Source organism: Cryptomeria japonica, chromosome 11 (genome assembly GCF_030272615.1).
Source record: "Cryptomeria japonica chromosome 11, Sugi_1.0, whole genome shotgun sequence".
Classification (NCBI taxonomy): Eukaryota; Viridiplantae; Streptophyta; class Pinopsida; order Cupressales; family Cupressaceae; genus Cryptomeria; species Cryptomeria japonica.
Window position 1 is genome coordinate 520,811,161 of NC_081415.1, and position 72,089 is coordinate 520,883,249.

General features: G+C 36.8%; 1 protein-coding gene across 2 annotated transcripts; it reads right to left on the reverse strand.

Moving 5' to 3' along the window:
* Positions 1-8,994: 8,994 nt before the first annotated feature.
* On the reverse strand, positions 8,995-39,906 carry LOC131070502 (uncharacterized). Of its 2 annotated transcripts, none has more exons than XM_058006069.2 (8): positions 39,547-39,906; positions 37,466-37,568; positions 37,195-37,274; positions 36,724-37,026; positions 36,435-36,511; positions 10,128-10,170; positions 9,677-9,745; positions 8,995-9,422 (listed from the first exon to the last, which is right to left on the reverse strand). In XM_058006069.2, exons 1-8 carry the CDS (start codon positions 39,595-39,597, stop codon positions 9,396-9,398), a joined length of 753 nt encoding a protein of 250 aa, XP_057862052.1. In that variant the 5' UTR covers positions 39,598-39,906; the 3' UTR covers positions 8,995-9,395. The 2 variants fall into 2 exon arrangements, with proteins under 2 accessions (XP_057862052.1, XP_057862051.1); XM_058006068.1 differs by lacking the exon at positions 39,547-39,906 and adding an exon at positions 39,425-39,540.
* Positions 39,907-72,089: the final 32,183 nt, after the last annotated feature.

Genomic DNA, 72,089 nt, shown 5'->3' on the forward strand with positions numbered 1-72,089 from the left:
GAAATGAATTTCCTAAGTAAACTTAAGTAAGGTGTAATAATATCCAAGATGAATAATTATTTACACCAACACCCCCCCCTTAAGTGCAACTTAGGGGAATGCACTTAAGTCTATAATGCAACTAAGCAATGCAAGATGGGTCCCGGCTACGAGGCCATGTTAGGTACCCATGTACAAATGCAAATGCATGCAAACCAATGCAATGAAATCTCCCACAAAGCGGGGAAAGAGAGAAAAAACCAATGGGAAAAAAACCCTCCCCCAAAAGAGAGATGAAAACTAGATACAAAGAAGTCTCATAGAAGTATGTGAAAGACAAAACCCCATGTGAGGAAAAAGTCCCCCCCATATGAGAGAAGAAGAAGAAGAGAGACTAGGAAGTCCCCCCTCAATGTGGAATCTACACCAATGATAGAAGCTCGGAGATGAATGAAGAAACTGCTCCACAAACATCGAACCACGTTCCTCCCCTTAGGAAGAAACAAAACCAAATGTGTATCCATGAAGTCTCCCCAAGCATGAAAGGAAGATGGAAAAAAAATACTCATGATGAAAGGAATCTCTGAAAGTTGCTCAAGTGCCCCCATGTCGATGCTGAAAGGTACCCCCTCCAAAGGTGGTAAACTGTGCCACACTGCTGAAAAGGGCACTCCAAGATCTAGTGGAGATGAATGTAAAAAATTATCAAAAGACTCATATGTCTCCTCAAAAGATAAGGAGACCTCCTCCAAGTGTTGTACAAAAGTATCCACAATCATGTCAACCTCTAAAGATTGATCATGTAGAGAATGCACAAGAGGATCAGAGTGATCCCTCGCAACAATCAAAGAAAGATCATCTTCATCAAAGAGAAGATGAATGTCATCAATGATGTCCCCCAAATCTGCAATGTATCATTGAAGGAGTTATCCCCAATGGCAATAGATCATTTTCCAATCACATCCATGTATGTATGATTGCCCATCAAAATCTGCGGCATGTGGCAAGGCTCAAATGTAGAAAACATAGACTGCGAAGATGCTATATGATGAGAAGCCCCTGAATCTAGAAGCCATCTCCCTGAATCATGACTTGTAGTAGCACAAAGAGCTTGTCCCTTTCCTTTATTTGTCCCAAAAGAGTGATCCTTTCCTTTATCCTTGGAAGAAGAAGCCAATGTAGACATTCTAGAAGGTAGGTTGATTCTATTCTTCTCAAGAAGATCCTTCAACTCATCAATATCCTTCTTATAACAATGATGTTCATCATGTCCCGACTTCTTGCAATATCCACAAAAAAGTTTGTCCTTATATGATTTCCTCTTAGATGAGAATAGTGAATCACCTTGTTGTGGAGAGGAAGATTGTTCTCCATCTTGTTGTGGTTTTGACTTAGGTTGCTTTTGATTCTTGCCTTTTCCTTGATTACATTGATTCCCTTTGTTAGCCACCAAAGCTTGTGACTTTGAAGATTTGAGAATCCCCATTGTGGTCAACTTAGATTGCTCAAGTATCAACATCTCCGTGAATGAATCAAGTGAGGGAGAAGTGTATGAGGAACCTTGAGCTAACCTATAGGTGTGAAAGCTAGATACAAAGGTTGCATACTCTGAAAGAAGCTTGTCCAACAAGTTATAAACCAATTGAGCATCTTTTTTGTCAATTCCACAATCCTTTAGCTTTGCTCTTAGCTCAGTTGCTTTTGTGACATAAACTTAGATTGTATCAAAATCCTTGGGATCCAAAGTTGTGAGTTCACTTTCAAGCTTGTAGCCCTTAATCTCATCAACTTGACCATACAATTTCTGAAAAATATTCCAAGCCTCTTTAATTGTTGTACACTTATCAATGTGAAAAATGAAACCATCTAATACATACTTTCTAAGAGTTTCAAGTGCCATAGAATTCTTAGTAAGCCATTCAATTTGAGCATTAGGATCAACCTTAGGATCAGGTGGTGTTGTTATAGTTTCATTTACATAAGGAATGAGTCCTTTTTCCATTAGTTTACTCCATGCCTTAATCTTCCATGATGCATAATTATGAGGAGTTAAAAGTGGAAATTTAGGAGAACCCATAGCACCAAAATGAAAAAACACAAGATAGAGAGAGGCACAATCACACAAGACACCCTCCCAAAATACTCAATCAAGAAACCCCCCCAAAAAAGGTGATTTGGCACTTTATACTTAGTGTGTATACAATGAGCCACTTGCAAAACAAGACAAAGTGGACTTCTTATTTCAATTTACAACTTCTCAAAATGAGATCTAAAAGACTTCAACAAATACTGATAGTGATCTAAACTGAGATCCAAGCAAAATGCAAGTACCAAATATGCCAAGAATGGACAAATACTGAAAGTACAATTTCTACTCAAAATCATTGCAAACAAATGGCAAATAATGAAAGTAGACAAAAAAAAAATGCACTTTCAAAAAAAACGGCACCTAAAGAGGAGTCCATATGAGCCCAAATGAAGCCTCCAAAGTTGTAAAAATCAGGATTTCATTATTTATGAAAAACCTGTATCCGAAAATCTAAAAAATCCTGCACCATTGTACATATCATGATATTCTACCCCAAAACAAAAAAAATTGCTCAAAAAAAGGAGTCTAGATGAGTGAGATATCGCTATTTGAAAATTGCTCCTCTAGATTTGGCCTCCGAAGTCCGATTTGGATGAAACAAAAGGCAAAAATAACTTTCTTGAACGTCCTCAATCCAATGGTAACCTCATATTTGACCCATCAAGCTTCAATAATAACCTACAATAGAAAGCTCCAAAATGCAAACCTCAAATAGCATCAAATTTCTCTCAATTAGCAAACCAATGACACTCTAATAGCTCTGATACAATGTGAGATTTTGCCAAGATAAAGAGGCAATGGAAAGCACAAATAAGAGAGAACAACATATATGATAGAATTAAATTGTATTCCATCAAGATGAAAATACTGATCAACTGGATCATCAAGCATTACATACAATGAATATGAATCTGCTTATATAGGCAAGGCTATATGGATATGTGAGCACACAAACATGACATGTGGCTCAATAAGAAACAAGGGTTGGTAGGAAATAGGTGTGGGTAGGTAGGAGAAACAATAAAATATTCCACATGAGGTGGATCACCTACTAAATGTGGAATGTAACTAAAAGATAAGTCCACAAAAGGTGGAAATTCTCCTACACACATTATCCCAATGTGGCACAAACACCCAAGTGTCTCATACCCAAACTACAATGAAATGAATTTCCTAAGTAAACTTAAGTAAGGTGTAATAATATCCAAGATGAATAATTATTTACACCAACGGTTGGTTTATTTGGTTGAGGAGCATTAGGAGGCAATGAAAAGGGCTTAATTTTCTCCTTATTTTTCCTTTCAACTATCTCTTGATTCTTTCATTATAGAAGCATAAGTTTTAATGAATGAATTTTATATTTACACTCTTATGGAGCAACTATTTGGCATTCTTTAACATTGTGGTCACATGACAAATGTCCTTAAGAATTTCAACATAATTATCAAGTGAGAAATGACTTGACTTGAAAATAGTTACATCTACAACTCTCTTCACTTTCAAAATTCTATATCTATGAACATGTTTTGAACATCGATGTATCATAGAGGGAATCACTTTTAGTTTGCTTTAACCAAGGTCGCTCATGGGACAAAGATAATCAACTAAACAAGGGAATGATATGAAATAATGTCTACCTATCTATATCCAACTTGGAAAGGCAAGATGATACTTCCCAACTTGTTCACATGGAATCTAGTGCTAAACATATATGGTCTTGTGTTTTGGAGAGTGGAAATAAACCAACAAACATATGATGGATCCCCTCATCACATAATGAAATATAATGACAAAATCCTTAATTGACTTGTGTTTTATTTGCTTTCATAACACAATTTGTATAATATATGGTCTATGCTCAACATTATAACAAAATTAAGCCCTCTTCGGTACATATGGAGGAATGAAATTATCTTGCTCTTGCTTAAATTTGGGGGTCAAGAATTATAAGTTGGTTTATTTGGTTGAGGAGCATTAGAAGGTAATGAAGAGGGCTTAATTTTCTCCTTATTTTTCCTTTCAACTATCTCTTGATTCTTTCATTATAGAAGCATATGTTTTAATGAATGAATGTTATATTTACACTCCTGTGGAGCAACTATTTGGCATTCTTTAACATTGTGGTCACATGACAAGTGTCCTTAAGAATTTCAACATAATTATCAAGTGAGAAATGACTTGACTTGAAAACAGTTACATCTACAACTCTCTTCACTTTCAAAGTTCTATATCTATGAACATGTTTTGAACTTCGATGTATCATAGAGGGTATCACTTTTAGTTGCTTTAACCAAGGTCGCTCATGGGACAAAGATAATCAACTAAACAAGGGAATGATATGAAATAATGTCTATCTATCTATATCCAACTTGGAAAGGCAAGATATAGATAGAAATGAATTTCCTAAGTAAACTTCCCAACTTGTTCACATGGAATCTAGTGGTCATTTCAATGTAAACCTATATGTGCATGACTAACTTGTGGTTATACTACAATCATATAAAAATTATTTTGTGCATATATCATACTAATTGTTTGGATCAATGAGGGTGCCTTGATAATGCCAACCCTGTAGTAACCATCAAGCATGAAATGGCCATAATAGTTACTGTTGAATCTTTTCACAAAATGAAGTAATTGGACATACACAAAGATAGTAAATATTACGAGTCATGTCCACAAATGACTACGTACAAGTGTGGGAAGAGGAACTCGCATGTTCTATATCCATAGGACCTCTAGTAATATGTGTCATACAATTAGGCAATTGATAGTCAATATTGTTAGAATAGGTATGTGACAAACAAGAATTGCATAGCTAAGCTTGATGTATCTATCTATATAATGTCAATGCATAGGATAATAAGCACAAGAATTTAATCCATATGTAATATAAGCTTATACATATTTTTTGGTTTAATTGGATATTATAGAAATAAGATTATGTTCTAATATAACATGTGGAAACTCCTCTAACATAATGAACTCTAAATAATTATCTACATCTAGTACAACCTCATTTACACCATTATCCAAAGGTGACAATGAACATAAGTGGGGGTGTTAGAAATACAATTTTATAAAGAGAATCTTGTAATAAAACACTCACACATTTACATACACTTATTACATTGGTCTAAAAATGAATGATAAGGATTATAAACCACTTGTGTTTTGGAGAGTGGAAATTAACCAACAAACATATGATGGATCCCCTCATCACATAATGAAATATAATGACAAAATCCTTAATTGACTTGTGTTTTATTTGCTTCCATAACACAATTTGTATAATATATCGTGTATGCTCAACATTATAACAAAATTATTTCATGAAAGCATTAACCAAATGTTTAAGTGATGGAAGCATTTAATAAAACCATGTAAATACATGACCACTAAAGCATTTTGGAAACAATTTAGCATGCAACTTATCATCATCAAAATAAGTGAAGCATGTATTTTGAAAAATATTCAAATAAAGCAACAAATTGCTTGTGCCATCATACTTCATAAAACAAGGTGCCAAAAATCAATTTAGTTAAGGATGAGTGAAAATGTCATATGTCAATAGATTGTGCCATATCTCAACTATATTATCTTGTTGCTTAAATACCTAGTTAGAAACATCAATATACCTTTCTACATAGCCAATCCTACTACTAAGGGAGCTCAAATAAGCATTCTCAACTTGAATTGTGCTAATATTTGTCAATATCATATGTAATTAGACAAGTTGAAAAATACATATCTAATTTCATGTTCTTTATAATCTTGGATGTGGAAGTAGTGTTTGTTCAATATACTACACAATCAATCAAGGATACATCATAAGAAATATAAACAAATCCAAAGGAGGTTCTCCCTTAAAAAGTGTATTTAACATGACTATAGACAAATCTATGGGGTCCACTAGTAAGGGTCAATAGATGGGGAAGCATGAGAATTACCAGTAGACAAATCCTTGGGGTCCACTAGTAAGGGCCAATAGTAGAGGAAGCAGGAGAATCGCAAGTAAAACGTGGGCTAGATTGAATAGTTATGTAATCAATAAAATCACATATATCACACAAGGATGAATAGTGAGTATTATATGAATTAAACCATTGTTTATCTCTATCAACCAAAGTTTAACAATATGATATTCATCAATGTAGCATCACCACATGTAAGCATAATTGATTCTACTAAATGACTTGATAATGTGTATTAAAAAGAAAGTGCATCATAAACCAAATCAATAGTAAAACAAAAAATTCTCATCCACATCATGAGAAGATAAGGAACTATCATTAGGCTCATCACTAAATATATCATTAATTAACCAATAGTGGTGAGAAAGGGAATAAGGACAAACAACCCTATGGAGTTGAAACATGTATATCCACATCACTAGGATCCTCGAATGAAGATGAAGTAAGATACAAGTACAAAAGCCCACATGTGAACAAGGAAAGCTAGCATGAGTTGTATAACAAAGATTCCCACAAAATATATCATCACAAAGCATATTGGTATCATAAAAAACTAAGGTGTGGCACCATTACATAACCATCATGCCCATCTATGTGTTGCTATAATGAGGTTGCCTCATCATTATTAATCACAAAATAATCATCATGAACCAAAATATTTTAATGATCACACATATAACATCATTGTGCCCTTAGGTAGCAATACCACAATCCATAAAAATGCAAATTAATATGAAGCTCGTAGACAACTAAAGTGAGTATCCAAAATAGAAGAATAAGTAATAACAAACTCCATGAAGGAGGCAAGACCACAAACATAATGAAACAACATTTTTATAGACAACACATCCCAATCCACTAGATAAAATGGTCAAGAATGTGGTAAGGGTGACAAGTCAAATGAAACTAAATGTAGCAACACATCAAAATTGATAAGACATGCATAAATAAAACTATAGGCAAAAGCCTATTGGATTTTGTTATGAAGGATATACCAAGGGCATGCAATCCCAAGGGTACATGTGTACAAAAACAAATAGATAACAAATAATGAAGTCCAAACCCTAACCCAAATAGAACAAGATGGGAAAATGGAAGATGATTACAAACCCTAATCAAATTTAAAAGTACGTTGTAGCAATCAAAAATGTCATATGTAAAACCTTGATATAGAGGGATAAACTATGGGCACAAAAACCTTAGTCGTGTAAGAAAGTCAAATTTATCAAAAATTAACAAAAAAATGCAGTATTAATATAATATCCAAGTAAATTAAATAATACATCAATCACACAATTAATCAAAATAAATTGGTACTATATAAATACTTAAATTATACAATCAATTACTCATTTAACCAATATATGAGTTGGGGCTAAAAACAATAAATACTTGAATTAAAAGCAAAAATTAAATGAATTGAAAAATGATAGTTCATTTTTGGAAGAAGGAAAACAATGTTGATGAAAAAAACAATTCCCTAGGCACTAGAATTTTAAGGCCTAATCTAACAAATGTCTTAAAGATTTAAAACTTTTAATAATACAACCTATCACACACAATCAAGATATGAGTTGGAACTAAAAGCTATAATACTTGAATTAAAAAGTAAAAAATTAAATTAATTTAAATATAATTTAAATATAACACAGAGCTATGCCACTTGTAGACTTTGTAGACTTAATCATTTCATTAAAGACACTTTAATCAAAGTAGACCCAAAACATAAGTGAAAAGAGCACGGGTTTGAAATTTTCACCATTCCAGAAACCATCAGTGATATCATTAATATAGATTCCAAATCTTGCAATTTTTTTAAGAAATTATATGACGACAAATGCCTTGATTTTCTACTACTTCATAAAAAATTTTCAGTTTATCTTCTATTCATATTTTTTTAACATACATTAATAACGTACTGAACAGAAATATAAATGACTTTAATATATGTTGAAGGGCCATGATTGTCTACGTAGAAATTAACAAGATTCCATTCAAGACCCTAAAATTTTACAGCCTCACAAAAGCATATGTAGGATCCTCTTTTATGAGATGGCATGGCTGCTTTTTTGTATAAAGATATTGATTTTGTACAACCCTAAGTTCAAACCGTGGCCATTTACTCGTGGTTTTAACAAATTCCAAGTTCATAGCAGCAAGGGTTTATACTCAGCTCACGCTTTTGGCTTTAAGGCAAGGATTTGACACTCATGGCTACATTTAAGGGTTTCACGCATATGGCATCAAGTGGAGTTTTTACAAAAGCAATCTCACAACTCTATTGTGGCATTAGCAGGTGAACGTGTCATTTTCATGTAAGCAGGCCCACATTTGCGCGGCACTAAAAACTGCATAGCAATTTGTGTAAGCAAAGTTTGCTTTTGAGCAATCCATAAAATTGCATGTGCTGTCTTGCCTCTCACTGGCCCAATAAATGGCTGTACTCAGACCTTCCTTAAAGCAGCCTAGAAAACTTCTGAACCATGTTTACTTGCATTTGAAGCTATGTACAGCGGCACCCACCAACATAGAAAAAAAAGGGTATTTTTCTGATTTTACTTCCGTTAACATTTCTAAAACCCAAACAAAATACCAAGAAATAGATCATCCTGAAGAAGGTAATCTTCAAGAATCAAGACAATGTAAGCACTCATTCCCTTGGTACATGCAGAAATGTCAGCTTTTGTTCAAGCCCGGATTAAGCATAACTGGGAATTTGTACAGTATACCTGCTTCAGCAAAGATGATTTGACTCTCTTAGCGAGCAAAAGCAAGTATGACTAAGGCAATAAAAACACAGCAATGGCTGAAACAAAGCCTCTTCAGGAGATTACCAATGCTGGTATTCACAGAATCAGAATAAAAATGCCCTAGTGATGTTATTTCAAATGCTTGGGGTTTCAGTCTGCTCCTTTTTATAGAAGATTTCAGTCAACAGAACCTTTCAGTATATTTCTTCTAATAAGTCAATCACAATTTATTTTGCTTTAACAGAGCATTTTTTAAAACAATAATACATATAAAAATTACACCAGGAAAGCTTTCAATTTGGTAAGCTACCCTATTCTTAGTGGAAGAACTAGTCAATGCAAAATACTAGCATTATGTATTTCAGCTACCAAACATGCACTCGATGGATTAAAGATAGAACTGCTGTGCCAACCATGCCCATATACAGATTTACATTCAAAAATGAATAAAGAATAACGAATGAATAAAAATGTCCAAAAAAATCAACCACTCTAGGGCTTGAACGGCTCTTCCCATTATAAAATTTGCATTCTTCTGTAGCTTTAACTCCAGCAATGGCAAAAAGAACTTGACATCTCCCAATCTGGAGGACCATGGCATAATTAATATGTGCCTAACAAAACGGATTCCTGCAAGCAAACAGAAAAGAATATCTGAATAATAGAATTGTGTGAACCACAGGCATTTTGGTTTCAAATATTTGTGCCAGATGTTCAACACGACAAACTTCTTAGATTGCGATTCTATTGGAAATCATTCACATCAAGCTCTGGCTTGGTTGACAATAGAAAACAAACAGAGTAAAGTTCATTGTTGAGAACAAAGCATAAAAAACACAGATTACTCATCTATATTTATAGAATACATTTCAAATAAACAATACCTCCAATTTAACTTTGGCTTCAGAATCAAAAGTTTTGCACAGGATCTCATAGCTCTTCTCAGCACCAATCTGTAGGAGAGGGAAATATTTTTTACTATGGAAAATAGATTAAGTATGACCTGTTCCTGAATTAACAAACTCCTCTATTTGCACATCATTCTCTCAAGATGTTACAAACTTCGGTTTTATGAAAAAAATTAGACCATACTATTTGAATACTTCATAACCTCTGACAAACAAGCAACAGTGGACAAGAAACCAAGAAGCAACACTCCCAGGTAATCATGCCTCTAATGCATACAAGGGCATGGTAAATGAACAGAACTCAATTGTGCACACCGACATTTCTATTCACAGATTCGATATAGGTATCAAATTACTTCACTGGCATATACAACAAAGAATGGACAATATGTAATTCAAGTAATATATCTACTCCAAAAATCCATACCAGCGGATCCACTCGAGATGGAGAAATACTTGAGATCACATATCTGCAAAGAACAAAAGCTTAACAGTTAAGGAATTTCTAGGTACAGACATTATTAAGGATTCATATGCCTTTATCTTAATATATTTGACATGTATGGAACAAAAAGACACAAGTGCAGAAAGACATGATGATATAATATTCTTAAGAAATTACAGAGAATAAATTTTCCAAACCACAACTCACAAGTTTTCAGGACCATTACCATCTTGTATTAGAGTTCCACTTGCTCAGTTTATGATTAAACAATTCCCACTGATATTGATCTGATTGTAGACAATTATACAGCTATCATACCCTTTTCCTTTTTTGAAAAATGAGATTGTCAAGTTCACTTTCAATTCTTGACTTCCCAAGATTGTACATTCACCTCCAATGAGAGCCTTCGCTGAAAGCATATAAAGATCATGACATCCTTGTTATCTCCTAGTGAAACCATCATCTATAGACCACTGCCTGCCTCCAATCCAAGGTATTTTAATGGTCATAACATTTTATAACAGACAGCATCTGCTATTATTTTGCAGCCACAAATAACAAGATATATTATGTGTTTATCAAATTAAGGTTAATCTCTCATAGATGGGGTAATAGGTAATAAATGAAGTGGCTGTAAGGATTTATGGTCAGCTCCAGAGATGCAGGCGAAGCTAAATTTTGATGAGGCCTCTAAAGGCAACCCAGGTGTTGCAGGGGCTGAATAGTAGTGCCTTTATTTTAGGAGGGGCTAAATTCTTAGGTAATAAAACAAATAATGAAGCAGAGATGGAAGCTCTTTTACTAGGCCTTCAAGCTGCTTATCAGGATTGTTTGTGGGAAATTACAGTGAAAGGGGATTTGCAAATTATCGTGAATGCAGTGAATAGGGATTTTTTTGCCCAAATTGGAAGCTTAGGGCCCTTATGGAGGAAGTTGGGGAAAGCAGTTTTTTTGTCTAATGAGGGGCCACGACTCTTAGAGATTACTCATATTGTAAGTACTAATAATAAGTGGCCTAACATTGCTTTGTTGCTACACAATGATTGACCCCCTTAGGATGGGTCTCATGGTTTACTCATTCAAGTCTCTAGATTATCACAATTACTATTTGGACATCTGCAGTGAGGAGTTCGTACATTCATTTGGGTTGCCTTGGTTATGTTTGTGTATGCAAGTGGCATATTTGGTCTGGAGTGTGTTGCAATAATTATGTGGTCTATTGGTTTTATGTGCGCTTTGGGCTGCAGTATGTTATGGCCATTGGTAAAAAAGCAATAGGCAGATGCAATGTTTGGTGTCCACAATGGTATGCATCTAATTGCATGGCCTAGCTGTGGTAGAGACCTGTACAAGTGTGGAAAAGTGACGGACCATCCCCTTAAAAAGAACTTCAACTGTTACAGTGAGGCAAAGTCGAAGGTGATAAAAGCTATCATAGATTCAGTCTCTTGGAAGATGATGGGTATGCACAACATTCCAGGGGATCCATATGGACAAGTTCCTGCACAAATGAAGGTGGTGATTGTCCCTAATTCTGTGTGTGAAAGTATCTCGTCCCTGTTGATAAATTCCCCAGAGGAAGCAATCGTTGTTTATGAACATATGATGGGTTCCAAGGATGAGTCATAGGTGGTTGAAGCAAATAGGAAAAAGCTGGCAGGCAGTATGGAGATGGATTTAAGTGTCATGGATGCAACAATTAAGGAGCTATGTTAAACATGCAAAAGCTGGTAATGTTTTGTCAATGCCTGCAATGAGTGAGAAAACACATGGTGGCATCTCAAAATGGTGATATTATGGAGTTAACAAGTAGCTACATGATGCCACTCTTGGAGAATGACAGGCTGGTGCATCCAGTGAGGAAGGCAAAGCTTATTTATGGTTTTAGATTCTCTAGCCTGAAGGCAGTGGTGGCACCACTGGTGCCTACAGTTGAACTTATAGCTATATTTGGTTGGTGTTATAGTAGGATGCATGACTGACGAGTAACTGCCCCCACCTTTGCCCCCCTCCCCACACCCCATGCATGGCATGGTACACTAGGTTGTGGCTCTTTTGTTATAGGCTTTGATAGTTGGCTTGTGTGCGGTGGATCGGCCTTAGTCTGTGCCAGTGTCCTGTTAGATTGTTTTTTTGCTAGGTATATGCTAGTATGCTGGCTATAGAAGTTGTGTGCTTTAGCTTTATGTTGGGTTGTAATTCCAGTTTGATGATGTTGTAAGCATCATGGTATATGTTATGGGAGGGGTCCTACTAATAGAACCACATATTATATCTAAAGAATTATGTTAAATCTCTCTTTTATAGTTATTATCTCTGTGGCTAACACTTCAAAAAAAAATTTGCTCAATAAAACTGTGCAAGTGTATGCATGTAGACATCAGAACAATACAAAGCTGAAAGCTCCAAAAGTATGATTCTTTTTGTTTCCCTGTAAGAAAACTTTTATAATCAAGGATTCAACTGCAAACAAAAGACAACAAACAAGCCTTACATAGTACTGAAGAACCAAAAATAATGGGCCTCATATACCATCAAGAAAAAGATACCACAAAATAAGTGATATGCAAAGAACCATAAGCCAAGGACACCCAACAGAACCCATCAATAACAAGGTCATCTTCAAATGTAGCATCAAGGAGCACAGCAAGCAAACTTGGGTTTGCAGCAGTGACAGAGCAAATTCTTTAATCACTGCATACCATAGGAAACACTGTCAAGGCAGGAATTCAATATGTTGAGCAAGCCCAGTATGGCACCCAAGTTATAATTAGCATGAGAATCTTCACAATACCCATCCACAGCTATAGATGCACATAGCACATATATACATCCAAGTGGATAAATATTAAATAGAAAATATCCCTCTGCCCTCTTTACTTTGAGCCTCATCTTCCACTGATGAGGCTGAGTGGAACTGGCAGAAGCATCCTGTGTTTCCACAACCACAACAAAACATTCAAAATAATTCTTGAGCCATCTCTCCCTTTCTCTTTCTCTGCATGACATTCATTATATCTTGATTATATGTGTAAATTGGTTCTCAGTCTAAGGCTGTGGCATCCACTTCATTACCAGCCCCGAAAAAGAATTTGACCCAGAGTGTCCACCTTCACAGCCACTTAAATAATTATGCTTCAGGTCTACAAGATATGATGTGTTACATCACAAATAAAATAACTTTGTTCTTGTCGCTCATACAGTAACAGACAAATTTCATCTTCACTTAATCTAGCAAGTGGAGCAACATTTACAAGTGTTGGAGTAAAGATTGAAACAAATTGAGGCTGACACCTTCAAATTTCTTAAATGCAACCAAGGCAGCATAGAAATTTGACCTAATACGAGGTTTGCATGCACAGCACTCCATCTCATTAAATTTCATGATCGGTTGTAACTTCCTAGTCTAGTAAATGGTGTCACATTTACTAGTGTTTGAGCAAAGATTGAAACAAATTGAGCTCATCGCCTTCAAGTTACTTAAAAACACCCAGGGGAGCATAGAGATATGAGTCTAACAGGTGAGGTTTGCATATGCAGCACTTCATCTCATTAATGCCCATGATCAGATGTAACTTCCAAGTATAATTGGTGCAACATTACTCGTTTGAACGGAAATTGAAACAAATTAAACCTGCTACCTTTAAGCTCCTAAAAAACACCCATGGGAGCATACAGATTTGGATCTAATACAAGAGGTTTGCATATGCAGCACTTCATCCCATTAATGCCCACAATCAGGTGTAACTTACTGGTCTAGAAAGTGGCACAATATTTTTTAAGAAAAGATTAAATAAATAGAGTTCACCACCTTTAATCTTCTTAGAAATACTCGAGGGAGCATAGAGATATGGGTCTAATACATGAGGTTTGCATACACAGCACTCGCATCTCATTAATGTCTGTGCTCAGGTGTAGCTACATAGTCATAAACATAGGTGATCAGGTGTAGCTACATAGGCATTAACAAGATGGAGTGCTACCCATGCAAGCCTCTTGCACTAGACCCAAATCTCTATTCATGTATCGAATTTAAATATATCAGAGAAGTAGAACTTTGGGTTCAGGTAGTAGACCAAGGCATCTATCAACTAAAGGAGTTGGTTCATTCATCTATGATCAATGATGCGCCAAATGATTTCATATTTTCTTTTGTTTCCACAATAGTAATGCAAAATGGTATCTTTGGCCTTATCCATGGCCCCATTGAGGTGACCATCAGCATGCCATCCCCATCCAACAAAAGAAGAACCTTGATTAAAAAAATTCTCAACTAAAAAATTGACGACAAATTTGAATCTTTTTCAAAATTATTAAATTAACAAAAAAAAGCAACAAATATATAATTCCGTATAGAATTTATGTTTGTCTTTGTTACGTACCTTGATTAACTTCTATACATTTTTTATGAATAAGTCGTCAAAAACTATTCTTGCAACCTTCTTCACTTCGGATTTGTTGGAATATGAAGACTCCATCCAAACATTGGACAAAAACATTTGCGTGAGAGAACGAATTGCAGCAAAAATTGTTTGCAATGCAAGGAAGTGTCGTGTCACTCCCAATCACACAAGCTCCTTGCCATTCTTGTGTTTTCTCATCAAAGAAATGACCAAGGTATGGTTGTAGATAAATGTGGCAACCTATTTAGCATCTTCAACCACAACTTTGATCCAATCAATCTTTCCAATGTCCTATAACATCAAATCTAAGTAACGTGTAGGATGCCTCCCCATAATAAGTCTCCTCATGGATATATATGAGGTGTTTTCCATGATAATTTGAACATTCCCAAACCTCTTGGGTCATCTCATCCAATAGATTGCACAAAGTCTCAAATTTTTGCTTTCATGCAAGACATCTATTGACTTCATGAACAGCAATGCACCATTAGAAGCTACTAAAAAGTCGCTTTTTGCTTCACGCATCTATACATCCATTTGATCAGATTTTGTAGCCCTTTCTCCACCATACTTTTTGTAACCTATCAACCACAATCTCTATATTTTTTACAACTTCCTCTAATAATGGCCCACTCAAATAATTAGTTGCTAGAGTTTTATACCCTTTATCGACATTGATGGGTAAATTATTATAGTACCAAGAGTTTGCTACAACCATCCTGGCCACAGCTAACATTAATTCCCACTTCATATCATGCCTTTTATCAGATAAAAGTCAAGTCAGTTTTTCACCCAATTTCATACCAACAATTACAAACATTGCCAAATCAAATCCATACACAAATGTATCCTATTAGCATTAGCATGGGATGATAAGATGAGTATCATATATGTTTGCATTAATAAATGCAATATTTCATACCTTGTGGGAAACTATGAATGGTTATGAAATTCTATAACTTTTTCAGATTTGGAAAATTATTAGACATAACAATACTCGTCAACCAAACATGTGAAGTTGGACATATGTCCTTAAGACTTATATATACTTGATTACTAGTTTGTGTTAGAAGTTAGACAAAGGTAATTGATACTTGAACCTTTTGTGAGACTAGGAATACATTCCTAAGTTTGAGAAAATGTAATTGTGAGATTATAGTGGAGAACTATATGTGACTTTGATCCTATTTGGAAGTGGTTATGACGGTACCTTTGGGCAAGAGGTGCCCCTAGACCCAAGTCAATAGGTAAAGGTTTAAGGAATAGTTCTAAAATTGGGGTTGATACTAAACTCGATCACTAAACTCAATCATCCCTCCTACTTCAATATGTCTCAACTTGAGGCTGAAATTTACATCAAATGACAATGAATTCACCGTTCCCCTAAATTTGTCCCCATTATACAAGTTTGAGCCAGCAAAAGGCAATCCATCATCTTCGATCTTGCATTCTTTGAAGTTTTCATTTTTAGCTTTCCAAAATCTACTCCAATATTGGATGAATTTTTAGAGTCACTGTCACCATGGCATGTCTTTGATGAGAATGTGCAAGAATACCTTTGGACTTGTCTAAACTAAAACTATCAAGGTTTTGTGACACTAAGACATAGTGTCTTGGCTCGTGATAAGTATACAAAGGTATAGGTTAGCCTCAAGACACTAATGAGAACCATTCTTCCAAGAAATAAGGGTATGGTAATCTTGGCCATGACTTGGCTATGAGTGAGTTAAGAAAACTTGTTAACTCTATATTTAGTTGTAATGTTGTATTAAGCCATTATGACCTGGTGGTACGAACATTTCTTAATATGTATGGATGATTTGCCTGCTCTAGGTACATCTTGATCTATATTGAAGTTAAGATGGAGTTCATTATGACTGCCTTTGCCAACTATGGGCAATTAATAGTAAGTAATATCATATAAAGTATGGTGTTTTTCCTTTACACTTGTTTGCTGAATAATTGTATGCTAAGTTTTATAATTGGTAATACACAAAATTGTTATGCACTCAAAAGTAGAATATTTTTAGTATCACTGTTGTGGGTTTAATTTTAGTCCATTAAAATACTACATTTCAAGAGCAATTTGAATGCATTGAATGGTGTTTGAAATCACTTTATGAGTTTGAGCTTGTTTATGTATTTATGAATAGATAGAGGCCAACTCATGTGGGTTCAACATGATTCATATGTGCTGGTAATTTTGACTCTAAGAACTATAGGACCATGTGTATAGGTTTATGGATCACTTTATGTGGTATTTACCAAGTCAACCTACCCACTGTTTGTAAATCCTTGAGATATCCTAATTATGTTTTAATTAGTTATCAAATGACTCCACATGTTGGAATTGTCTATACGAGTGTTGTTATCCAATTATCACCAATACCATACAAGTGATAGATGACCAAGCTAATCGTCATATCTTGAAGATTAGCCAATTTTCACCAATAACACGAAGGTGAAGAATGTGGGGAGCTATCAATGATATGATATAGGAGTGTTTTAACCAACTTTCACCAATACCATGCAAGTGACAAATGCCAAGAGCTAACAATTGTATCTTAGAGAATAGCTGGTTGTCACTTGTAGCACAGGGATAACAAATGCCAAGAGCTACCCACAATATGATAGGGATTAGACAGCTTTCATCAATGCCATGCAAGTGATAAAGGCCAAAAGTTATCCCATACCAAGTTGGACTGACTTTTGCCAACGACATGTCGGCAATAGATGTCAAGATCCACCAACTTAAATGATTCAACAAGTTGTGGAAATCTTATTAATGGCCTCATGTGATGTATGTACACCTTAGCTCATGGTGACAACAAGTAGTATTGGTGTGTTTGCTTGTCGTCACAACAAGACACATAGGACCATATATTGGTAATTGTGACCCCACGACCTATAGGACCATGTGTATAGGTTTATGGATCACTCTATATGGTCTGTAACAAAATCAACCTTCCTAGTGTTTAAATCCTTGGGATATCTTGATTGTGTTTTGCCTAGTTATAAGATGGCCCACATGTCGAAACCGAATCTAATGAAGATGCGGTGGATTGACTGTCATCAAAATAATGTAGGTGACAAATGCCAAAACCTAACTATCATATCTTAAGAATTGGTTGACTTTCAATAATCGCACAAAGGTGAAGGATGCCAAGAGCCATCCATGATATGATACAAAAGTGATTTAGTCAACTATCACCAATACCATGCAAACAACAAATGTCAAGAGCTAATTATCATATCTTAAGGTGAAATCAATTGTCACAAATAGCAAGTCAAGATCTACCCACAATAAGATAAAGCCTACCTAGCTTTCACCAATACCATGTAGGTGGTAGATGTCAAGGGCTACCCCATAACAAGTTGAACTGTGACTTTCACCAATGACACAAAGGCGATAGATGTCAAGATCTACCAACTTGAATGGTTTAACAAGGTCTATAAATCTTATGCATGGTCTCATGTGATGCATATTGTTACACTTACACCTTACCACATGATGACCACAAGTAATATGGGGTGCTCGTTTGTCATCTAGTTGGCAATCAACCAATTAAAAGAATGGGACCCATGGTGTGGTACAAAACACACCAACATTCCTTTTTCTAGTTGGGATGTACTTAAAGAAAAAGTGGTAGTGAACCATATAATGGGAAGATGCACGCAATAGGTCACATCCACTTCCTATTGCAAACCGGTCAGCATGTATTTGTGAGTCAATCGCTATGTCCACGTGTGATAATGGCCCCATATTTTGTATGTTGCTACACTTTATGCCCCTGTTGGTGACAACAAATGGTATGAGAAGCTTGTCTCATTATGACAATTAACAACGACCAAAGAAAAAGGATATGACCCACAACGTAGTATGGAATGCACCAGCATTCCACTTTCCAACCGAGATGTTCTTAAGAGGTTGTGCTAGTAAACCAAGGCGAAGATGTGAGTAAAAGGGCTTGCAACCTCTTCCTTTTTGTCAATTAGTCACCATGTGTACATGTGATGTTGTTGAGTTATTCACATTATGTATGTGTTGTATGCATGAGCTAGTCATAGTATGTATGTGGGAGTCATGCACAAGCTAATTAAATTGGCCATATGCAATTTATTTGTGAGCTAGTCACATTGTGCATATGTGACACACCTATGACACACCTATGAGCTAATCATATTTTGTACATATGATGCATGCATGAGCTAGTCACTATGTGTACTTGTGATGTGCATGAATTAGTCATATTGTATATAGTGTTGCATGTGTGAGCAAGTAACACTAGGTATATGTGATGCATGCATGAGCTAGTCTCTATGTTTGTACATGTGATGTATGTGTGAGCTGGTCTCTATATGGTTTTGTGTGCATTCATATATTGATATTGGCACTAAACCAAAATTTAATTGGAATGTGTTTGCTATCATACTATTGTATGCAAATTGAATTGCATAAGCTCAATTAAAGGCTATGATTTCAAAGAGAGGTTAGAGATGTCAAGCCAATTGTGGGGATGAAGTCTTTGTTATTGGTGTGCAAACTACAAAGCATGTTGTCCCAATTTTTGGATTTTCAAAATTTTGACAACGCCTATGAATTTCTGCTCAAAATGTGTCGTTTTTGTCTCTAAAGCACATTTTACGAGGTGCAAAAACCATATTTGGTCATGCCAAATCATTAGGGGGTGCGTTTGCCATTGTTGTCCAAGTTTTGGTTGATTTTTGCCTTCATTTTCTTAGCTTTCTGTGCAATTTCAGGTTTCAGAGCAATCACTGCAAGTAGGAGATTTTTTTGCTTGAAATTTGTGATTTGAAGGCTCTAGGGCATGCTTCCCAAATTGGAAAGTCAACATTTCTTGATGGTAAACCAATCGTGAGCTTATCTTTCATCCCTATGAAAATTTTGGTCACTTTTGGCCTTCATTTTAGCCATTTTATGTGCAATTTCGGGTTTTAGAGCAGTCACTGCAAGTGGGGGTCTTTTTGATGTCATTACAAGTTAACTCACTGCAAGTGGGGGTATTTTGGATGTCATTACAAGTAAACTCGCTTTATGTTTCTTTTTTCACTTTTAAGTGTTTGTAGAACTTTTTGACGTGATTGCAAGTAAAAAAGAATTACAAGTTTGTCAACTTGTAATGAGCCTCCCAAAACCCAAAATTGCCTTTAAGTCAAAAAGCAACTTGTAATGAGTCTCCCAAAACCCGAAATTGACTTTATGTCAAAAAGTAACTTGTAAAGTGACTTTTGAAACCCGAAATTGGCTTTAAGTCATATTTCAACTTGTAAAGTGATTTTATAGCCCCCATTGCAAGTTATTTTCAAAAAGCAACTTGTAATGGGTCATAAAAAATCCGATTTGCATGCAATGAGGATTACAAGTCATTTTAAACTTATAATGAGTCACCCAAAACCCGAAATCAGTTTTGCAACTGATTTTTACTTGCTATTGCTAATTCAAACCCCTATTGGAGGCATTTTTGGCATGAAGAACACTTGGCAAGGTCTGCAACTTTATTGAATCCCCATTTTTGCTCTACCTTTGCCACGATTTTGCAGATTTGGTTTTGGTTTTCTCTTCTTTCCTTGACCACGTGAAGACTTGGTGCTTGTTTCATTGTCATTATTTGATCTTTCAAAGCGTGTGCAGGTATGACGACTTTCATGCCTATTGTTGTTTTTTCCTCTTTATTATGCCCTCATGTTTCATTTCAAGTTTCGAAAGGGTGATTGCAAGTTCATAATTCATGGCTTTCATTACTTGCAGTCGGGTCTTTGAGACCCAATTGCAAGTGATTTCAAGAGTTTTAAAACATTGTTTGCCTCCACAAATTCCCATGTTCTAAAGACGGATTATGAAGGTTTTCCCACAAGATTGCAAGCTTATACCCAATCAAAGTGCTTACTTGCAGTCAGAGCTTCATGACCCGATTACAAGTATAAATGCCAAGGTTTTTCCCTACATTGCACTTGCAGTCAGCCTTACAAAACCCGAAATTGGTCCAAAATGCACTCAAAAAACACTTGAAAATGAGTCTCTAGGGTCCAATTACAAGTGCAAACTTGTATTTTCCCATTACACATATGAAGTTGCATGTTCATCCTCCATAATTGCAAGTCAATGCTTTTGTTTTCCCACACATGTAATGCAGTCTTCAAAACCCGAAATTGGGCTTTGGCCCCACTTTTGTAGCCCCTTTTTCTCATCCAGGTTAGCCTTGTTTGCACACACAACCTACCAAATCAACAAAATAAGGCATGGGCCTTATTTTGCAAGCAGATTCCAAAATTGGAGGATGATACAAAGAAAGAACAACAACATGACGGAGCCATACAAAGAGATGGATAAGTGATATGAATGATCCAGAGCATAGAATGCTTTCAAGACTTACCTCAGCCTTGCAAAGAACTTCCCTCCTGAAAATCCAATACTACCCCAAGCAAGAAGATAAGACTGAAGTTCGTTGGCCAAGGACACAAAGATCATTAAGGATGCAAATTCCCGTTTCGGTTCGACATGTCTTCACTAATCCTGAATACTTCAAGTTCTAGCATTTTGAAGTAGCATAAGATCATCACAAACAAAGGATGATGTAAATAGGGTCGTGTCTTGGACACATAGAATAGTTTCAATTATGCATTTGTAATTTTGTTTTGACAAATTACATGTAAAAACAAATTTTGTAATTGCAAGTGTTGCTTTCACTTGCATTTTTGTAAAATGTAATTACATGTAAAACAACTACAAGTTGAGTTAGATTAGAATTGTAGTTGGAATAAGTCATGGTGGTTGAGAGAATTTCTCAAGTTAGTTGGGATCCTCCTATCTTTTTCTCAAGGCTTCTCTCCTATAAATACTTGAGGGGGTCTATTGTAATCTATATCTTTTGGCAATGCAACAAAAATTCTGCCAGTTTGTATGTGCACTCTAAGACTTTGAGCTTAGTTGTAAATCAGATTGCAGTCAATTAAAAGAGGCAAATTGCTTTCAAACTTTGTTGTTGATTCAAGGTGTTATGTGACGACATTTTCTAGAGATTGATTGTGAGTTTTGAGGTGTTATATAAGAGGGATTCAAGCTCAATCTAACAGACTTTGAGCTGCTTATTGCATTTCGAGTTTTAGATTGGTTTTCAGATTTGATATTGCAAACTTTGAGCTGCATGTCACGTTTGAAACTATTGTAGGACGCTCAAGCAAAGGGGGTAACTTGTAGACTATGTGTTGCTTTTATTTTCTATGTTTGTGCATAAGAGGTGCATCATGTAGTTAGACTTTGAGCTGCTACATACTTTGCTTGGTTATCAGAAAATCATCTAAAAAGGTTGATAGGAGAGTAGACTTTGAGCTTTCTTTCTGTTTTCCCCTCCCGGAGAAGCAACGGAGAATTTTGTGCCTTTATGGAAACTTTGCTTCTTTATTTGGTTTACTTCATTAATCATTTGTCTTCCCTTTGAAAATAGGAGAGTTTATCTCACACACTGTGACTGAAACCACAATTTTGTACTTCTTCCCAAGTGTACAAAATTTTCAACCAACAAAGCCCTTGATTCCCATTAAAGAGAAATGTAGGCAAGGCCATTATGAATGAACCCTCAAGGTATAGGTTTGGATCTAGGTGTTGATGTGTTTTTTATGCACCTCAAACATAGAATAAAATACCAAGGTATTCTATCCTCTCTTGAACAAAGAAACCTTATATGCTATGCAACATGATCAAATAAGGAAACTCCAAGGTTTACAATGAGAACTATGCGACATAAATGTTATGGATAGACTCAATGATATTATGTGATTTTGTTGGAATCACAAGGGGACTTACGTTTTGTTTGAACTCTGTTGGAACATGGATTCTAATTGACTTGGAAAATAAAAGGCAAAAGGGATGAAGGGTTTAGATCCTATACTACTCATAAGTCCAATGATGACAATGAATGATACTTAGATAGACAAATTCCCTCAAACCAAGGTTTGCTTCACCATTAGAAACAACTACACAAACTTGATGCAATCTTCTAAGGAAATGGAAGATTTTCACATCACGAATACATCACTCAAATACCCAATGTTGGTACAACTTGAACAAGTATCCACAATCAAACTAAGCACAATGATTAAGTTCAAACTAACTTTACACTATAGCTTACAATCAGCAAACTGCAAAAAGTATGAAACAAGGAATTCATCACAATATCTTCATAAGCATCCACCATAATTAATGAACTTCAATTAATCTTGAGAAGTAACAAGAAACCATGCAACATATAGAGACGACACAAAGATCCACCATACTTCAATGAAATCAAGTATTTATTTCCACAAGTCTTAGCAACAATTTCTTCTTTCCTCCTACTCTACTACTACTTCTATTTGCTAACTGTTACCTTTACAAATGAAAAGGCCTTTTATAGATATCCCTTTACAATTCAGGTGTCAGGATTAACTTGCAATCAATGGCCAAGATTATACAATGAAACCCTAATTAGGGTTTGTTACAACAAACTCCTAATGGCCAATGAAATAATTACATCATCTGGACACATGTCCTTTGAATGTGCACCAATAAGAATTGAGGTTAGGTACACAAAATCATAGTTCGACTACTCACAAGGTACTCAACAAGTTGTAAAAACTCGCCGAGTTTTTAACCCTAGCGAGTTTTTTTGCCTTTAACTCATGAGTAAAACTCACCGAATTTTCGGCGAGTTTTTGAATAAACTCGACCGCTACAGCAAAAAACCGCATAACGTCAAAAACACAATTTTATTAATCATTTTACCTTGGGTTTTTTACTGAGAAGGGGGAAGAGTGACTCCAACACTCTTGCAAGGTGATTTTGAGTGATTCTTGCGAATTCCAAGTGCATTACAGCAAAAAACCACATAACGTCAAAAACACAATTTTATTCATCATTTTACCTTGGGTTTTTTACTGAGAAGGGGGAAGAGTGACTCCAACACTCTTGCAAGGTGATTTTGAGCGATTCTTGCGAATTCCAAGTGCATTTGAAGGGGATTTGAGGTGGTTTTCAAGAAAAATCAGATTCCCAGGTTTGTTTTTTTATTTTTTTCCTATACTTTTTTAAAACATTTTGTTTGTTTTTTGTTGAATCTAGATGAGTTAGAAATCATTCCTAAGTAGTCTAAAATCTTTTAAAGTTATTTGAACAAGATTTAACAGTTATTTTGACAAGTTTTGTTGATTTTTTCACTATTTTTTTGAAGAATATCTAGTTTTCCAAAAAAAAATCAAACCCTAATAGTTTTTGTTTCTTTTAAACTTTAAATGATGTCTAAATTTTTTTCAACTAATTTAGATAGTCTGCTAAATTGTTTAACTAAAATTTTAACTTTTTTCACTTTGTATGTATAGGTTAACTAAGCAATAATTATGGCAAGTTCTGATTGGCAACAAGAACCATGCCCATCTGGATATATAGGCACCCATCCTAAAGGTGTTAGAGATAGGGCTTGGAGATATGCCTAAGAGGGACCGGATCCTGGGACAGTTATTTGCATTAAGTGTGAAAAAATACTTAATGGAGGCATCATTCGCTTCAAATACCACCTTGCAGGCATAGACAGGCATGATGCTAAAGAATGCATAGGGACCACTCCTAAAATAAAAAGACAAATGAATGCCCTACTTGCAGCTGGGGAAGAGAAGAAATTGCAAAGGGAGAGGGCAAAGCTAACCATGAGATCAGCCATAGCTGAATCTCAAGGTGCTTCTATTGACATTGAAGAAGAACAAGAAGCACTTGAGGGCATAGTGGGCTCTCGACGTGACCCATGTATCCGCAAACCCACCACCACCTCGCCCATCGCTTTTGCTTCCTCTAGTAGAGTACCTAGCACTTGCAGTGGCACTGTTGTATCACGATCAAGGTCCATAGGTGATTATTTTGTGCCCAGGAACACGCCTGGAGCACAACCATCATTAGAGGCCACTGGATGGAATAGGGAGATGCATGAGAAAGCCGACATTGCATGTGCTGATTTTTGGTACTTCAACAACATTTCATTCAATGTGGCAGACAATCCTTTTTGGCTGAATTTGGTGATCACAAAGACAGTTGCAGGAAAGGAGTACAAGGCCCCTTCTCGCAAGGATTTGAGTAGGAGATTAGTAAATTACTAAATAGTACACTTGATTTCATTTTTAATTGTTTTTTAGATTTCTTGTTTATCAAATCAAAATTGTGTACTAAGAACTAATTTCACTTTGTTATTGTAGGTTGCTCACAAATGCAGTTGCTAGAGCAAAAGAAGTGGAGGAACAAAAAATTGAATGGGCAAAATATGGCTGCAGCATTTTTTCTGATGGGTGGACAGATGGCAAGAACCGCACCATCATTAATTTTTTGGCTACTTGCAAGGAAAATGTAATGTTCTTGAAATCAGTTGATGCCTCCAGCAAAGTGAAAAATGCAAAAACATTGGCTGGAATGTTGGAGCATGTTGTCATAGAGGTGGGAGTAGAGAATGTGGTGCAAATCATCACAGATAATGCAGTAGCATATGTGTCAGCAGGTAGCATCCTTTTGAATTATCACCTTTAGCAATATTTTCATTTGTTGTGGCTTTGTTTTTCTTGGTCATCTTTCTTAAGAATAACTTCTTCTTTTGCAAGTAGAATCCTCCAAGAGAGGCACCCCACTCTTTTTTGGACACCTTGTGCAACACATGTCCTTGACATTGCAAAGCACAATGAAGGGAAAGATTTGGTGAGAGCTGGTGTCACAAGGTTTGCAACGATTTTCTTGACATTGCAAAGCCTTCTTGCTGCATTGACTTCTTTGAAACAAATGTTTGTGAGTGGAGCATGACTAAACTCACCATATTCAAAGAAGCCTGAAGGAGAGGTTGTCACATTCATAGTCTTCGACAACCAATTTGCACAAAGGGTTGCAGAGATTGTGAAGGTAACTTCAAAACTTTAATTTTTAATTATTCTTGATTCAAGTCTCTCATTACTAATTTGTAACTTCATTAATTAATCTTTTTGTAATTTGTATTTTTCAATTGTAGGTGTCAGAGCCCTTGGTTAGAGTTCTCCAATTGGTGGATGGGGATAAAACCCTAATGGGGTATATTTATGAGGCCATGGATAGGGCCAAGGAGTCTATCAAAAATTTCTACAAGGGAGATAGACTCAAATTTGATCCCAATTGGGAAATTATTGATAGGAGGTCGAACAATCAGCTCCACCAACCCATTCATGCAACAGGGGTACTTCCTCAACCCTCGTTTTAGGTTCGGGGGTTCTTACTCAGATCCTAATGGAGAGGTTATGGAGGGCCTTAGTATATGCATTGAGAGGATGGTACATGATGTTGAGAAGAGAGACCTCATTGTGAGAGAGAACTCCAAAATTATGAGGAAGCAGGGGGTAAGCTATTCTCTTCAAAGTTGGCTAGGGGAGGAAGAACCACTCAAACCCCAAGTATAACATTTGCCATTTGGATTTTAGGATCTAAAGTGATCGATAAATTGATGAATTATGTTTTCTCTTTTCTCTTTGCTTTTTAACTTTTCAATTTTTTTTATTTTGCAAATGCTTGGTGGCAAAATTGGGGTGGAAACACCCCAATCTCAAAAACATTGCCCTCAAGAGTCTTATGTCAGCCTTGTAGTTCATCCAATTGTGAGCACAATTGGAGCTTGTTTGAAGCAATCCACACGAAGAGGAGCAAGTTAGCACAAAAACGCCTCAATGACCTTGTCTTCATGCAATAAAATCTTTGATTGCGCATAAGGAAGGTAGAGGAAGTAGAAGGTGGTCCAATTGACTTGGATGATATAGATCCTTATAGTGATTGGACATCACAAGAGCAGGCCTCCATTATTTTTTGAGGATGACATCACTGATTTCGAGAGGCAATATATGGAGGAGGAGGGGGGTGGGTTTGGTTTCACGTTGGATAACATTGAGGAGGAAGAGGATGAGGACGAGGAGTCATTGTCAGTGCCACAAGCAGGTGGAGACATAGCTTCATCCAGGATGGAGGATGAGCCATCCATACCAAGCGAGGAGGCACAATCACGCGCCTCACGCGAGTCACGCCCCCACTGCAAACTTCTAAGACTAGACCCTCTAGTTCTACCTCTCCCCCAGTTTTTGCTAGAGCTGGGAAGAGGAAGTTGTAATTGTAATGATGTATTTACTTTTGGTTTTACAAAAACTATTTACTATTTTGCTTCCAGGCTTCCAGCCATCAGCATTCCTCATGAGGATGCAATTTTGTAGATACTGTGCATTTAAATATATCTAGAATCAACTTGTTTCTTTTGTGTTCTCATTTATTGACTCATTGGATGCATCTTCTCATTAATTTTTGCAATAAAAAGCATTTTTTATTTAATTTAAGCATGTTTTTAAGTTATCAAGTTTTTCACGAGTTTTTTTTCCAAGCCTTGGCGAGTTTTGTCGAGTGGCGAGTAGTTCAACTTTGCATAAAATAATATTGAACAAAGTGCCATGTGTCACTTGCTCCACCTTTGGATGAGTCAAGTTCATTGCATCTAGACATGTTAACTTGGAAGAACTTGATTTGTTGAATGACGATTGGATGCCACCTCATCGTGGTTATCTTGTAGATCATCACAAAAGAAGTGTATGTGTTGAGCAATATTTCTTATTACTCAACATTACTTAGCCTTTTTGATTGATTGTGATGGTGATTGGGATAGATCATATTCCCAAATTGCATCATCTTAGTGATCAAGTCTAACTTTGATTAACTATTCTAAAACTATCACTTTCCTTGATCACATTTCACTTTTCCTTCTTCATGCTTTGGGAATTTTCTTTCTTCTTTGTGATGCATTTCATTTCTTAACTTAGGAATCTTCCTTGATGTACTGACCGTGATCTTGGATTTCCGGAGGAAATTCAAGATTGTTGTAAAATATCCTTCATTGTAATGTCCTAAACTTGAACACCTTGAATCATCTTCTTTGTCACTCTTGGAGTGTAAATCTTGTCCTTCCTTGCATTGTTAAACTAAAGTCTTCATGTTGTCGAGTCTTGATGCATCATTCTTCATCTTTCTAAATTCCTTGACATTATCCTTGTGAAGCAATCCCTATAAGTCCTCTTGACTTGGTGGAAAAGTCGTCCATTCCATTCTCTTCCTTATTCCTTGCTTCACCCATGCATCAAACCTGGAAGACATTGAGATTTTGCATCAAAACACTAAGGAATAAATGAAAGTAATACTAACATCTTGAAAATCATGCCTCCTAAAAAAATCCCTCCTAATTTGGAAATAAATTTTACAATCTTGGAAAATATTCTGGAAATTATGCTGAAAACTGTAAATATTGATGTTCCAGATCTGGAAATTGATCAATGCTCTGAAGAAATTTGCTCCAAATCAAGGTGTTTGTCTCCATTTTATTAAAAAAAATTTACCCTTCTTGAGTCTGGTCAAATCCGTACTTCTGATTCTGCTCGCAAAGTGGTGAAAAATTGCTTCAAAATCTGCCTCAAATAGTCACTAAAAAGGTCACTTCAGGTCTGCCACAAACTCGCTTCCTATATTTCCTTAATTTGGCCTTAAATGATACTGAATTTCGCTTTGAATGTGAGTCTAAATGATTTTACTTGCTCTGCCTTTTACAATTTCAAATTTGGAAGTGAATGTTTTAATGAAAGGATTGCTTCATCTTTATATATGTATCCCCAAGTTGGAGTGCACCTCCTCACATATGTAGAAATCAGCCTTGTATAGGCAAATAAAATTCTTTTATTTTGTTTCCTTTGGCATTCCCTCGCAGCCAACTCCCCTCTTTCATTTCATAATTTTGTTGAAATTCAACACCAAAGGGTGGAAATTCAAACATGAGGAAATCTTGATATTAAGGGAGCAAGTTCCACATCTAGCTTCCTTGTGATCATTCACTAAGCACCAAGACATTGAGTGGAAAATCACACTAGACAAGGGTGGAAAATTGTACTAGACAAGGAAAGGTGGAAATTCGCATTGATCAAGAGTGGAAAATCGACCACTACAAGGAAGGGTGGAAATTTGATATCCACAAGGAAGGGTGGAATATCAATCACTACAAGGAAGGGTGGAAATTCGAACACTACGAGAAGGATGAAAATTCAACCACTACAAGGAAGGGTGGAAAATCGCACTAGACGAAGAAGGGTGGAAATTCAACCACTACAAGGAAGGGTGGAAATTGCTAAATAGAATGAAGATTTTGATTTCCTTGTTTTTCATCCTTCTTCGTTCCATTTTACTTGCATCGTTCATCAATTTGCTTGGAGAGTGGAAAATCGAACTACACAAGGAAATTTCCTTTTCAAACAAAGGGTGGAAAAACAACCCCTATAAGGAAACTAGGAAGTTTTAGTTTTCTTCATTCTTCTCTGACAACTTTGCAACATGACAACATTTGACAACTTTACAACATGACAACATTTGACAATTTCTTACAAACTCTAGCAATTTGTCCTCAAACTCAATCCTAACACTCTCCCATGGATTTCGGACTCAAACCAAACCTTCTCATACACAAAGGCTATAAACTAAGTAACTACTACCAAGCCAAGACAACTAAACCTAAAACGACTTTAAAAAGCAAAAAGTGGGGTCCCCATTTGCAATGGGGGAATGTGTGAAAACGTCACAACACTAGGGATGGCCCTAACATTGGTAGCTTACCATATTTAGTGCAAGCATGTAAGTTTGCACCATGAAGTTGTTGCATTGTGTATGATTAGTAAGATTATAAAGCAAATGCTTCTACATTGGATAGAGGTTGCTTGGCTAATTCAAATAGCACTTGAGGTGCAATGATATGAACCAAAAAAACAAAATATTGTAATAACCAAGGTGGTTATTACTCTTTGATAGGCACAATTGATTCACATTTGAGACCATTCACACAATGAAATGTAATATGTTGACTCAAACGCCCCTAAATGACCTTGTTTTTGTCATTGTTCCATGGAGTTTCGACACAAGGGGACTATGGACCCAGATTTGGAGATGTAGGGGGGGTAGCAACTATATATATATATATATATATATATATATATATATATATATATATATATATATATATATATATATATATATTTGCTACCCAAGATGGTTATTACTCTTTGATAAGCACAATTGATTCACATTTGAGACCATTCACATGAAGAAATGTAATAGATTGACTCAAACGCCCCTAAATGACCTTGTTTTTGTCATTGTTCCATGGTGTTTCGAGACGAGGGAATTATGGACCCAAATTTGGAGATGTAGGGGTGGCTATGGCATCAATAGGATGCCTTTGTTGAATGTACATGATAGGCCTCAAGATAATATTATTCCCAACAAGAATTATTACTATCTCGATCGAGGGCACACATGCAACCACAAAGAGTTTTATGTAAAGAACTAATTTATAAAATATTAATACATAATTATAATTTATAATCATATTGATGCATCATATGATACTATGATGTGAATTGATTTTTCATCTATAAATTAAGAAAAAAATATTTGAGTTCCCTATATTTCAATTTTATGCATGTTTTTAAAGTTTATTTAGCAAGTTTGTGTTTATAATGTTTTAGGATTTGACAAAACCCAATCTTAGTCAAACTTTAGGCCTGCCAAGTTTTTGTTGTGCTTGAGTTTTTGAGCTATAGTAAAAAAATATTGCCAATAGCTTTGGTGTCACTAACATTTAGTTTTCACATACTTCAACTACTATTGTTCCATATTTTCTTGTATCGAGTGGTGGAGCCACATGAATAGAAATCTAAATGGCATTTGGCAATTGAGCTATTCAATTGAAAGCAAAGTAAGAATGACCAATGGTCAAAGCCAACCCAATCGATAACACAACTTTCTATAGGAAGTCTATCCATTAGACCTGAAGAATTTTAAAAGAGTTATTGAATCTTTTTTGAAAGGAACATTCCCTTAAGCAATGGTTTATCCACATAAATTTGTATTTCATTGGCTTAGCATCTCATAGGTTATTCAATGGCTTGCTCAGTAAAGAAATAGGAGCAACAAGCGACAACAAGCCATAGCTTTTCTCATCTTTATGAATAATGGCACTAAAACCTCCACCAACCATGCAATTTTCCATTTGAATGCCAACTTATCAAAAATAATTTCAAGTTGACATTCCTTTTTCCCTTAGAGGCAAGTTAAGAGTGCTCAAGTTGATGAACACAAAGCTAAAGTCCTTTGTGCTTTGATCTCTTGCAAAAATCTAATGTTTGCTTTTTTCCTAACAAGGAAACTATATACCTTGTGGGTTTCCAAAGGATGATTGTAGATTGATAATGCAAAGCTCTTTGAATGTGATCACAAGTTTCGATGCAACAAAATGACAACACATAGAAGACTAAAATTGATGCAGCCATAACTGGTAAAAACCCTCATAAGAGTCAACCAGCTTATGCAGCAAGAGAGACACAACACAAACAGCAAGAAAACATAACAAATTCATATAAACAGATCATATTTAAGCCATAGAACTTCCGGCAATCATCCGGTAATCATCAAAGAACATCCGGTAGTTAACCGGTTACATGCACACTTCAAGCCAGAAACAACCCAACCGGGACTCCAAAGATCAACTAGATCACAACATGCGAATCTCAATCGTTATTCTCAGTTCTACTTCCTCTACCCCTACAAATGATTACATAACATCATATTTATACCCACCGGAACATATCTGGGTCAGCCTCAAAAGATTACATTCACCAATGCAGGAAAATGAAACGTGTAATTAGGTCGACCCTAAGATTTAAGAAATCCTTCCAAAAAATAACAACCAAGTGATGTGGTTCAGCAAGAGGGTCGGCCACATGCCAAAGAACATCGAACAAGACCCAAGATGGATCCACACACCAAGAATCGCGTCGGTAATGAAGGAAAACCAACCGGTAAGCACAAGAATTGTCCCAAGGACCTAGGAACAGCCAACCGAAAGCAATAACATACCGGAGAAGAACCCAAAAGAGCTAGAAATCTGGAATCAACCACATGAAACCACCAGGAAACTGCAAACAAGATCTGCCACGAAGAACAAGCAACTACCCGTACAAACACTGAAATTGCACAAAGAACTAAACAAGAAAGGAAAATGTTTTTGGTTGATGCAAGATTGCTCATCAACCGGGGATGCTCCTGCATCAAAAACATAAACATATGCTTTCACAAAAGTTGATGTGATTTGCTCTGTGATGCTTGAAGAATATGGTGGGACGAAATGCTTGAGAATACTTGACAACGATGCTTGACGTATGCACAAATGATGGGGTGGATTGTGGATAGAGTGTGGATGTCAAAATGAATTGATAGGATGTCTTTATATAGGGTTCCCTAAGCAAAATGGGCCTAAGGGATAACTACGATGGGACACACTAAAGTCGGGGCACAAGAATGAGGTGTGAATTGTACAAGGTTACAATTTACGATGCTACACCAAGAATACAAAATTAAAGAAGACCAAGAGAGCAAGCCACATGAACCAAAGCGTCGACCATTGCAGTTTCCATTGGAGCTGGCAACCTCCAAGGCATCAAACTAGAGAGACAAATCAATCCCATGGAATTTTTTCACAACAAACTTGAGAAGGAAGTGAAGAGAATTAAACAGATTGGTAGCTGGAAGACCACTATCCTTCTAATGTAGCTCCAAACAAACAAGGGAACCAAAGGGAGAAGGAAGTGAAGAGAATTAAACATATTGGTAGCTCGAAGACCACTATCCTTCTAATGTAGCTCCAAACAAACAAGGGAACCAAAGGGGAGTAAGAGACAACCTCTCATTGCCATAAGTAAAACGAACAACATAGGGGAGATTTGAATCACCTCTTTCAAAAAGACACCACGTAAAGCAGCATTTCCCAACCAACATCATAAGTCTACTTAAGCTTTTTGCAAATACTAGAGAGAGGATTTTTGAAATTATAATAAAATTACAAATTTGGCTTCAAAAGAAAACGATATGATTTATATAAAGCTTGTGTAAATCATTTCTCTATAAATTGTTTCCTTATGATATATAGTTTAAATTTTTAACTTGTAAGAATCTGTAACCCAAGTTATGTCAGTTATCATTAAAGACAGAACTAATGGTAATAGAATCAAATCACAAGCAACATAAATTAGTTACAAGTGTGGAAGCAATAAGAATACCTCTAGTTCAAGCAACAATGAAACGCATAAAAATCTTCATCCAACATTGGAATCACCATGGGAACACCTTATCCAACCTAGATTGCCTAGGCACACACATTGATGACTCCAAGCAATTCTAGCTTTTAAAAAGGCTTTCCACGAGTGTTTCATACCCAAATTCAATTCCAAAATAAATCATACTCAAGTGCACAAGTTTTTTCTAGTGATTCAGTAACATAGGAAATGGATGCATCTCAAACCCAAAACTCTTCTTCTGGAATTCAAGAAAATTACCTTGAAGAAGAGTTTTGGGTTTGAGTGGCCTAGAATTGGAATAAACCAGAAGAAGAGTTTTCTACTAATAAAAGAAAGAAAATTTTGCACTTTTGGAATTCATCTAACAAATGAAAAAAAAAAATTGTTCTCTTCCCTACTTCATAGACATGAGATTGTTACTTGTGAGTTTCATGAGTATCAATGATCATGCAGTACTAAATTTTCAGTAAGAATGGACTTTTCTGCTGAAAACCTCTTAAAAACAGCAACACCACTTTCTATGGCCGGAACTAACCAACCATAAAAGCAGATATACAATCTGAATCAAAGACCAATGTAAATATAATAAGGCTTCTCGTGTTTAAGAGCATTGAAGAAAACAACCTCCTTGAAACAAAGACAATTTTGTGTTGGCATTGTGTTGTCATTGATGTCAACTGGTATGAGATGACCACCGGTAGAAGAGATGTATGTGCAACATTGTTATGGAGGAGTACAGGATGTGATATCTCAAGATATCACCTTGTGTTGCGAAACACCGGTAAGGTAAGGAAGATGATCTCAAGAGTCACCTATACACAAGTTAGTGCCTTACTTGTGTGATGAGATAGAGAGGTGTTTGAGTGGTTGTTTGTCATGAAGAAGCAGGATGTTATCTGAATCACATCAACACCGGAAGAGAAGAATGAACAAATCACAGGTATGCTGTGAGGTTGCAGAATAGCAGGACTCCCACCTAATGAAGATGCAGTCATCATGAGAAGCAATGACTGACAATGAGTGTGCCCACATCAGCTCACATGTGCTTGTTTAAAGAGATGTTGCACAAACAGGGAAGCCACATGAGTACATTGCAGGATGCAGAAGACAAGGTGTCACTCCACCGATAAGTGGAGCTTATCTCCTATTATGCATTGTGTGCATTATAGCTTGGTGAGATAAAAGTGAAGAGGTAAAGGGATGTACTTGAAGGTTCACACCAGATCTACCGGTGAATTGAGGGAATGCCTTAACTACATGTGATCAGGAAGAAGGCAAGGCTGACCAGATGCAGTCAGAGTAGAATGTGGCCTGACTGAAGATGAAGTCTGATGAAGATTGATGACAGGGTGTCATCAAGAGTGTTTACCGGTATGTAAGTTCACCGGTAAAATGGACAAGGTGCAGATGAAGAAGACTTCCCACTTTGTGGGAATGAGCATGCTTTGGATAGACATGTCTGAAGACCGGTTTAAGTGTTCCATTGACAATTCAGCAGAGTGCAGACATGATGAGTGAACCGGTAGAATGTGAGATACCAGCAGGGTTAGTAAACCGACAGAAAGGAGGAACCGGTAGAATGTCTGGTCAGTAATCTTATCTGGACCGACATGAAAGAGTCAAGCTGACAGATGGATCGACATGGATGCCACATAGAGTCAAGGTGGCGAACTTGCATCGAATGAAGATGGAATGTACACTGATGAGGTAGGTGTAGAGTTGGTCGACATTAAAGGAGACTGCGAAGCTTGAGGTGAAGTTGCAGAAGTGCGCGGCTCGAGATTAAACGAACAAGAGAGGATCGAGGATAGACTGATCGAGTAGATCGGAGTAGTTGAAGCAACCCATCATGCCATTAATGGCGAATGACCAAGAAGTATGCCGACAGATCGTTTGCAAGTTATTGAAGAAGGAAGTCGTGTTTTAGAAGGTGCATTATTGGCGGAGTTGTGCAGATGGATGTCAGAGTGATCAAATCGAGCAAGATCTAATTGGATTCGATTTGCCTCGAGGATGGTGAAGAAACCCTAACCGCCTGGATTTTGAATTGGGCTTTGGCGGGAAAACCTGGCTATAAGTATGAAGGCCAAAGAGATTGTTTGTTGTTGTTGTATAGAAGAACATAGTGCTACTACGAAGTGTGATACTTCTACATGTAAGAGCAAATCAGCCAAGTGCTTAACAAGCATCTGAGAAGTGAGTGAGAGTGAGGGAGAACTTGGTTGAAGCGTTCAACCGGTAGGAGAAAAGAACCGGTAGTGTTCATATCGGCAGAGCAGAAGTGAAGGGGGCTACAGAGAAGGCAAACAGAGAACCAACAAAGTGTTATACCGGTGAAGAGCAGAGAGTAAGGTGGAGATCCAGCAGAGAAGAAGAGGAGAGGTGTACCGATAGGGCTTACCGGCAAAGAAGCAACAAGTGAAGTGCAGCAGAGAAGTGAGTCGGTGAAACAAAGAAGGTATCTCACCGACAGAGTAAGATATATGTAATGGTTGCAAGATTCACTTGTAACAAGATAACTACTTTTGTAATTGAAATTTACATTGTGAACATTGAGTTGTAGCTCGGTGCAGGGGTTGTAGCTCCTTGGGTTGGTGCCCTAAAGTCAGGGGTTGGTGCCCTAAACTTTGTAACTGTGTTTTCATTGTGAGGCTGGATTGGAGCAGTAGACTCTAGCAACATTGCTCACCGAGGTTTTTCCCATTTTGGGTTTTCCTCGTATACACTGATGTTATGTGAAGTCCCCTTTTGTGATTGCTTTTGTGTTGATCTCCCCACTAACCGGTAAGTCTGCTTTGAGTTAGATCTATCAACCGATATGCTCACATAGGATTGCTAAAGGGAAAAGATTTGAGAACCACTGATTCACCCCCTCTCCCTCTCAGTGGTGCATTGTGTCTAACATTTTGTTTATCTTTCATGCAGATTCTTAACCAGCAGAAGAAGCAGATCAACCAGGTTTCACTGGTGAAAGTTTGCAAATTAGAATTTCAATAACGTCAAAAGAATGTGGTTTTAATGTTTAGCATGTGGATAAATGTTTTTTAGGACATGGGTTTGTCAATTTTTGGAGGCCTTTTTGAACACTGGATAGCATACCAGAACACAAACAAAAAGAATGGCATACAATTTTTATGATTGCAGAAAATCACCAAATTGTTTTTCTTTTTAGACATTTACTTTGCTCATATCAACTCCCTTGCTGTTTTATAAAATAAGGCATTCACTGGTTGGTACTTAGCACTCAATATAACAGAAGAAATTTAGTAGTATAAGGATCTAAACGTGTACCTGCCATTAGTAAAATAAGAAAAAGAAAATTCATTTTTTTTAAGAGTGAAGGCAAACTGTTATGTCAAATGATAATGACCATCTGGAGCACCCATCATACTATAATATCCATCATGCTAGACTGTTCCTTGTATTTCCAAGTCTAACAATAATTTGATGGCAAGAAGGCAACAAATATTTGCTACATTCAGTTTGTCTTGAGTAAGCATTTAGAATTTCCACTTATCTGTCTCAGTAGTGATATTTTGAATTAGCTCAAACCATTTAAGATAAATCATGAATTTCATTGCAGCAAAGGAGGCATATACACTAACTATGTACCATCTAAATTAAGTTTAAACATTATATTCTTTTATTCTTGTAAAGAAAAATCAACAATCCTAGCATTCTCATAACCAACCTTAGTTTGTTGGTGTAAAAACTTATGGCTGACGTATTTCTTTTTTGGACGGTCAACATTACTGCCTTCATGTTGTTCTGCAAACAAAAGACACATGCAAAGGATAAAATAACATGTTGGAAAAGGTACGTGTAACAGAACTAGAGGTTTATAACTTCATAGAACCATTGGTAAACCATAAACATTCATGAGAACAAACCAAAAACCCAAAGAAATTTCTTCAAAAATTGGCAGAGATTATCTTAGAAAAATCAATCCTCCAGACTAAAAACAAACAAAAAACAAATACCTTTCGGGCAATAAGCTCAATCAACTGCATCAAAAATTTTCCAAGGCCTCTTCTTTGAACACACTCCTCCAGCTGTAGCTCGTACACATAGAGTACAGGTATTTCTTCCTCAACAATAAATCGGTACTGTACAAATGCAACCAAGGGCTCCCCTTCTCCAGCCCAAAGACCCTCATGATTATCCCCATTATTATCAAGTATTTTACGCACAAAAATATAGCAAGCTTCCAATGCCACCATTTCTCTACGCTTGGTCTTCTGTTCTGATGCCCATTCTGACCCATATGGACCCTCCATATTCAACTAATCAATTGCAAAGGAAAAAACCAGCAAAGTTTACATGCCACTCAATCTGGGTATCCCTAACCCTAATTCTATGAACTATCAATAGGAAGCAACACTGCATCTTTTTTTACCTACAGGAAAATGTTTAGACATAAATTCTTACTGTATATAATGTTCATAACTAACCTTTAATAGCTCTTGAATATAGTTCTTATGCAGAGAAGTCAGTTGTGCCCCTGTGCCAGATTCCAAGCGTAACAACAGACCTACATTGGCAAAATATTAATGTAAAAGTCACATCTTATAGCTCCATAAATCATACAATAGTCGTTCAATGCAATTTGGTATCATAAGAAGACAAAGGAAAGCCTACAAAATGAGTATTTAACAGAAAAAAATTTTAAAAATCTCAATACATAAAGCATCTCTGAGGTTAAAAGTTGTACATAGTGCATACCATTCCGGTCATACTTATGAAATGCAGGAAAGTCAGACAAATGATCCTGTCTAACATATGCCGTTTTTATGGCTTCATCAACAACCTTCTTCTTTGCTAACTCCTGGGCAATCAGTTCAAGTATTGGAGTTATAAGTTTCCCTTACATATATATAAAACAATTCAAATTTCCCATGCTCGATACCCACAGTTGCAAACCACTTGTAGGATTTATTCAATCAATAAATTACAGCAGACTTTGAAAAACTAATCTCATCCAGATGAGCCATAAACTCGAGACTTCTGATGTATTACAAGCAATATCATGCCTGTAATAGAGTCCATATTTTTGTAGGAAAAGTAAATCTATCACTATTTCAAGAGGAAGAATATTGTGTTACTCAATTATATTCTGAATACTTCCATTTGAACAAAAAACGCTGAAAAGAAAACAATTGCGACAGAAAATGACCATTGAGACGTGAAGAAATCTGCCTTTACCATCCACGTTTGAAGACATTGCCTAAATATGTGTGAATTTCTATGAGAAGCTCTATAAATATTAAATTCAACACAAAGCTATTTCTCGGATATTCAAATGAAACCAGTGACAATCCCAACCACTATTACAAAGGACTACTAAAAAAATAATCTCAATATATGGGAAAAGGTATAACAGATTCTATAATAACACGTAACTTGTCAGTACATGCCAATTGACAAGGCTTAGTTTACTCGGCATAAATTTGAAATGATTTCTAAGGTAAAGAGGAAAAACCCCACCTCATTTCCACAAAAGAGTTGTCATGTTGACAAGGCTTAGTTTACTCGGCATAAATTTGAAATGATTTCTAAGGTAAAGAGGAAAAACCCCACCTCATTTCCACAAAAGTGTTGTCATGGCCAAATTCATGTACTGATTGGGCTGTGACCTAAACACTCACCTTTACCTTCTACCTTTGTGTATTGGCATCAGAGAAATGCCATGAAAGCTTTCACAGACATGAACCAATAGCTTAATTGTCAAGCAGGTAATAGTCTAATGGTAAGGTAGAGTGATTTCTGTAGTGATGGCCTGGGTTCAAGTTTCACTCAGCACGCTGCCCTGTGTTAGGACAAGATTGGATGGAACTCCATCTTATATACAAAAAATAGAAACCCAAGAGAAACCCCCCATGATATAGAGAACCTAAAATAGCAGCAGGCTAACGTGGGATGACCACTTCAACAATTCAGACAAGCTCAGCTAGTAAAGCAATGAGGGTTTCATGGCTAGGCCCCGAGTTCAAATAAGCAAAAGTTATGTTTATGTGATAGAACAATATACAGCATCCAAATCTAGCAGTGGGTGAGATATCCCAAAGTTGTGGCATCTACGCCAAAGGCAAACCCAGCGCCTGATGAAGAAAAGGGTAATTTACCCATATAATGAACATGCGAGGTATGGTACCTGGCCTAGTTAAAACAGGTGGCAATTTACCAATATAGTAAACACAATGGAATATCAAGTGCTAGTCCTGTTAAAAGGAAGCATTTTGCCAATGCAATAAAAAGATAGCATGTTTGGTGTCCAGTTTGGTTAAAGAGATCGGTTTACCAATGCAAAACGACATGGCGGGATGTCCAGTGCATGAGAACAAAAGGGTTCACAAAAACCCAGTTTTAACTGTAAAATAATGACAAGAAAATCCAAGGACACAACCATCACTCATTCAAAATGAAAAGATAACTATTTTTCTAGAACGCCAAACTCATCAAACTATTCACAACATCATAATGAAATCGGGTTCAAGACATCACTAAACCCTTGAACCAATTCTAGCCATCATAGACGTCAAAACAATAAAATCAAACACAAGACCTTGGCCAGAAACACTAAGAATGACAAAGAAGAAAAATAATGAAAAAACAAAAATGAACTTCCACCAATCTGAAATAAGCAAAATAAAAAATAAGTGAAAAAATAGGTTCTGCACAGACCTTATAACCACATCTCAAACCCCAAGAGAGAGAAAACAACGAGGGCACCACAAAAACTATGGGTATTCCATTGAAAACAAAACAAAAAGGGTACTGCATGGAGCAGAGATACATATACATACTTCTCTCCTTTTGAGCTTTTTCTCTTTACTCGTAAGCTTCTTGGAATCCATGAAGAAATTTTCCACATTCTAATGAATGCCCAGTGCACTAATTAGTGGATCAGTGTTCCATGAACAAATCCAAACAAACAAACAGGAATAGGATGAGAACTGCAGTGCAGAGTTTGTTTCTATAAGGCGCGATTATGCATATCACACTCGGACATTGACAACTAGATGAGGATTTATGCCAGATATCTACTTGTATTTTGTACCATAAGAACAGGAGCCCAGATGATACGATCCTCAAGTTTAAGGGCCCATGTCATTGATTTTCCCAACCCTCCCGGTCTGATTAACCACGCGCCTTTACGCATGGTTTGAATATGTGGGATTTTGGCTGTATTGATGTCTTTCAACAACTATTTATTGATTTCTATTGTTTTTTTTCCCTCTATAGCTTGTTTTATTTGAAAACAACAAAAAGCAAACTATACGGAGCAAGTAGTGGTAAGGGCTAATTTCGTCAATATGTAGTAGTTATACAAAATATAATGGGCCCTCCGTTTTTTTAAAAACTTACAATAGACTTTTATCTACCTAAAATTAAGGTATTAAGGTGTGACTTATCATGTAGCTCACCGAAATAACACATCTTTTGTAAAGTCTCCTAAAAATGATTTTTTAAAGATTCGACCAAAATTTAATTTAAAAATTCCCAATATTTGAACACTAAAATATCATTTGTTATAAAACTATGTCCATATTTTTCTTTGAAGCATAACTTATTGAACAATAAGAGACTCAATGCATCAAGTTCCTGCCAATAGTGTGGTTAGTTTAGAGTAGATAGAAGTAGAGACAAAGATAGAAGGGGAGAAAAATAGATGGTGAGATAGAGAGAGGTAGAGTGATAGATAAAAATAGAGAAATAGAGATAAATGGATAGACAGATAGAGAGGAAGAGACAAAGGGAGAGAGAAAGAGATGGATAAGTATATGGGGAGAGGGTAAGGTAGGTGAAAGCAAGATCAAAATGTGACTTACAAACCATAGAAAAAGATAAAGTTGTGAATCACATAATAGAAAATTTGCTTTGATTCGATTTCAAATATCAAATGGTCAATCTTGACTAGCACAAACTCAACTTGAGACGTAGAATTAAATTGTGTTGCATAAAAATGATCTAACATAATGTGGTTCAATAAACCTATACTCATATTCACCTTTCCAAAAGTTGAAAGTGTTAAGGTGGTGTCTAAGGACACCTTTATGAGTTTGCTAACTCAATGGAGGAATGTGTTCTCCTAGGTCAAACCCCTTTGGAAAGTTAGATTGATGCTTATAAAAAATATCAAAGGCAACATTCACTACCATAGAGATGACCTATATCCAAATCTTGTGGATCTATTTTTTTGTCTATTCAGAAATTGAAGTGTGCTTTAATTATTTTCTCCTTAATGTTGCATGTGAATTAATTGCACATTGAATGTCTTTAAATACTATGGCATAGATACATGTCACACTAACGTATATTAAGTTGGTTCATAAAAAGTAATAGAAGGGGGAAAGAAAGTCTAAATTTGAATTTAATGGTTTAAATTTTAATGGTCAAGCTACAGTGGCACAAAAATAAACCTTGGAATTAAAATGGTCATTTCGAGGCAAAGAACAAATTTACAAAAGTAAGCATGATAGTGCAATAATGATGAATCAATGCCCAAATGTATGAGAATAGGGGTAAAAATAGAAAAACTTTCCTGGTGAGGAGAAGGTTAACCTTGATGATTGAGACACCCTCTTAATGTTTTTTAAATTTTTTATGAATAGGCATTTCCATTAAAAGATTTAAAGGTACACTATTCACAAAAAAGGTGTAGGATAACAAAAGATCACTCCTCGAGAGTCACTCGAACAACGCCCAAAAATAGAAATACAAAAAATGGTCACTAAGTGGCTAAGGCAGTGGTTGATGGTGGTGGAGAAGGTAGGCGAAGGATCATTATCATCTTTACAACCCCATATATCAGCGAGGTCAAGAGTGTCATCCAAAAGGGGTCACTACTCCTTAACAACAACATCTTCTTCTTTCTCAGTCTCCTTAATGGCCAAAGAAATGGCCAGCGACAACCATGGAAGTCGTTTGGATGAGCTCGACCAACTAGAATCACCATTGGTGTTTGGCCAACTAGTGCCACCACTAGTAAAGTGGCCCACACCTCCCATGTTCCACCCAAAATCAGAGACACCACATGGTGGAGAGGCGAAATGCCTGCACTAAAAGTCTCCACTAGACTAGCAACGAGGAGCCTAGGAACGTGGAGTGTGCGAGCAGTGCTCAAAGGAAGTTTTGTGATCGCGCTACCTGTCATGGGACAGAGATCGGGTACAAAAAACAAAAGGGTTTGGTGGCACTTTAGCAACTATATAGGGAGTGTTTCCTCGATGTTGTAGAAGCTCTAGTAAGTGACCCACCTCAATTGCAACCTTGTTGGCTTGCACTTAAATTTGAAGCATCACATTATTACAAATACAAGCTTTAGTAAACAAAGAAACATGAATATCAAGAGAGATGTGAAGAAAAAGAAAAAAAAAACATTCCTATCTTTCCATAGAGTGAACAAGATCCCAATCCTGAAAGCATGTCATATTTGCATGAACTAAAGGGGAAACCAGGGAGAATCACCCAACAAGCTCATATGCCAAGAAAAAGGCTCAAGCCGAAAGGGCTGAAAAAAATCATGAATCCATGTCCACAACTATTGCCAGGCTCTTCTACAATACCAAAAGAAATGAATGAAAGTCTTAGGTTGCCCACAAAATGGGCAGCAGGGGTCTGGCACACCCAAATGCTGCAGGCAAGAGCCCAACAACAAGCCTTGGAAAAGAATACACCAAGCAAAATGATCCAACTTAGGCTCAACAATAGCCAACCAAATAGTGTGAAACTTGCAATGCCACACAAACTGAAAGGATTGCAAATGCCATCGGGTATCCAAGGTTGGAACCATAGTCAAATGAGGAACAAGCCAACAGTATCCTGGCATGGGTTTGTATTTATAGGAGGTCATAGGAACCACCGCTAATCCTTCCACCATGATATGACCAAGTGGATGCCTAACTTGTGAAGCATGTTCAGAGGAAGAGACGACATGATGAGATCAAATGTCTATCGATATGGTCGCTTGAGGAAAAATTGGGCCTGCAAATCTTCCCAAGAATGAAGATTCGTAGTAACTCTAGAAAAAAGATCCCAAGAGTGTAAATGCCATGCTTGTGAAAGCGCAAGGCACAAATTCCAAGAATGTTGGCAAGAGGGAACCCTTGACCCAAAATGAGAGGCAACCACCAAATATTATGTTGGTTGAAAGAAATTCCATCTCTGAAATGAGTCCCATCCCAATGAAGCCATGGTGGCCAACTTCGAAGCCCATAAAAAGTCTCGTAGGAGTTTTTCCAATTTGTTGTATGAAGCCTTTAAAGGATCCCAATAAGAGGAGTAGTAAACATGAGTGGCAGCCAACAATTTGGAACAAACCTAGAATTTACCAACCAACAAAAGTGGTTTGGTAATCTAGAAGGCAAGCTTCTTCTCAATACGATCAAGAATCGCATTCTAGAGCCCTAAACAAATCCCTGAAAGGCAAAAGGAAAGCCCAGAAATTGAAAGATTTCCCCATGTTGAATCCACTTCCACCCATATTGTATAATCCAAGGAAGAGTTGAGAGAGGATTATTTGTAACACTAGGTTTTGTGTCATTGGATTACTGAGTCAGAAGCCAGATAAAAGGTGTCAAGGCATTAAAGGGTCGCCTAGACATTGTGTTCATCTTTAATCAAGGTGAGAAAAGAATCATCTGCAAAATGGTCATTGACAAGCTGAGAAGATGACTCAAGCAAGGAAATGTCCCTGACATGTCACGTGGAGATAGTAGAAGTGAGAAGATATCCAAAACCCTCAACAACTAAAACATATAAGGAAGGGGCCAAAGGGCAACACTAGCGAATGGACCTAAACATACCAAAAGTTGAAGACCACTGCCCATTCATGGCGATGCAAGCTAAAGTGTCTCTAAAAAGCATTTGCACATATTGAAAGAAGCGGGGACCAAACCCTAAGTCTTTGAGCATCGTGAGAATAAAGGGTCATTCAATGCGGTCATATGCCAAGTAGCAAAATCAATTTTAACAAAAATGGTATTTTGTTTAGAGTGACAAGCCCATTCCACGCCTTCCCAAACAACAATGATGTTATCCAGGATAAACCTAGATTTAATGAAACCAGTTTGCTCAAGACGAACAATCTACAGGAGGAGATGGAAAATCTTGAGACTCAGGGTTTTGGCAATGATTTTGTAAGAGACATTGAGCAAAGTAATGGGATGCCAGTTGCAAATATCTTCCGGATTGCATACCTTAGGTATGAATTTTATGTTTCCCTTGTTGATAAGTTGGCCAAGAGATCCCTGATGAAAAGCTTCCAAGTAAACTTTTTCAAGGTTTGGACCAACACAATGCCATAAGGCCTTGTAGAATTTGTAAGGGAAGCCATCACAACCAGGCTCTTTATCATCAGCCATAGAAAACACAACCTCTTTGAGAACCTCAAAGTAAGCGTTTGATCGTAAAACACCCTTTGAGATTCAAAAAGTCACGAAGGAACAATAGAGAGACATTCTTGCAAAGCTTGATCTATTTCAGGAGAACTTCCTTGCGTTTCGAACACCTACTCATAGTGTTTAACAAAATCTTAATGAATATCCAATAGCTCAAAGAGCACCATTTGACCATCCTTGATGTGTTTGATACTAAGTGAGTAGTGTTGTGCTCTAAGAGCCAAGAAGACCACTTTAGATGCACGATCCCCCACTTTAAGCCAGTGCAATCTGGCTTTTATTTGGGCTTCACATGCAACATAGTTGTCAACAATTTGCTTCTGGTGACGAAGTGGAGCAACCCAAACATGCAACTCAGAGTAGAAAGGGTTGGCAGTGAGAGCCTCTGTGGCATTGTGCAAATCCATGGTGGTCACCTCATAGGACCATCAATGGTACATGGAAAACTATTTGCCATAAATATGGAGGAAACGAGTCATGCATTGGATGGAATCATTCTACCACATAAGCTAGCCACTAAGCTAAGTGGTCCAACTCTCAAGATTCCAGACCCTCTAAATTTGGGCCACCATGGGTGAGTAATTCAACAATGAAGTGTATAAAAATAATTGAGTTATTGATGGTCATACACAACCCACTTGCCATTTGATGTTTAATTTAATGGGATAGTGGTTTGACAAGGTTACCTTGAGGAGAGGTAAAATCGAATGATCTTGATTTTCCCCAAGAGAGAAAAAAGATCGAGCCGAGATCATGGAACAATCAAGTTGTTTGAAAATTCTATCAAAACCAACCTTATAGTTACTCCATGTGTGCTAGACACCTTGAGGGTGACAATAGTTGGTATTAGGGTCAAAAAGACCCAATTTATTGCACATATAAATCCATGCCTCTCTTTTTCCAGTTGTCCAAGGGAAAGATAAGAACCCTTCCTTATCAAAGGCCACCTCCACCTCCACCATATTAAAATCCCCACATAGAACCCAAGTGGTCGATGGTAAAGGATCAACTATAGACCACCAAATGTGAGATCTTTCAACAACATCATTGGGAGTGCAAACATTAATGATCGCAAAGGAATGATTGTCAACTGACACAAGGACCCACACGAGCCACTGAGTGGAATCCAACCCATGAGCCACAATAGAGGAATTTCAGTGTGGCAAGATGAGGGTGACGACACCTCCTCGACTAGCTTTGTGTTTCGAAGCAAAAACCAGACCATCTAGCCAAATCACATTACATGATAAGCCAACATGAAAGCTACAAGTTTAATCTCCTAAAGGAAAAAGACATCAATACCAGGAAATTTCTATTGAGCATCCCACACGAAATACTTCCTGGTGAGGTCAGTTAGACCTCAAACATTCCATGACATGAAATTCATGATTCAAAATCTTGCATGTCATCCTTCTCCTCGAGAGAGGAAAATCTATTTTGCAAGAAGTTAGAAGTGGGCCAAAAGATAGGGTAGAATCCCCAAGGACCACCTTGCATTTTTTTGGAACCTCATTTCTATTTGTTTCTTGCCTAGAAGGGTTGTGAGAGTGACACAAGGAAGACGGTTGAGATGACAAAACTAAATCGTCTTGGGGAGTGTGAACCCACACATGACAAGAAACAACCTTAACAACTAAACTTTTCCCCTAAGAATCAAGGTTTGAAGTAACTTGAAATAGTGGTTGAGTCGTAGGTTGCGACAGCATCTGAGTTGGCTCCTATGATTGCAACTGCACAGCCATAGAATTAGACTGCTTCTAAAAAGCAACTGAAGAACTCTTTCCTTTGCGATCCATTTTACTTCATCCATCCTCATTCTTAGCAGCCTTGGAGGAGTGTGGGGGGGCAAACTCCTTGGGTGGAGTTAACCCTTTGGGTAGCCAAAGGACAATCCCTAATTTTATGCTCAAAGGATTAGCACTGATATCATGTATTAGTAAGATTCAAATAGAGAACTCGTTGAGAGTAGCATGAACCTCCTATCTAAATTTCAATACTCTCTTTGAGGCCTCAAGACAAATCTACTTCCACACAAGCTCTTTTTGGGGGACAGGCATGAAAAAAGCGACTAGGATGCATACAAACCATCTTGCCAATAGATTGAGCAATTGTTTGCAAGAACGACCAACAAGACAAAGGGATACCTGAGAACTCAATCTAGAGTAGGACCTTGAGCTTCTTGTCATTTGAGACAATAAATTCTTGTGACAATGGTTGAAAACAAAGCAAGGAAGATTGAACAAACTAGGGTCCATGACGTGTTAGATATTGCTAAGAAGTTTGTTGGAATATTATGTTGTCATTGATGTCAACATATTCTTTAGTGTATTCCAGTGTTGCAGTCAGATTGGATGAGTTGGTTTGGTTAGTGTGTTGTAGATGGCTTGTTGCAATTTAATGGGTTTAGAGATACTGGTCTCTAGTTGATTTAGCAGAAGTTTCAGAGGTTCGCATGGTGATTTGATCGAGTTGTGAGATCCGATATTATGGTTGGTTTTCAGTTGTTCGTGTTATTCGGTATTCTGGATTGTGTTCCACATTACTCAGAAATTGCAATATCTTGGTTTACAGATTTGGTAGAGTGTTTCGGGCATTCATATGTGTCCTTAATTCATATGGTTCATGATTTGGAGGTCTGCAAGTGAATCTTTCAGTTTGACAGTCAGTTTAGTATGTGTTCTTAAGGTTCGATATAATGATGATGAAGATTCTAGTAAGTGGTGATGTTACGGTTGTTTCAGTGGTGATTCATGTTGCTTGTGGATATTTCTAGATTGTGCTCTATCTATGTTGATGGTCTGCATTGATCGTTGTGTGCGTTGTTGATCACTTTATTTATCTGGTGGTGTTCTTCGTGTTATGTGACATTTATGATGATTGTAGCGTGTTGTGAATATTCGAGGCATAATTCTTGGAGGTTTTCTTGTGTGCGGTGTTGGTTTAGGTCCAGACTATGCCTTAGCTGAAATTGCTTTGGTCCACTTGCATTATTGTAGCGTGTGAGGTTATTGTTTTGTAATTTGTGTTGAGGGTTTAGCCAACCTTGAAATATAGGTTGATGATTTGTATAAATATATGTAATATTCATGTGAGAGATGTATCTTTGTGTGCGAATATTGATTTTATCTTTCAATAGCAGAGGAGAAGTGAGAAGAAGTGTGAAAGAGCAGAGTTTGAGTTTATGTGCTTAACTGGAACTGTAACCAGGCATGGAGAGATGTTATTCTATCACTTCATGATCCTTCAGATGTAATCTAAATGTTTCTATAAGGCAGTGAGCCTTCCCAAGGGTTGTAGCCTTTCTTGTTTTGTGATTTGAGTAGTGAGCTCTAGGCATTATGTCTGAATGCATGTGCATTCCCCATTGTAATATTTCACTTACTCCTAATAGGGTATTATCTCATTGTGGATAGGTTCCCACTGTGGTTTTTCCCTTAACTGGGTTTTCCACGTCAAAAATCTTGGTGTTATGTGTGTTATTGATGTGGTGTTGATTTATGCTTTCATTTTTTATTATCTAATCTGAATTTAAGTTTGAGTTGTGTAGAGTTTGAGAGCAAACTAATTCACCCCCTCTCTTAGTTTGTTGCATTGTTGCCAACAATTGGTATCAGAGCTAGATCCTCTAGAAGAAGCTTGACCACTTGAGGAGATCTGAGATGGCAACCTTTGCTTTTAAGAAGGATAGTATGAGATTTGATAGAACAAATTACACTCTCTGGAAGAATCAGATCGAATGTCATTTGAGATGCATCGGTGAAGACTATTGGAAGATTACTAAGAATGTGTATAATGCTCCACCGAATGGTCCTACTACTCCAAATGAGATTAAGGAAGTTGGATTTAATATTAGAGATAAGAAAGCATTGTTGAGTGCCTTGTCTGATTCTAAGATGACTAATGTGATGGATTTGCAGACTTCTCATGAGATTTGGAAGAAGCTAGAGACTTTGTATGAAGGTGATAGCCATGTGAAAGTTGCTAAGTTACAAATCTTGAAGGAAAAATATGAGATGCTGAAGATGGGCGAAGATGAGAACATTACCTCCTTTATGTAGAAAGTGAATGGGTTTGTGTTGAACATTAGATGTGTTAGTGGAGTGTTGGAAGAATCTAAGTTTTTTGCTAAGGTGTTGAGATCCTTGCCTCCTGCTTACAAGCATAAGGTTGCTGCTATTGAAGAGATCCAAACTGTGACAAATGTGACTAGAGATATGCTAATTGGTAAGCTTGCTTCTTTTGAGTTGAGCGAGTTTGGAGAAGCCCCTCCTAAATTTGAATATACATTCAAAGCTACTATATTCGAGAAGCAGAAATATGATCCAGGAGAAATTTATACAAGGGTATCCAAATATGAGAAGGAGATGAGAGAGCTTGAACAAGAAGAAAGAGATCTTGAAGAGCTCGAAGCCCTGATTGCCAGAAGATTGCCTAAGGGTGCCAATAAGTATGAAGGAAAGTTGTCTCTTAAATGTTTTTCATGTAATAAAAAAGGACATCTTGCCTCAAGGTGTTTGGAAAGAGTCTCTAAGAAGCCATTGAACCCATGTAAGTCTAAATATCAAAAGAAGTATTATTTTGCTACTGATGAAGGTGTGACTGATGATGAGTTTGAGAAAGGAAATTCTGGAGATGAATGGGTGTTCATTGATATCAAGGAAGATGATCTGATGACTCTTGATTCTACTAGTTGCATTATTGAGGAGAAAGCCTTAGCTACTAAAGTTGAAGAGAAAGATGAATGGGTTATTGACATTGGTTGCTATCATCATATGACATGTGATAAGAGTAAGTTTGTGAGTACGGAAAAGTATGATGGTGGTGTAGTAAGATTTGGAGATGACAAAGCTGGTATAATCTGTGGTAGAGTTTCTATTTCTCTTGATGGTGAGCATAACATTGATGATGTTTTGTATGTTGAAGGTCTAAAGCATAATCTATTGAGTTTCAAATAGATGATTGATAAGGGACATGACTTGCAATTCAAGAATGACAAATGTAAGATCTTGAGTAGCTTTAGAATAGAGATTGCATCAGGAACAAAGACTAAAGGTAATATCTTCCACTTGAATACTGGTGGTAAAAGTTGTTTGATTGCTTAGGTTGATTAAAGTTGGTTATGGTATAAAAGGACGTGTCATGTGAATTTTGACTATAAGGTTAAGATAAGTTCTACTCAAGTAGTGAGAGATCTGCTTAAGATTATAAAGCCATCTAATCCGGTATGTAAGGAATGTCAGTTAGGGAAGCAGACAAGAGTTTCTTTCAAAAGAAAACAATATACTTCTAATGAAATATTGGATCTTGTGCATACTGATTTGTGTGGTCCCTCTAGAGTGAGAATCTTGTAGGGTGACAAGTATTTCATGTTGCTAATTGACGATTATTCAAGGATGATGTGGGTAACTTTCTTAAGGGAGAAGTCTGAAGCCTTGGAGAACTTCAAGATTTTCAAAGCTATGGTTGAGACAGAGACTGGTCTGAAGTTGAAGTGTCTGAGATCTGACAGAGGTGGTGAATTTACTTCCAGTGAGTTCAATTCTTTTTGTGAAGAGCATGGGGTGAAGAGACAGTTATCTGCCTTGCAGACTCCTCAGCAGAATGGTGTTGTGGAGAGGAAGAACAAGACAACTCAGGAAGCTGCTAGAACCATGACGATTGAAGGAAATGTTCCACATATCTATTGGAGATAAGTTGTGAGTACTGTAGTATATACCTTTAACTGGGTGCATATCAAAGGTGATATCGATAAGACTCTTTATGAGTTATGTTTTGGTCATGTTCCTACAGTTAAATATTTCAAAAAATTTGGTAGTAAATGCTATATCATAAGAGATGAAGATCTAGGGAAGTTTGATGCTAGAAGTGATGAATGATTTTTTCTTGGTTATTCTACTAAGAGTAAGGCCTATCGATGTTATAATAAAAGATTGACGAAGATAGTTGAAAGTGCTAATGTGAAGGTTAATGAAGGAAATGAGAGACAAATCAGATCTTATCGATATTATTTAGATGATCAAGATGTTAGTGCAGACCCAGAATCAAATTCAGATTGCTCCAGAAAATCCTGAGAATGAAGGTGAAAGTGCAAGTTCTAGTGTAGAAGGAAGAGGTCAAGAGTCTGAAAATTAGGAAAATCCTAAGACTCCCAGGTATGTGAGGTTAAATCATTTAGAGAATCAGATCATAGGAGATAAGAATAGAGGTGTGATGACTAGGAGAAATTTTTTTGAAGAGTATTTCTTGATTTCAAAGATGGAACCTAAAGATGTTGGTGAAGCTTGTAAAGATGAAAATTGGGTTAAAGCAATGGAAGAAGAGTTGAATCAAATTGAAAAGAATATACATGGATTCTTGTTCCCAGACCTAAGGATAAAAATGTAATTGGAACTAAATGGGTGTTTCAGAATAAATTGAATGAGCAAGGTGAAGTTGTTAGGAATAAAGAAAGACTTGTTTGTAAGGGTTATTCTTAGATGGAAGGTATTGATTTTGAGGATAATTTTGCTCTGATAGCTAGAATTGAAGTTTTTAGATTATTTCTTGCTTATGTTGCTTACAAAGATTTCAAGGTGTATCAGATGGATGCCAAGTCAACCTTTCTTAATGGTGAGCTAGAAGAAGAAGTCTACATTGAGCAACAAGATGGTTTTCAGTTGACAGATCAGAAAGATATGGTTTGCAGGTTGAAGAAAGCACTGTATGGATTGAAGTAAGCCCCAAGAGCTTGGAATGCCAGATTGGATAAGTATTTGATGAAGCTTGAATTTAGTAAAGGTACTATTGATAGTAATATGTACTTCAAGATTGATAATGATAACATCTTGATTGTTGAAGTTTTTGTTGATGACATTATTTTTGGTGGAAATGATGGTTTGAGCAAGAAGTTTGCTGATGATATGCAGAATGAGTTTGAGATGTTTGTGATTGGTGAGATGAAATTCTTTTTGGGATTGCAAATTACTCAGTTGGATAAAGGTATTTTCATATCGCAATCTAAGTATGTGAAGGAATTGTTGAAGAAATTTGCTTTAGATGATGCAAAGCCTATTGGTACACCTACGGTGACTGCATGTAAGTTGACAAAGGATGATGATTCTCCGAAAGCAAATCAGACTAGATACAGATCTATGATTGATGGATTGTTGTATATGACTCAAACTAGACCAAATATTATAAATGTTGTTTGTCTTGTTGCTAAATTTCAAGCTGGTCCAAAGGAATCTCATGTAGTTGTTGTGAAAAGAATTTTTCAAATATTTGAAAGGGACAGTTGATTTTGGTTTGTGATATCCTAGAGATGATGATTTTACTTTGAGTGCTTTTACTGATGCTGATTAGGCAGGTGGTGTTGATGATAGGAAGAGTACTAGTGATGGTGCATTTTTCTTGGGTGAGAGATTGGTTTCATGGATGAGTAAAAAGTAGAATGCTATACCTTTGTCTACTGCAGAAGTTGAATACATTGTTGCTGCTAGAATTTGTACTCAGGTGATTTGGATGAAGCAAATGTTGAAGGATATTAGAGTTATTTTTTATGAGCCTACTACTATATACTATGATAATTCAAGTGCTACAAACATTTTTAAGAATTTGGTGTTGCATTCAAAGACTAAACATATATCAATCAAGTTTCATTTATATTAGAGAGAAGGTGAATGAGAAGGAAGTCAGATTGGAGTATGTATCTACAAAAGGAACTAATTGCAGATATCTTCATGAAGCCTTTGCCTAAGGATACATTTGAGTATCTCAGAGAGAAGCTAGGGGTGATTGCCCCTCTTGATGAGAACTAAGATGCATGGATTTGCATCAGTCTGGTGGAATTCATAGAGATATCTTGTGATCCAGATTGATGAGTAAGGCTTCTACTCAGGGGGAGTAGTCAGTGTGTGGTTCAGTTGTTCAGATTTGTGAGTTTGTTTGAAGGGGGAGAGATTATCTGGTAAAAGGGGTGATAAAATCAAGATTTGTGTTGTATGTGTCTTTTGCATTGATGTCAAAGGGGGGAGAGAAGCATGTGAAAAAATGCTATATTACGTGTTGATCTTAGGGGAAGGTTGTTGAGAGTTATGGGAGATTGTTGGTTGTTGATTTCTTTCTTTGCATTGATTGTTTTTCACATCCATATGTTGCCATTAATGCCAAAGGGGGATATTATTGGACATTGCTAAGAAGTTTTCTGGAATATTGTGTTGTCATTGATGTCAACATATTCTTTTGTGTATGCCTTCCCAAGGGTTGTAGCCCTTCTTGTTTTGTGATTTGAGCAGTGAGCTCTAGGCAGTGTGCCTAAATGCATGTGCATTCCCCATTGTAATATTTCACTCACTCCTAACAAGGTATTATCTCATTGTGGATAGGTTCCCACCATGTTTTTTCCCTTAACCGGGTTTTCCACATAAAAAATCTTGGTGTTATGTGTGTTATTGATGTGGTGTTGATTTATGCTTTCATTGTTTATTATTAGATCTAAATTTAAGTTTGAGTTGTCTAGAGTTTGAGAGAAAACTGATTCACCCCCCCTCTCAGTTTGTTGCATTGTTACCAACATGATGAAGGACACTCTCGAAATGGGTGGGATTAGAAAAATGAAACAAAAAGAAACACTTTGTGAGATTCTATACACCATCAAGATGGACCCTATGAAGGGCCCAACCTTTGGCAACCCAAATACGCAACATACTTTAGGTGGAACCCCACCCACAAAGTAACCTATTAAAGTAAAATTTACAAGCCACTCATATGTACCATCAAAGTCGTGGATTGGAAAGACAACATCAGGGGTACCAGAAGAAGTACCCCGTGAAACACCTTCTAGACAAACTTGCAAGGTCATTTTTTCGAGGGTGCTATGGTCGCTCAACACCAAATCTCTAACACAAGCATCAACTGTTGGCTTGAGGTTGGTCGAGGCCATTAAAAAGCTTAAAATTCCACAATAAATGTGGTATGGCTATGAAGGTAGCCACCCAAGATCTAGAGGCCTAATGGAAAGTACAATAACAAGAGAGAAATAATGTGGCAAAAAACTTGTATTCTCATTAATGATGCAATACAATTGGACAAAAGTACACAGGAGACCCCTTGGTTATATAGCCAAGGTTAGTACAAAGTAGTGAATAAGATAATGACAAGTGTCATTATCTCATTACATGATAACCTAAATAAAAATCTGTCATTATCTCATTACATGATAACCTAAATAAAAATCTATCACCCCACCTAAAGTGGATAGGTGATAATCTGATAACACTAAAAAAAGTGGAGCGCCCACCAAAGGTAGAAAAGTGCAACCACTATAAGTGGATATGATAAAGAGCTAACATGATAAGTCCACCTAAAGTGAAAATACTCAAACTACTACTATATAATTCCTTAAGTAAGCTTTAGTAATGTGTAATTAGCACTCGAGTGAGGAATAACCAAAGTAAAATGCCTTAATTATACTAACACTCTCTTTGAGATGATTTGCAAATGGATATGGTAGTAATAACGAATCTAGATATAGAGGTGACTTAGTGTGGGAGTTGTGCATAAATGCTTTATGATGTTCTTTAATTCTTAAATACTTCCAATGTAAAATAAATGTAGGAACATCTCCTCTAGGCTTAAAATGAATGTAACGAGTCTTGGAGGGTGTTGTGAACTTTTGTGTGTTTATCTTATCTCTAAATGTTTATACCTAGAGTGTTGGGTCATTTTGAGCCATTTAGACCCTCAATTTAATATTTGTAAGATTATTAAAGTGTTTCATTATATTTTCCTTTATCAAGAGTTATCCCTAAACCTCACACAATTATTTAATAATGCAAAAACAATCTAAGTGCCTTGGGCCAAATTTATAGGACCAATGCCCTTTGGACTTTATTAAATTTGTGAAGGGAGTAAGGAAAATTGCTAAACCCCTATCACAAATGGTCCCTTTAAAGCATCTAATTTTGCTAAGGTTGTCAAGTATTTTACCTTGAGCTTTCACCCTGATGGTTAATCCTCCTCTTGGTATGAAGAAAGGCTTATTGTCGATCCTTAACTCCCAAAGTCTAACTTAAGGACCTTCTTCCACCTTGATTTTTTCAGGCCTTGGGCATCAAGCTTACACCTTATAGTTTCAACTAAGTCACAAAATGGATAAGTTTAAACTTTGACACCCAATCCTCTGTTAGGATAACTGGTGAACAACTGAGAGGGGGGGGGGGGGGGGGTACCGGAATAACTGATAAAGTATTAAAGCATAATTTTGCTAAGGTTGTCGAGTATTTTACCTTGAGCTTTCACCTAATGGTTAATCTTCCTCTTTGTATGAAGAAAGGCTTATTGTCGATCCTTGACTCCCAAAGTCTAACTTAAGGACCTTCTTCCACCTTGATTTTTTCAAGCCTTGGGCATCAAGCTTACATCTTATAGTTTCAACTAAGTCACAAAATGGATAAGTTTAAACTTCAACACCCAATCCTCTGTTAGGATAACCGGTGAACAACTGAGAGGGGGGGGGGGGGTGAATCAGTTGTTAACAGATTATATGAATTAAAGCACTTAAAACCTTTTACCGGAATAACTGATAAAGTATTAAAGCATAATTGAAAACCATAGAATCAATACCATGCAACCATAACACATAATACCATGATTTGTACGTGGAAAACCCGGTAAAGGGAAAAACCACGGTGGGAAACCCTACCCACAGTCAGATGATACTTCTGCAGAAAGTATATGATTACAACAAGGGCCTGCACATGCAGGAAGGAACACTTCCTAGAGTGCACTTCTCATCACAATGGAGTCTCACTGACTACAAAAGAGGTCAATCACTTCAAAGTATTTTGACAACAATCTAGAGAGAAGAATTGCTGGTGATATCATCAAACATGCTAGATTACAGTTCTGGTTAAGCTCAATACCGGAGGTCTAAAACCTCTTACATAAACCCAACTCGATCACCTATGATTGACCAAATCCTCTGCACAAATAATTATTACATTATTCGCTCCTTGAATATATGATCTATAATGAGATCTTACAAATATTTATACAAGCCCTGGACCTAAACAATTAGGTCGGCCACCCAAATGATAATTCGTTAGATCCATTAAATAATCTTGAAATAAAATCATAGAACATGTTTTCCTAAGGCCAAACAAATATCATCCAATCAATAAAACATCCCGAAAGTGCATTAGAAGGATCCACCAACACGTTTCATGAAACCTATCCATAACCTAGATAACACCGGACCTAAATTAGATCCACACATGCCAAGGTAATGACACCAATCAGTCGAGGCATGAACACAATCACCATTGAAATCCTGAATCCCTTTTAGAAGCTGCACCAACACCACTCATGCATTACATCAAAGATCTTCAATAAAGCTTTGTTGGTGAAACCCTTATCGGACCTACAAAGCAGGCTTACTAGAACATAAGATAGTATTCGATCATCAAGTCAATACCAACTGACCGAGACATACTTCAGAAGCATATGAACCATCCATACAAACTTGTTTCATTATTTAGATCATATTGGTGATAATCAACTGATAATCTTCCCAATCCAATCATTCTACCGGAAGCCTATAAACAACCATAATAGCTACTGTTGACATCAATGACAAAATATCAATGCAACACATAATCAATTCCTCCAAATTGCCAACAATCTTCCCCTTTGGCATTGATGGCAACACTAGATGTGAAAAACATCCAAGTGCCAATAAATTCCAAACAAGTCCCCCCCTATGGAAGACAACCAACAATCTCCCATAAAATGATATAGCAATGACACTCTAAACCAAATCTGAATCAAAAGACCAAATACCGACAAAATCCTCCTGAGGAGTGCAATCAATTTGAAAAATAAATAGCAATGGTTTTTCACATATATTCCTCCCCCTTTGACAACAATGCCAAAGATATGACATAAATATTAAACGAAACATGAAAACTCTAAATCTCAAGGCTGACTACTCCCCCTGAGTAGTAGCATTATTTCATCAATCTGGAGTAAAAGACAACTCTGATAATGCATATCGGACTGATGCACATCTGCATCATTTAAGTCTCTACTGGAGGGGTAGAAACCCCCAATATGTCTCTCAAATACTCAAATGATTCTCGGGACAAAGGTTTAGTAAAGATGTCTGCTATCTGTTCTTTAGTGTTCACATAAACCAATTTGACTTCTTTTGCTTCCACCTTTTCCTTCAAAAAGTTAGACTTGATTGATATGTGCTTAGTCTTGGAGTGAAATACCGGATTCTTTGATATGTCAATAGCTATAGAGTTATCACAATGAATAACAACCGGATCATTACAACTCACTTGTATATCCTTCAACATCTGCTTCATCCATAGAACTTGAGTGCAATTAGTTGTGGCTGTAACATATTCAACTTCAATAGTAGATAAAGAAATGCATGGCTGCTTCTTGTCGATCCATGAAACCAACAAAAGAATGCTCCACCGGATGTGCTCTTCCGGTCATCAACATCACCAGCCCAATCTGCATCTGTATATGCACATAAAGTAAAGTCATCATCTTTAGGGTATCATAAACCATATTCAGTTGTTCCTTGAAAATACTGGAATATCCTTTTTATTGCACTTTCATGATTTTCTCTTGGATTACTTTGAAATATTAAAACAATACTGATTGCATTCATTATATCTGGTCTAGTATGAGTTAAATATAGCAAGCCACCAATCAAGGATTTATATCTTGTAGGATTTACTAGAGGGGATACATCTTTAATTGATAAATTTTCACTTGTAACCATAGTAGTACTAACCAGTTTGGAATTTTCCATACCAAATCTATTCAATAATTCCCTTAGATACTTAGTTTGACAAATAAAGATACCTTTGTTAGTCTGGGTAATCTGCAAACCTAGAAATAATCTTATATCTCCAGACATTTCAAATTCACTTTTCATATTATTAGAGAATTCCATGCACAATTTTTCTTCACCTCCAAAAATGATATCATCAACAAAGACTTCAATAATCAAAATATCATCATTAGTGATCTTATAATATAGGTTACTGTCAACATTACCTTTTATAAAATCAAGCTTCAAAAGATACTTATCCAACCCTACATACCAAGCTCTAGGAGCCTGTTTTAATCCATATAGGGCTTTCCTTAATCTGCAAACCATATTTTTGTCATCTGTTAGTAAAAATCCATTAGGTTGCTCAATAAAGACTTCCTCTTCAAGTTCTCCATTCATAAATGCACACTTAACATCCATTTGACAGACCTTGTAGTTCTTATAGGCTGTATACACAAGAAATAGTCTAACAACTTCAATTTTGGCTACCGATGCAAAAGTTTCACCATAATCAATTCCTTCCTTCTGAGAATATCCTTTACAGACCAATCTAGCCTTATTTCTTACAACTTGTCCATCCTCATTCAGTTTGTTTCTAAAAACCCATTTAGTTCCAATGACATTCTTATTTTCAGGTCGAGGAACCAAAGTCCAAGTATTGTTCTTTTCTATCTAATCTAATTCATCTTCCATAGCTTTCATCCAACATTCATCTTTACAAGCTTCAATTACTGATGCCGGTTCAATCTAAGAAATGAAACATACCTCTTGATTTGCCAATCTTCTTCTTGTCATAACTCCCTTGTTTTTGTCTCCAATGATCTGATCTTCAGAATGATTTAGCCTTACATACCTTGGAGTTTTCTGACTTTTAGGTTCTCTGTGTTGCTCTTCAGTTACAGTTGAGTTTTCTAATGATGTCGGGGTAACTAGTTCAATATTATGTTCTGGTATAGGCATTACCAGATCAGTTATGATCATTTCCACTATCGGTTCTCTGTCATAATATTTAGCTTGGTCTTTGTGCTTCTCATCCACTTTCACATTAGCGCTCTCCACAATTCTCTGCAATCTTTTGTTATAACATCTATATGTTTTGCTCTTAGTTGAATAACCAAGAAATATTCCTTCATCACATCTAGGGTCAAACTTTCCAATGGAATCATCTCTTCTGATATAACACTTACTTCCAAAGATTTTGAAATACTTAAGAGTAGGAGAATGACCAAACCACAATTCATAAGGTGTCTTACTGATATCTCCTTTGATATGAACTCTGTTGAGTTTATAAACCATTGTACTTACTACTTCTCTCCAATAGATATGAGGCAAATTAGCTTCCATCATTATGGTTTTGGTTGAATCCAAAATGGTTATGTTCTTTCTTTCCACAATGCCATTTTGTTGAGGTGTCCAGGGTGTAGACAACTGTCTCCTAATGCCATTTTTCTCACAATAGCTGTTGAATTCACCAGATGTGAATTCACCACCTTGATCTGATCTCAAATGCTTTATTTTCATCCCTATCTCTATCTCAACCATAACTTTAAAGATCTTGAATTTCTCAAAGGCTTCAGATTTCTCCCTTAGAAAAGCAACCCACATCATTCTAGAATAGTCATCAATGATTAACATGAAATATCTATCTCCTTAAAAGCTTCTTGTATAAGTAGGACCACATGGGTCAGTGTGAATCAAATCAATAATGTCGTTAGATTTATCAGGTATGCTCTTAAAAGAAGTTCTTGTTTTCTTACCCATTTGACACTCCTTACATACCATATTATGAGGCTTCACAATCTTAGGTAAATCTCTAGCTGCCTTAGTTGAGCTGATCTTTACAATGCAATCAAAATTTACATGACACAACCTCTTATGCCATAGCCAACTTTCATCAATATGTGCAATCAAACATGTCTTTTCACCGGAGTTCAAATGAAAGATGTTACCTTTTGTCTGTGTACCGGTTGCAATCTCCAATCTTGATTTGCTAATGATTTTGCACTTTTCATCCTTGAATTGTAATTGAAATCCTTTGTCTACCAACTATCCTACACTAAAAAGATTACACTTCAAACCTTCAACATAATAGACATTGTCAGTGTTATGCTTACCATCCAATGAAATGGTTCCTCTTCCTTTGATCATGCATGCTTTGTTATTTCCAAATCTGACTTGACCACCATCAAATTCTTGTAGGGTTAGAAACTTTATTTTGTCTCCTATCATATGATGAGAACATATACTATTTATTACCCATTCATCTTTGTCTTCAACTTTTGTTGCAAGGGCCTTTTCCTCATTTTTGATATCTGGTTCCAGATCATCTTCCTTCATAGAATAAAATACCCAGTCTCTTCCATTGCTGGATCCACTAGCTGAATGTCCTGCCAGTTCTTCCTTCGAGTCATCATTTACTCCTTCCTCATCAGCATACTAGCATGATTTGTTTTTGTTTCTCCTATACTTATGCTTGATCTGATATTCAGGGTTAGGCTTAAAAGATCTTCTTGCTCTTTCTTCCAATTTTGGATTCCTTTCAAGACATCTACATGCAAAATGACCTATCTTATTACATGCAAAACATTTGAAAGGAGATTTTCCTTCATACTTACTTCCTGTTGGACCTTTAAGTATCCTTCTAGCAAATAGGGCTTCAAGTTGCTCAATCTCTTCATCTTCTTTCCTAATCTCTTCCAATTCCTTTGCATACAAAACTTTCCAATCTTGCTTATCGGTTGATGGTATAGATGCCTTAAATGCAGTATCAATCTTTGCAACTCCCGGAGGACCAAATTCTTCAAGCTCAAAAGCAGATATCTTCCCAACAAGAGTATCTCTATTGACAAAAGAATTAGGCATGGTTCTTAGCTTGTTAATTGCAGTTACCTTCATCTGATATGTCGGTGGAAAAACCCTTAATACTTTTGAAACAATCTCTTCCTCACTTAGAGATCCACCACAACATTGAATTCCTAATACAATTTCATTTACCCTTTCCTTGAATGCATAAGTTATTTCATCTTCCTCCATCTTCGAGCTTTCATATCTTACCTGGTAACATTCAAGTTTTGCAATTTTAACAGTGGAATCACCTTCATTCAGAGTCTCCAACTTGTCCCATATAGCTTTTGTTGATGACTTATCTGATAATCCCATGATCTGCTGATCTGATAAGGCGCTTAAGAGCTTCTCTAGCTCTGCAGTCATTTTCAATGTTCTTTTCCAAGTCTGCCGGTGCAAGATTGCCAGATGCCAGATCATGAGGAGTGAAACCATTCTGAGTTATTTCTCAAATTTTCTTTCCAATGCATCTTAAACGAGTCTCCATCTGAATTTTCCATACTCCATAGTTTGTTCCATCAAGCCTAGGGGTTGTCTTTTTGGTAAACAACAACTGAACTATTAGTTGCCATAGGATCTTCCTCAAGCGGTTAAGCTTCTGCAAAAAGAGGACTAGGCTCTGATACTAATTGTTAGGATAACCGGTGAACAACTGAGAGGGGGGGGGGGGGGGGGTGAATCAATTGTTAATAGATTATGTGAATTAAAACACTTAAAACCTTTTATCGGAATAACTGATAAAGCATTAAAGCATAATTGAAAATTAGAGAATCAATACCATGCAACCATAACACATAACACCATGATTTGTACGTGAAAAACCCGGTAAAGGGAAAAACCACGGTGGGAAACCCTACCCACAGTTAGATGATACTTCTACAAAAAGTATATGATTACAATAGGGCCTTGCACACGCGGGAAGGCACACTACCTAGAGCGCACTGCTCATCACAATGAACTCTCACTGACTACAAAAGAGGTCAACCACTTCAAAGTATTTGGACAACAATCCGAAGAGAAGAACTGTCTGTGATAGCATCAAACATGCCAGATTACAGTTCTGGTTAAGTTCAATACCGGAGGTCTAAAACCTCTTACATAAACCCAACTCGATCACCTATGATCGACCAAATCCTCTGTACAAATGATTATTACATTATTCTCTCCTTGCCTATATGATCTACAATGAGATCTTACAAATATTTATACAAGCCCTGGACCTAAACAATTAGGTCGGCCACCCAAATGATAATTCATTAGATCCATTACGTAATCCTAAAATAAAATCATAGAACATGTTGGCCTAAGGGAAAACAAATATTATCCAATCAATAAAATATCCTGGAAGCGCATCAGAAGGATCCACCAAGATGTTTCATGAAACTGGTTCATAACTTAGATAGCACCGGACCTAAATTAGATCCACACATGCCAAGGCAATGACACCAATCAGCCAAGGCACAAACACAATGACCATCAACATCCTGAATCCCTTCTAGAAGCTGCACCAACACCATTTATGCATTACATCAAAGATCTTCAATAAAAATCTGTCGGTGAAACCCTTACCAGACCTACAAAGCAGGCTTACTAGAACATAAGATAGCATCTGATCATCAAGTCAATACCAACCGACTGAGACATACTTCAGAATCATATGAGCCATCTATATAAACTTGTTCTATCATTCAGATCATACCGGTGACAATCAACTGATAATCTTCCCAATCCAATCATTCTACCGGAAGCCAGTAAACAACCATAACAACTAGTGTTGACATCAATGACAAAACATCAATGCAACACATAATCAATTCCTCCAAATTGTCAACATCCTCAATAATTCCTCTTCCAGGTTTTGAATTTCCCAAGTTAATTGGGCTGGATCCCTTGGGGTTTAACCTTATGGTTAAGTTTTTTGGGTAATGAGATAGCTTGAAATCCCAAGCCCCAACTTTCAATAATTTACTTTTCACGAGTTTAAGTGTATCAAGTTTTGACCCTCAAACTCATGCCTTTCCACCAATGTCCTTGGGTAGGAAAGAGTAAGCTAGAACTTTGAGATCCAAAAGCCCAATTGAGTTCATCGATCCTTGGGCCTCAATCTTTCCCTTTTCTTGAAATTCATTTATTTTGCAAAGGAGCTCTAAGTCAAAACATCAACCACTTAACCCAAGACCAACAAAGATCGACGAGGTTGAGAGGGAGTAAGGCCTCTTAGTCAAGTAAGCTCTTGTGTAGGTTGGAATTTGTGTTTGAGGATATCCCTTGAACCTATTGTGTGGATTAGAGGAGAATGTGCCCTTATCCTAATCTTTTTCTTAAAAATTGAAAGTATTATCATCTAGTAAAGTAATATTCGACCCTAGGAATTGCATCATTGGTGTTAGTTCTAAGCGTGTGGTTAGTGTTGTTAAGTTCATTTTAGTTGCGAGTCAGAGGATGTTTCTGTCATCATATCATTGTGTGATGTTATGAGATAATGTGATCATGGGTTTGTACCTGATCATCATTTAGGTGATGTTCCTTCTCACTCATAGGTTCATCATGGTGGATTTGTCCCATAATTATTTACTCTACTCCTTTCTTAAGGAGTGGAGAGGTCATTATTTTTGTCATTTCCTTTGTACCATTGTGTTTGACATGACACTTGTGTGCACATTGTCATGCAAGTGTGACATGTTGTGTCATATCTTTAGTATTTTGGTTGTGTTTTAAAAAGAAAGTTGTTCTATCTAGTTTTTGCTTGATCCTTTAGATAGGGAATTATAATTCCCTAAGGAATAAGTACACTTGGCCACCATAATCACCAACTTGCACTAAGGGGGGGGGAAGTATGGAGTGAGAATGAGCCACCAAATTGAGTATTGGAATCTCTAAGTCATTTTTGTAATCACATCATCTAATTGAGTACACCACCAGCACAACAAATTGGATTTTATTCATGTCACCTTGCATGTTATATTTATCTCTAGAATGCATATCATGATGCAAGATATGTTTGGATAAACAAAGAGAATGACAATTGAAAGTTATGTTGGAAAAACACATTGTGTTCTAAATTAAAACTAATCCCTTTAAGAGGAGAATGAAAGTCAACACTCGAATGTGGACCTTGAATGTGAAAGGATGCAAAAGGATGAAAGACTTTATAAATAGTCATATCTTCATGCAAGATCAGTAAGAGCAACATAGTTAAATCATTATAACTAAACAAAATAATAGAAATATTTACATAATATGTAAATCATGCAAGTTGTTCTTTGAGATAAAGATAACTAATCTATAGTAACTCTACTCAACATATGTAGGAGATAGAAACACATATTCATACATGAAAAACAAGAACCCTTAGATCATATTTCACATACTTGACAATATATACTTCACCTTGGGATGGATAGTATGCCAGAAGAGAACATTTTGTTTTGTCTTTGAACCTTTAATTTTTTTATTTTTCAAGTTCAAACACAATATTATTTAACCATACAAATCCTATTTTATTAAATATATGGAAAGTAGGCTCTTCTTAGGAACTATAATCAAAACATTTGTAGCATGATATTTCTAAAAAGTATAATGATATCGAAGGGCATTTTATGATGAAAAATGTGTTTGATTTCACACTTTAAAAAAACACAAAAAAAAATTACACAAAAATATGTTTGGTTTGTTAATGACAAGTATAAAGGATGGGAGGGCATATTACAAAACATGTATTATTGACACATTTTTGGCACAAGTTATAAAACACACCATGTTTCAAAACCTAAAATTTTACATAATGTTGTTGTTTGAAATACAAACCTACAAATGTATACACATGAATTTTAACGTAATATAAGTATAAAGTAATTGTATAAACACTTAAAAATGGTCAATGCTTGTGCATTCCCTTTTTAACATGTCTCCTTATCATGCATTTAGTATTTATCATTCGTCAATACCGTGTCATTCTTTGGTTAATTAATTATGTCCTCTAATTTGATCATCTCCTATCAATTTGACCTAAATCACTCTTCTTGTCTACTTGTTACCTATTTTTGACGTTCAAGCCAAAAGTAGCCCCCCAATGAGCTCAAGGTTTTATTTAAAAGTTTTGAGGAGCCTTTAAAAAGATTAAAAAGGGGGGGGGGACAACTACTATCTCCTTGGTTTTTTTGAAACTCTAAAAAAGGCTTTAAAAAAAATTCCATGTTGCACATCTACATTTGAAAGTCAAAAGAGAGTCAAAACCTCTTTAGAATCAAAGCTTTTATGTTGCATGAAAAAATAAAATGGTAAGGTTGTGTTTTGTATGTGGCATAGCATCAACATGAAGAAAATCTTCACCTAACTTGAGTTCAACAAGGTTTTTGTTGAGACAGTTTGAGTTCTTTTTGCAAAGGAAACCCTATTCTTTCTACAAGCCTTCTTGCTGTAACAGGTTCATCGTGGTGGCTAGAATTATTCCAAGTTTTCATGGAGTATTCTGATGGAGAAAATCATATAGTGCTTTCATTACTTCACCAGTACTTCACATGTAGTTCATCTGAGATAAGATGAACTTTCAGTGATTCTCTAATGTCTCAAGCAGTTAAAAGGGGTGATTCAAGGGATGAAAACATGAGATGTACCTCAGAAATAGACAAGGAAGTGTGAAGGGATCGAGGAAGATATTGATATCAATATAGTCATTTCATGCAAAATAAATCACACATGCAAAGCAAGTTTCTTTCATGCTCGCCTTTTGTCTTTCTTAAGAAATAAAACTATTTTAGTACTCAACGTAGGGTTTGGGCTCTTTATATTCTTAAAAAAAGATATTATCATAGATCAATAGGTGAGTTGTAGTCACAAGCTTGTAGATAAAAGATAGAAAACACAATGCATGAATAGTCAAGGTAAAGGTTGCTACATAAGGGCACCATGCAAGAAAAGATGAATGCAGTCCTCTAAGCCACATAGATTATGTTTTCAGAGTAGAAAATATGACAAGAGTCACTGTCAAAAGCAATCACAAAATTTTGAATTCTTTGTGTCTAACCCTAGAGCAGGGTTAGAATGTAAAATAACAATCATGTGACATAGAAAATACAATGATAAAACATAGGAGCACTGCTACATTGTCTCATGATCAACACCATAGGTCTAAGGATAGGTTTGCAACAATGACTTCAACGTTGCAAAAGACCAATCAAGCCACATGATCAAACAATGACAAGGTTGTGAGACCATTGGACAATCCTTTGATAGTCATAAGAAGCTAATTTGCAACAGTAACAAAGACAGAGAAGAGGTGACTATTCATCATGATGTAGGAGTTTTGAAGAAGATAAAGAGAATATGGTGGAGAAAGCAAAATATAGTGGACAACATGAAGGGTAAAACCAAAGACAACGATCATATACACCAAATAGTCATAAAGCCCGATGCACAGCTGCAATGAGTTTTCATACAATGCATAAGGAGCAACATAAAGGTTACCTAGCAACCACCAATAGCATAAAGGCATAACAATGATCAATCACAGTTCTTGTGACAGTCCAAGGCCTCGAGACTACAAAGAGAAGGTCTATTGTCAGGTCTGAGATAGTAACCTCATGAAGAAGTGGCAATCATCATGATAACCTATAGAGTCAGACAACAGAGGGTCAATACATAGAGGGTTTCATAGCAATAAGAGAAAATCACAAATATAGTAAGCTTAAAGAGAGATTTGTTTATTAGTGGTACCAAGATTTGTAAAAGTGCAAAAGTGCCAACACAAGGCCAATAAAGCAGGGGCATCCATGATAACAATATGCCTAAAGTAATAGAAATCATTGGCATTTAGCAGTTCATTGAGATTTAATACAATCATGTTCAAGAGATAGTCATTGCCCATTAAAAAAAACAAGAGTTGACAGTGTAGAAGAAAATAATGAAAAGAGTAAGGCAAGGCAGTCATATCCAATGAAGGTCTTGAAGATAGGAAAAGGGGCAGTCATGAGCAACTATAATAGGAACATGAGAAAATAAAAAATAATAGCTCATCATTTTAGTCATAAGGAGCTCAAGGTAGTGGAAATGAAATGTCTCAAAAAGTTTCAAACCTGAGCATGAAACAATCTAAGTTTGTGATAGCGGAAGACGAGTAGGAATGGGTGCAAGCGAAAAGGAGCGGGAATCCCAAATTTCGAAACTGGGAATGGCGGACTTCCTGGAAAAGGCGGATTTCTTGGGGAAGGCAGTTTTTTCTAGGGTCGGATCTGGCAATCAGGCAAGAGGACAGGCATCTCAAGGGTCAGAAGAGGACAAGGAAATAGTCAAACCGGGGGAGGACAAAGATTCTACAACTAGGGACCCACATGACAATGGTAAAGGTAAAAAATGGTCTTCACTCTTTGGAGTGAAGTCGCTAGCTAAATTAGGGCTCTCGGAAGTTACAAATATCTCAGATCCAGTTTTAGGGTTGGTTGCTATTTCTGTTCTGGATAAACTGGTAGATCTGACTGTTGCAGGTTTAACCATTACCTTAGTGGGATGATTTTCTGGCTTTAGGCCTAACATTGATGTTGTTAGGAATTTCATAAGGAGGAAATGGATTTTAAAAGGTCAAGTGGACATGCAAGCACTGCTTAGGGGTTTTTTTTCCTTTGCTTTTAATTCTGAAGAAGATATGAATAAGGCTCTATGTGAAGGCCCATGGATGTTCGACAAGTCAACTTTGGCTCTTTAGAAATGGGTCCCGAACCTCGCCCTTGATGATTCCTTCTTTGTTTCTGCGCCAGTCTGGACATGCCTCCCGGGTCTCCCGCTGGAATTATGGAATGAGGAAGTCTTTAAGGGTATAGCAAACTCTTTTGGAGAACTTCTTTCGATTGATCTGATGACAACGGCTAAATCAAGGTTGGTCTTTGCTTGCATCTGTATAAATGTTAATCAAATGACTGATATGCCCCAATCTATAGATATCATTTCTAAACTAGGAAAATGGACCCAAGCTATTGAATATGAATCATTTCCATTGCAAGAAATTGGGGCATTGGGAAAAATCATGTCCGCTTAAGAAGAGTAAGGAAAGCAAGACTAACAACAATGTCAAGTATGAGAAGATCTGGCAAACGATTGATAAAAAAGGAGACTCATCAACTGAATGTGATCAAAATAAAGATGTAACGGAACTAGGAAATGAAGTCAAGAAGGTCGAGAACAGTAATAATGAAAAACAAGATTGTGTCTGCTCTAATAACCAAACAAAGAGTTCTAAAGAAGGGGAGCAAGGTACAGAGTTGAACAACAAAAATAACCCAGAGGACCAGGAGGTTGGATCCGTCAGTCAGGAGAAGGAAGAGGCAAGTCCCAATGAAGCTGTACCTATTTCTTCTTCCTCAAAATCAGTCAAGGAAAACTTTAATGAAGCTCAAGAGTTTAACCCTTCTGATATTGAGCCCTTATTGCTTTTAACTAATGGAAGCCCAAATCCTCCTCTATGTAAAACCCCATCACATAGTATGGTTATGGATATCCTAGAAGGGAATCTCCAAATTCTCGGTTCGAAAGAAGGAAAAATGAATAAGGAGGAACTCAATGGAGGGATCTCAACTAGAAGCAGGAATAACAAAAAGGCAGATGTTGGAAGCCAGAACAAAAAGCAGGGAAGGCCATCTCTAAAACATCAAAGGGAACATGAAAGTTGGAAGAATCGTGCTGATGGAACACAGTGTTCCATCGAGTCAGCCCTATCTCCGGTTAAAGTATGAAGATAATATCCTGGAATATCAGAGGGCTGAATGCCCCTCATAAGCAGGATGTGTTACGAAACATCATAAGAGATCATAAACTGGATGTGGTCCTCATTCAAGAAACCAAGATGTCTAAGGAAAAAGTGGAAAAGATTAGAATTTTTAAGAATAATGGTGTCATATGATCTAGCTCAGAGGGAGCTTCTGGAGGAACTGTGATTTTTTGGAACCAAAAAGCCATCAAAGGTAAGGAAATTATCTCTGCTTTTAATAGGAACTCAGTGCAGCTTGAGCATATTAAGGATAACTTTGTTTGGGTGTTAACTAATGTTTACGCACCTAACACCAAAACTGGGAGAGTTAAATATTGGAGAAGCCTTGCCGATGGCAGACTTAAGTTTGTTGATCAAAGCTGGATTATAATGGGAGATTTCAATACTCCGCTAAAAGAGGAAGAGAAGATGGGAGGTCTCCCCTTGCAGCTTGATGGGAAACAATACCTTATAGAGTTCATCAATGATCAAGCTCTTATGGATGTGGATCTTCAGGGCATTAACTACACCTGAACTAATAGAAGAATCGGAGCTGACCTGATCCAAGTAAAATTAGATAGAAATTTAATTTCTCCTAAGTGGTTAACCAAGTATAGCTACTCCCTTGCTTCTGTTATCAAAATTGGGTCAGAACATTATCCTATCTCTTTTACTGCAAGCTCTTTTTCGGCTGAGAGAAACTTCCCTTTTAGATTTGAAAAAGTATGGTTATCCCACCCCTCTTTGGAAGCCTGTGTCGTTGATTGGTGGAATTCTAAGGTTGAGGGTACGACTCTCTTTAGAATAGCTAAAAATCTCAATATTTTAAAGGCTAAAATCAAAATCCGGAAAAAAGAGATTTTTGGGGACATTTTCAAGAGTAAAATTCAAATTAAAACTGAAATTAAAGATGTCAGGATAGAATCCAAGAGTTTGGGCTTTCTAAAGAACTTAGGGTGGCGGAAAATGTTCTTTTGTCTAAATACCACACCATTATTTCTAATGAAGAGACATTCTGGAGACAAAGATCAAGAGCCTTGTTCTTAAAGGAAGGTGATAAAAATACCTAGTTTTTTTACTTAACTGCTCTTAAGCATAGGGCAGCTAACAGGATATCCAAATTATCCTGTAATAAAGGGATCTTAACAGAGGATAGTGATATTAGAAAGGAAGCTATGGAGTATTTCAACACCCTGTTGGGAGAAGTGGATAACCCAGATATCAGTAATCAAAACATCCTCTTGCAAGCTATTCCTTCTACCCTGACTGTTGATGATAATAACTTTTTATCATGTATTCCCTCTAATCAGTAAATAAAAAAGACGGTGTTTTCTTTTCAGGGAGATAAATCCCCTGGACCAAACGGTTTTCCAATGTTTTTCTTCCAAAAATTTTGGCACATCGTGGAGGTTGACATCTGCAGTGGTGTTAAAGAATTCTTTAGCTCTAGAAGGCTCCTAAAGGAACTGAATGCTACCTTCATTGTCCTTATTCTGAAGATCCTAGGTGCTAACTCTCTCAATAAGTTTGGACCCATTAGTCTGTGCAACTTTGTGTACAATATTTTATCCAAGGTTTTGACTTCCAGGTTGCTGGAAATTCTTCCAAGAATTATCTCCGTCCAGCAGAATGGCTTTGTCCCCGATAGACAGATTCTGGATTCCATCATATCTGTTCATGAAAATATCCACTCCCTGAAAGTGGCAAATAATCAGGGTTTCTTCCTGAAGTTAGACATGGCTAAAGCTTTTGATAGAGTGAACTGACAGTTTCTCCTAAGGATCATGAAAGCGTTTGATTTTGGTGAAAAAGTAATTCAGCTTTGCTCTCAACTTATGGAAACTTCCTCTTCTGCTATTATTGTCAATGGTTCCCCGTCTAGTTTCTTCAAAAGCTCTAGAGGCCTTAGATAGGGGGACCCCATATCCCCTATCTTGTTTACTATTTTAGCTGAAAGCCTGGGTAGATTTATTCTTAAAAATGTGGAAGATGGCAATCTTAGAGGTCTGAAACCATCTTCATCCAATGTCACTTGTTCTCATGAATAGTTTGTTGATGATTCTATCACTATGAGGGAAGCTTCCATCTTGGAAGCTAAAAACATGAAGAAGGTGTTGAATACTTACAAATCTACCTTTGGTCAAAAAATTAATTGGGATAAAAGTTCTTTGTTCGTCATCAACACCTCTGTTCAAAGGCAACTAAGGATTGAAAGAATTCTTGGTTGCAAAATTTCTGAGCTTCCCTCTTCTTATTTGGGGCTTCCTTTGTGTATTAAGCCTGAGGATTCTTTCTAGAATAAGCTGGTGGATAGATTTAACTCAAAACTTGCTGGTTGGAAAGGGGTTGTCCTTAGTCAAGCGGGCAAAGTTACTTTGCTTAAAGCCACTCTCCAAAACCTACCTGTTTATGCTCTCAGTTTGTTCAAAATCCCCAGAAAATTTGCGAAAGCTATTGAAAGAATCCAAAAAAACTTTCTTTGGTCGGGGGTGGAAGTCAAAAACATAATTCCCCTTATTGCTTGGAATAAAATCTATTCTCCTAAGGCCTCAGGTGGGTTGGGTTTAAGGAATATTAGTTCCATGAATAAGGCTTTATTAGCCAAACAAATTTGTTGAATGAAAGGGGAGGAAAGAGAATGGAACTCTATCTGGAAAAGCAAATATCTTTATGTGCAACCTTCTGAGGAAGAATTCTTAGATGATTCTTTTATTGTTGAAGGTTTGGCTATATGGAATGATGTTCAATCAGCTAAAAGCTGGGCTGCTGCTAGACGAATTTGGAACCTTGGGTAGGAGAATAAGATTTTGGGAAGATAGGTGGATATTGGACAAACCTCTGGAGGAAGTTCCAATCCTTAATGAATGGAAAGACTAGTTCAAAAGCAGGTTTGGGGAGCTGGTCAGAGACTACTGGAGAAATAGGAATTTGATTGATTTTAGCCAGCAGTGTTCGGGGCTTAAGTTCCTGTAGATTTCTCTCTCTGCTAAAGTTCCTAGAGACAACAAAGATGACATATTGATATGGAGGGAAACTCCAGATGGGAAATACTCTATTTCCCAGCTGTGGCTATCCATAATGAATATGTGGAAGGAATTCCTATTTGGGCTAAAGTCTGGAACAAGAAGTTAGTTCCTAAGGTTAATATCTTTTTTTGGATTTTCATCCAAAACAAGGTTTTAACCCTGGACAACCTTCAAAAGAGAGGTTTTGTTTTTCCTAACAGGTGTTCTCTTTGTTGCAGGGAAAAAGAGACTGCCTGCCATATTCTTAATTAGTGTACTTTTAGTCAGGAAATCTGGAAAATCATCTTAAGCAGGTGGAACTTGAGCTGGGTTTTTCCGAACTCCCTAGGGGAATCCTGGCAACAATGGCACTGCCCCAATTCTAATCCTAAGATCATGGAGACTTACTCTTCCAAATGTTATTTGGAATATTTGGAAAGAGCGCAATAATAGGATTTTTAGGGATAAAAGTGCTATTCTTGAAGTGATGGCAGATAAAATTTACAGGAGTATATTTGAATGTATTTATGGTACTGATTATGGACCAGCTGCTAAAGAAGACTTCAAAGACAAGTGGAACTTCTCTACTACTACTACTACTAGCAAGGTGAAGGGAAGAGAAGGTCTCGTTTGGTGTTTTCCTCCTCAGGGGTGGATTAAGACTAACTTTGAAGGGGCCTCTAAGGGGAATTCGGGTAAAGCTGGATATGGGGGCATTGTCAGGAATTTTGCTGGAAGTTGCTTAGTGGCGGTGGCTGGTCCTTGGGGAGTCAAACAAGTCATTTTGTTGAAGCCTCAACTACCCTTAACACCTTAATTATAGCCAAGAATCTTAATCATGATAAATTATGGCTTGAGGGAGACTCACTTAATATTATTAAGTGTTTGAAGGGGGAGTCAGAGCTGTCATGGTCAATTGAAAATATTATCATGAAAGCTAGGGAAATTATTGCTAGTTTTAAAGATATTATAATTCAACATGCCTTTAGAGAAAAAAATATGGTGGTGGATTGTCTAGCGAACCTAGGTGTTAATTCTGATTCCCAAATGATTTGGCACGGGGAAGATGTCAACATAAACATTAAAGAGATCCTTAGAAAGGATAGATATATGGGGAGGGAAGGACCGCATAATCATGACAAAGAATATGAATAATTTATGCCTTGATGGAAAGGTAATTATTACATGGCAAAGTGGCAGATCCCCAACCATTTCTTATAATACGCTGCATGCTTTGTGGGTCACCCAGTTCAAAATCTCGAGTAACTACATGAAAGAAGTGTTGAGTTTGCAGAGGAACAGAGCTGATAATCCGAATTCGAAGATGGGAAGAGATTTAAGGAGGGAGGAACCAGATAATACATCAACATGGAAAGTGATACCGAAAGTGTGGGCGAATCTGGAAAAAGAGTCCCTGACAAGCTTTAGGGAGAAGCTAGTGGATTATGACAAAGGTAGGGTAAATCTCGTCGTTTCCAAAATTTCAGAAAATTGGTGTAATGGATCCTTGAAAATCTATGGGGTTAAGTTC

What these genes read in the sequence shown, in the direction of transcription:
- LOC131070502 (XM_058006068.1), bottom strand. Translation starts at nt 39,538, where the DNA reads ATGTATCTCTGCTCCATGCAGTACCCTTTTTGTTTTGTTTTCAATGGA. An exon ending in GTTTGAGATGTGGTTATAAG is followed by an intron (nt 37,569 to 39,424) that starts GTCTGTGCAGAA and finishes CTGATTGCCCAG; the next exon opens with GAGTTAGCAAAGAAGAAGGT. An exon ending in CATCTCGAGTGGATCCGCTG is followed by an intron (nt 9,746 to 10,127) that starts GTATGGATTTTT and finishes CCTCTCCTACAG; the next exon opens with ATTGGTGCTGAGAAGAGCTA.